This window comes from Diceros bicornis, chromosome 21, assembly GCF_020826845.1.
Source record: "Diceros bicornis minor isolate mBicDic1 chromosome 21, mDicBic1.mat.cur, whole genome shotgun sequence".
In the NCBI taxonomy this organism is placed as follows: domain Eukaryota; kingdom Metazoa; phylum Chordata; class Mammalia; order Perissodactyla; family Rhinocerotidae; genus Diceros; species Diceros bicornis.
The window spans coordinates 21189517-21261605 of record NC_080760.1 but is presented as its reverse complement, the minus strand read 5'-3'; the positions used below and the strand labels follow the sequence as shown (position 1 = coordinate 21261605).

Here is a 72089-nt window from a genome sequence, read left to right as displayed (position 1 = left end):
GGGCTTTGGGGAAAACAAAAGAGGAGGATTGGCAATAGATGTTAGCTCAGAGCCGGTCTTCCTCAGCAAAAAGAGGAGGATTGGCATGGATGTTAGCTCAGGGCTGATCTTCCTTACAAAAAAAAAAAAAAAAGAATGATTTCCCAAGTAGTGAGTTCCAGTGGTTCTAAGAACACAGCTTTGGGGCCGAGGCAGGCTTGGGAAGAGCCCTGTCTGGGCAGGTGACCATGGTTATCATCATCCCAGGATTGTTACGAAGATTAACGGAGATAATGAATGTAGAGCAGTTAGCACAGACTCTGACATTTATTAAACCCTCTATAAATGTTGATGATAATGATATTCTAAATTTTCAATAATTATCTCATGCTACATATCTGATAGATACTGGATACTGTAAGTAATGGCTGTGGTCTTACTTTTTTTTTTTTTTTGGTGAGGAAGATTAGCCCTGAGCTAACATCTGTTGCCAATCCTCCTCTTTTTGCTAAGGAAGGTTGCCCCGGGCTAACATCCGTGCCCATCTTCCTCTACTTTATATGTGGGACACCTCCACAGCATGGCTTGATCAGCGGTGCGTAGGTCTGAGCCTGGGATCCGAACCTGCGAACCCTGGGCCGCTGAAGCAGAGCATGCAAACTTAACCACTACGCCACTAGGCCAGCCCCTACGGTCTTTTTAAGCACCTTCAATAATGACAGTCCTTTAAGATTTCTTTTGTAAAAGATATTTAAGCACATATCTTAAATTCTACGTCCAATATGCTACCAAAACAAATCTCCTATGAGGAAAACATTTATTTTACATTTGTCATATGGGTGACTGGAGCCCCCTACTGTCGGGGGAGCCCCGACTACCTGGTTTTTAGGTTTTTTTCCATCCAATTTCCAGATAAACTCCTAGGAGACTTCTAGGAGTCCTGGTAAGGCTCAGAAGGATTGGTTAACCCATAAGAATAAGTCCCACACCGCTAAGAACATGAGAAAATCTGCCCTCACATAGTAATAGGGCATGCTCTCCAAGAGTGGGGTAAGTTGGGATTTCTTAATGCTTCTTGATTATTCTAGAGCCCCCTCCCCATATAAGAACCTCTATCCTCCTCACTTCCTCACAAAGAGTCAAGCCTCCTCTCACTGCACCTCTGTGCCTGAGGTTCTTTGGGGCTCCTTGCTACACGGATACCAACCAGAACTACCCATGCTCAGAAGCCTCATTATCTGAGGAAGGGCTGGGGCCTGTAAGTCTCCCCCAGCCTCCTACCCTTTAGAAAGTAAGTTCTAAAACAGGCAGCAAAAGGTCTAGTCACATGACATTGGCATATAGAGATGAGCCACCTGCCAAAAAGTGGCCCGCAGAGCATTCAGACCAGAGTTCCCACGCTGACGAGTGGCTACTCAGATGAAAAGTCCAGGTCCATCTGTTTGATCCCTGGGAACTGTAATAACGACATAACAACAACAGACAGACAGACGTTTATACAGCACTCTCTCTGGGCCAGGCACGGTTCCAAGCACATTACCCACATTAACTCTGCAGTTATGTCCTCAGACCCCAGGATGGACAGAGTCTGAATTCCTTCCAGGTCCTAGAGTAAGAAAGCAGCCAGCTAAGAGGAGACAGGAAAGACGAGAGCTTTCTCTTTTCTAGAATGTCTTCAAACTTGGAACCCCATCCCATCTCCCCCGAGATGTTCCTGCTTCACAGCAGCTCAGCCGTTCTGCTTCTGAACCTCCAGGTACTGCTTCCCTGCACGCCTGGTGTCCCTCCCCAGCACCATCTCCAGACCATCAGGTGGCCCCGAGGCCGCACTTCCCTTCTCTGAGCCTCAGTTTTCTAGATCATCATCGGCCTCCCTAACCTAAGCAGCTGCCTTCCTGTCCTCTGGCCCCAGCAGGACATAAAGACCCTCAGTCCACAAGGGAAGGTTCGAAATGGACCCCCGAGCTGGAGAGTAAATGATATTTTGAGTCCTTGCAATATTGCTAAAGAGGAAACCCATGAGCTTCTCCAGGGTCAGTTTTTCCTTCCCTTTGTATCTCCTACAACTAACAGTGACCCACACACAGCAGGCACCCAAGAAATGCCTACCCTAGAAATGAATGAATGATGTAACTGTCCCACTCAGCACAGTCAGGCCTCCCTTCAAGAATATCAAGGCTTGGAATGTGGTTGATGCGCAGCTGGTGGGCATTTCTGACTAGAACATGACACCAAGAACTGAGTAGCGAGATCATGGAAAAGAAATACGTTGACATGGCGGAATTACAAAATCCTTTGTCCATCCGCCAAGGACAGTTTGAGGGCAGACGTGTTGAGTCAAGGGCAGAAACGGGCTGTCCTTTAGAAGCTCTATCAGTTCAAGGACTTCACACCAGCTCAGAATTTCAGAGGCAGCCCCTGAAGGGTCAGTAACAGATGATGGGAGAATAAATGAAGCTGCTCCCTGTGCAAAAAAACCTGTGTGATTCCCCAGAGCGAGCTCTGCTGAGCCCTGAACCCATCTCCTACAGCCAGAGCCCCAGCTGCCACCCACACGCCCAAGAGAAAGGCTCACGAGGCAAATGCACAGGGCGAGATGAACCAGGTCGAGAGCGGCAGGGTTACCTGCAAAACCTGTGCCTTTGAAAGGGAGGGAGAGAAGTCACCCCAGGGGAAACTCACGTGGATAATGGAGGCGCCCTGTCAATGCACAGAGAGTTGAAGGCCCTGGAGAGGCCAGGTGAAGTGGGGCACTTTTAAAATAACTGAGGATAAATGTACAGTTTTTATGAAATATCATTTTATCAAGTTTTTAAAATGCAAACTTTGGTTTCCTTTTATCTGCAACAGCAAAAATATTCAATGTCATATATTCAATGTCACTGTTGCCTTTGGGCAAGAGGGAATGTCACTGACAGAAATGTACCTGAGGCCGACTTCAAATGAAGCCAAACAACATTCCATTGCCCAGTCCCAGAGGGGATGCTTTCTGAATTTTCAGCATTTTCCAGAAATCCATACACATCAGCTGCAGGCTGTGCAGGTAACGTTAAAAGCAGCCCCCTTCTGCTTTGCCATCTACCGCAGCATAGAACAGGCCCCGAGGCAGGTGGGACCTCCTACAATCAGTTCTATTGGGGCATCAATGAGGAGGCATTTTTCGAAGCTCCCCTGGTCCAAAGCAGGGCTCTCCCCAGTCTGGCTGCCCATTAGCTCCGGGACCCGGTCTCCTCCTAGTTTGCCCCTTGCTCATTCCATTCCAGCCCCACAGACATAAACTGTTTTCAACTTTGCTGAGTCATCTCCTGCCCCAGGGCATTTGCACGTGTTCTTCCCTCTGCCTGGAGGCTCCTACACCAGGTATCTGTATGGTTCCCTCCTTCATCAACTCTGTTCAAATCTCTCGCTTTCTCAGGAACCCTGACATCCTATTTAAAGCTACAACCCCTCCCTGAACCTCTCCCAGCTTTGTTTCTCCCCACTGCACTCACCATCTTCTCACATTCTGTTTCACTTCATTTGCTTGCTGTCTGTCTTCTCCTCTAGAATGTAAACTTCCTGAGGGCAGGGGTTTCTCTCTGTTTTGTACACACAGTATTCGTAGACCTAGACCCTGGCACACAGTAGCCTCTGAAAATATTTCTTCAGTGGATGAAGCAAATGAAGATTATTTATTGGAATTGAAAGTTGACTTTACCTTTCTCACAGATGACAAAGGGGCAAAGTTTACAAGTTTTTAAATGGTATTCATGATTTTCACCCTTGTCGTCCTCGAAAAATTAATACTATGAGTGTTTATCACAAGCATCTCAAAAAAGACTAGAGTTTGAAAAACGGATACAAGGCTTAAAATGTTAACTGATACTGCTTTCTTTCTGGTTTCTTTTCTTCTATTTGCCTGGTCCTCTCCACCGCCACCACCCCCGCCCCCGTGCCACCCCTGCCCTCCACTACAACACATACACATCCTTCTGGATTTTCTCCCCATTTAAGCATCTAGACTATTTTGTAAATTAAAAAATGCTACAGTGGAAGGAAAAAAGGAGTCTGTTTTTAGTTTTAAAAAACTAGCCTCTGAGAAAATTCAGAGCACAGAAAAATAACGAAAATGGGGCAGATTTTTATACCCTCAACCCAGAAAAGGATTCCCCAGGCTGTTGGAGGCGGAGACTAGGAGGGCAACAGGGATGAAAGGAAGAAAGGGAGAGGTCAGAGGAGCCCAGGACAAGGGGCCTTTAAAGAGCCTTTGGTTCAGAAGATAAGTCAGCATCCTCAGCCCCCACCCCAGTGAGCACCAAACACCACCAGGGCTGACGAGTTCTCAGAGGTCCTTCTCATTAACCTCTTGTTGCAACACTTTTGCCTGCAAGTAATACATCTGTCTCAAGATAGCTTAACAAGAGAGACACTTAATCATCTTACACGAAGTCTTAAGAAAGAAGTCTTAAGGTTGGTTTGGCAGCTTAATGTCATCAAAGACCCAGGCTCTCTCTTCTGCTATCTCAGAAGACTGGAGTTTTTCTTAGGCTTCTTACCTCATGGATGCAAGAAAGCTGCCAGAGCTCCAAGCATCACATCTTCATATAACTGCATCCAAAGACAGAATGAAAGGAGACAGGGAAGAAGAGTCTTCCTGTGCATACTCCTTTTTAGCAGGGAGGAAAATCTTTCCTAGACTCTCTCCAGGAGAACTTCCTTACATCTCATTGGTTAGGACTGGGTTACGTGCCCTCTCCTAGCTGCAGTGGAAGCTGACAATATCAGGCATATTCAGTTTCTATCGTGGGAGATAAGCTCTTCCAACAGGGTATGAAGGGAAAAGCAATCTGGACTACTCTATTGAGAGACAACCAACAGTATATGACTAACCTCTCTGATACCAGGCTGTCATCCAGTAGCCATCCTCCACCCACTATTAGATAGGTGGCACCTGTCTGTGCCCGAGACTTGGACCCTTTATAACCTACATTTTAATGTCCCAGGACACACATAAAGCTTCCTCAAAGAGAGGAGGTCCCTGGACAGCTATCAAGCTGACGGCATCGGGGAGGGACACATTCCACACTCGTTCCTGGGCAGGGCTAACTGCAGCATTTGCTCTGGATTCAACTCCTTGCCACCCCTTGAAGCCTAGACACAGGGGCACTCCCCAGCCCCCACTGTCCAAGCCATCATGCTAGAACATCGAAGGCTCTTACCACTTCAGGCCCTGCCTCCAGAACGATCACTAGCAAAATACCATGAGAAGTGTGAATTCAGAATTGAAGGTTTTTCCCAAAGTTTATGTTTTTCAATCACCAGAATAAGTAGAATATCCCAAGGAATGACATGGACTGGAATAGCACTTGATTCTGAGAATGCTGGTAGATGGGATTTTCGTCAGTAGGAAATAAGGCAAGACTGGTTGTTGCTTTTCTATGTAGGACTCACTGTTTCTTAGAGCCAAAATAGGAAGGAGACGGCTTCAGTAAGAATAGGTTTGACTAACGTGATCATCTATATCTAGTTCCACTTCCTTTTCTACTAAAAGGAAATAGCCCAAACACTTGCAGTAAAATTGATAATTAAGCACACCACTTAGAACGCACTGGATAAGTAAAAACAGAACACCTAACAGGACATAAAAAATAATCACAACTGCACTATATACACACACATACACATACATAGAGTGTTATATAAAAATAACACGGTTATGTGGGATTATGGATTATTTAAGCTGTTCTTTTTCATGAAAAACAGAAATAACAAGACAACTAAATTAATTTGGCTGTAGACATATTGCAGCAAGATTCTGCTAGTGCCTCCTTCACTCCTCACACCAAGGCTCTGCCAGGCCCCAGATTCGAGTCCTGCACTGCAATGGATATGGCGACAGCTAACTGAGCTCCCAGGGAGGGTGAGCAAGGTGAGGGGCTGGGATCGGGGAAAGAAGCAAGAGAAGCACAGTTAAGTCTCCTGGTTTAAATGTATGTCATGTGTGTTCAGCTCAGAAATTTCTCTTGTTAAATATATTCATATTCACATGGATACATGGATAAATATATTTTTGCACAACAAAGACAAATGGTATGCCTGTTCTGACACGACTTCAGAAAATTCATCTTCTAAACGTTTCCATCTACATGATATGACTTCTTGATCCTTTATTGACACTCTGAAATACTCGAGATTCTAAATGTCTCTCCTTGATATTTTGCAATAGGAAACCTAGGTAAAAAGAAATTCTTGACAGGTCACTTGGTTGCCGTCATTAAGTTACAAAGGAATGATACGCTTTAGAATCCAGAAGAAGCCTCTTGAACCTCAACGGACAGATGCTTTGTGCTAATGAGTACGTGTAAGGAGCAGACTAAGTTCCTACATCAACAGTTACACCTTCTTTTGGTTCTGCTTTTCAAAGTTGAACTTACTAAGAAAATGGCAAGAATAAATCTGCAGTGTTTGTTTTTTTTTCTTCAGTGTTTAATTATTGAGGACAATGCGAACCACAAATACACAAAAGAAAAAAATTCAGTCTTGTTTAGCAGCTTCACAAAGTTAGGACAAAAATGGGTTAAATTAACGTTTTTTCAAATTTTTGGGCCACAAGCCACAGCAAGGAATACATTTCACATAACAAAGCTTCACAAAACAATAGTCACCCTTACAATTGTGAAGTGCACTAATGTTTACAATTTTATTCTATTCTGCTCTGTTTTCTTCCTCCCTTCCTCTCTTCCCTCCCTGCCTTCCTCTTTTCTTTTTTTTTTTTTAAGCAAGTGCTGATTGAAACCCCCTACACTGGTTTCATAAGCCTCTAATGGATCTTGGCCTACATCTTAAAAACACTAGATTCAATGGTGATTATAAATTAACAAGGATTAACACAAAGGATATCTTTTAAGTTACTTACAATACTGGTGCTAAGGGGATAAAACTAATTCCCACGTTACAGACTATACTATAAGAGCAGGCCTTTGTGGGATTTTATTACTTAACTTAAACAAACAAAAATCTGTTTTAATTAAAAGAAAAACACTAGACTTGAATACAACGTCACTGTATTCACACAGTTGTACAAGTCCTCGTGGACCTATCCTCACTCCCCACCCTGGGCCTCTCCCCCGCAGTGACTCTTTCCAGGCCTTTTCTAGGCATTTACACACACATGGGTTTACATAGAAAGTTGGAGTTTTGCTCTATGTTTTAATAATATAGTCACATATTGTAATATTATTCTTCAACTTGCTTTTTGAAATTTATTAACTTGAATAATAGCTAACATTTATTAAACACGTGTGCAAACCACCATGCTAAGCACATTATATTCACATGCTTTTGGAGGATTTGTTGAAATGTTAGATGGACAGTAAATTGTTTTTTAGAAAGCAATCAACACTTTTCAATGTTTAACAATTCCCAAGATATGCAGCTTCTGTCTATAAACATAAATGTGGTATCCTCCTATACTTATTCGAAAGTCTCGCTCTGCTTATCTGACTCATGTTTTCTCCCCTGCTATTTCTTGGTTTTTTGAGTTTGCTGCCTCCCGTTTGCCATGTTGGTTTTCCTCAAACAGTGGGGGTTCCTGGATGCCTGCCTATCTTTGTGCTCGAGCGTCCCTGTAGGTCTGTGTGTGAGGGCTGCATTCGGTTAGCAGACCGCCTCAGGAACAGGCATCAAGGAGAGTGGGCAGGATTCATTTCTCTTCTTCTGGGGGCGACAGTCCCTCAGAACCCTGCCTTGCCTTATGGGTACAAGCATTCACTGTCCTGCTGACATCGCCCTGGAAGCAGACACATCTCCTTCCTGCAGCCTGACACAGAATTATTAATTAAGAAATTAAAAAATGAATGACCTACTACTGAAACTAGATGTGTTGCTAAAGAGAGTTTCTTCCATTAAGTTATAGGAGCCGTTGATCCTCAGATAAACTCCAGAGAAATAATAACAAGAATCACAAATAGTATAAGGTCATTCAACAGAATCTCAGTGAAGACCTGGAAGATAGAGCTGCATGATCTGAACACACGAATCCTGTAATCCCACCTCCACTCACTGACGCACGGCCATCACAAATCCAACTTAACCTTGCTAAGGGAAAAAGGGAATTTATTGGCACATATAACTTAAAAGTCCAGGTACTCATCAGGCTTCAGGCAATTCTGAATCCAGGGGCTCAAACTAAATCAGCAGGAAATCTACTGGTTTCCATTTTTTAGGTCTGCTTTGATCTGTGTTGGCCTCATTCTCTGGCAGGCTCTCTCCTACCCGGGTGATGTCAAGATAACTACCTCCATCTCCGGGCTGGCATTCTATCCAGCTGTCTATCCCCCAGGAAGGAGAAAGGCCTCTTTCCCAACAATTCCAGCAAAAGTGCCAGGACTGCATCTTAGTGACCTGGTGTGGGTCCCCATTCCTGGCCCAATCACTCTTAAGCTTCACTGTCAGGGCCCACCCCTGAGCTGGCTCACTGGGTCAGCACCACCTCAACTACAGTGAGAATGGGGGCTGGGCAGTTCCCCCAAGAAGAATCTGGGTACCACTACCCGAAAAAGGAGACCCAAATCTGGGCTGCCAAAAATAACCAATAACCACCTCACTCACCACACACAAGAAGAGCTGTCTGGTATCATAGAAACAAAGAATCCTTTGGAAGAAAATGGCTACAGGATAGTCAAGGAAGGAAATGGTGTTTGTAGTGATACTGCAGAGAGTTTAGAGAAATGAGAAGTATGGCAGGCAGACGAGGGCCCCCTCAAAGATGTCCACGCTTTAGTCCCTGGAACCCATGAAAATGTCAACTTGCATGGCAAAAGGGACTTGACAGATGTGATTAAGGTTATGGACCTTGAAAAGGGGAGATTATCCTGGATTATCCAGGTGGGCCCGACATAATCACAAGGGTCCCTATGAGTGGAAAAGGGAGGGAAGGGTGGATCAGAGGTGGCAAAGTGAGAAGAATTTGATGCCCTCCATTGCTGGTTGAACCAGCTACTTGCTGCTTCTAAGTTCTAGGGGGCCATGTGCAAAGACCAGAGAGAGACCGCTATTTGCTAAGAGGGGACCCCTCAGCCAACAGCCAGCAAGGAAATGGGGACCTCTGTCGTACAACTTCATGGAACTGAACTCTGCCAACAACCCAAATGATCAAGGAAACAGATGGTCCCCTAGAACCTCCACAGAGGAACGCAGCCCTGCCAACACCGTGACTTTACTGGGTGAGACCTGTGTCAGACTTCCAACCTACCAAACCTAAGATGATAAACTTGTGTTGTCAAAGCCATTGAGTTTGCGGTAATTGGCTATGGCAGCGCCAGAGAACTAATACAACAGGCATGGCCCTGGCTCGTGACTCTCAAAGGGGAAAGGTCTAAGGGAAACGGAAAGTCCCCAACAGCGTTTTGCCAAATGTATTCACCACCGAGATGTGTATCAAGTGCCTTAACGTAATCTCCTGTGACCCAGAGAGGCAGACAGGAGAACCCACACGCTACTCACGAAGGGGCTGCGTGCCAACACCACACGCCTCCAGAGGGGCTGAGTCAGGATGCAGCCCAAGCTGTGCGTCATCCCGGGCTCCTCCCACCACATCACACCCAGCAAGTGAAGGAGAAACCCAAAATCAGCTAAACACAACACACACACCAGAAGAGACATCAGACAGGGGGAGCCGAGGGCAAAAGGAGACAGAGAGAAAAGATGCCACACAGAAGAGAAAGGGGCATTGGAGCTGGCCTGGAAGGAGCAGGCAATTCCTAGGCAGAGGAAGAAACACAAGAGGTGAAGGGGTGGGGGCTGTGAATCCTTCAGAGAGAGAGAGAATGTTGGGGGAGGTGGGCGAGCAGAGAGAGCAGGTTGACAGACATGAGTGGAAAACCAGGTTGGAATCATATTTCCAAAGAGCTTTGCAGGCCACGCTAAGGAGTTGAAGTTAACCATGTGTACTGGGGATTCAGGAAGACTCGAGAGCAGATAGTGACCCGGCCAGGCTGCATTTCAGAAAGCTCCTTTCTGCAGCAGGACCAAGCGAGGGCTGGGACACAGAGACTGCAGGCAGGAAGGGGGCAGCTGCAAGGGTCTGAGGTAGAAATTGTCAGCCCACAGAGAGAGCTATTATTTGCTGAGTGCCCCATCTGGGTCAGGAAAAAGCACTCAGTGTTTCTCACTGCTAATCCTCACAATAACCCTATGAAGGAGCTCTTACCTTCTTTTTACAGATGGGAAAAACCAAGACTCAGAGAGGTTAGTTAGCTTGCCTAAGGTCACACAGCTACTAAATGGCCAAATTGGGATTTTAATTTGCACTCCTGTCAAGGAGCCAGACTTTAAAACCTATGCTTTTGACTACACTACAGATAATGCAGAGGTGGGAAGGGAATTAAGAGCCATTTTAGGAATAAATGGATGGAATTTAGTGACCAATTAAAAGTGAGGAAGGTTGAGGTACAAGGGAGAGGTCTCTGCTTGACTGACTAGGTGTGTGCTAGGATACAGGAGGTGCAGGATGGGAGAATCTAGTGTTTCTCAATCAGGACAGCATCACACCCCTGGGGGCATGTGGAAATGGCAAGGGTGGGGTGGGGTGGGGTTTGGGGTTGTTCCAGTAACTAGGCAGGACCAAACATTCTTCAAGGCACAGAACAGACCCACTCAGAGAACTGTCACATCCCAGATGCCAAAAGTGCCCCTTCTGAGAAATACTGAAGACAACCTCAAAGGACATCTACCTGCCAGACTGGAGAGATGTGGGAATAAGAGACAGAATTTCAGAAAACAGATGACACCAGAATCCATGAGATAGACAGGATGACACTAGGCAGAGTTCACAATAAGAGAACATTCTGAAAAACCAGCAATGTCAGTGTCAAAGTGCCAGCTCTGGAGCATCAGCATCACCTGGAACCCACCAGCATCACTGGGAATATAGTTAGATGCAAAACCTTGGGCCCCACCCTAGACCTGCTGAATCAGGAGCCCTGCGGGGGGGCCCACAACCTGAGGTGTGACGAGCCCTCCAGGCGATTCCGATGCTCTGTCAAGGGTGAGAACCACCGGCAGCGGGGCTAGACAGAAGACGGAGGAGGGCAGTGTGAGAAAGGAGGAGAAATGAGTTTCTGGACAAACGCTGCGGTGTCAAGCGGACACTACACCTGATTACACAGGATGCTTCAGTGACTCTTCCAAGAAGAGTCTCAGTGGAAGAGGAGAAAGCAGCCTTCAGCAGGCGGGGGCTTCTTTGGAGTTAAAAAGAATAAAGGATGGGGAGGAAAAGGAAAAGGAGGGATCAGCAGTAGCTTGAGAGGCACACAGGGTCAAGGGAGAGATTTTAGGAGGAAAGAACAGAGTTGTGCTTATATAATACAAATAGAAAGGGGAAAAACACAGGAAAGAGAAGATGACAGGGGCAAACAAAGCACTGAGGGGCGGGCACTGCACGGTAAGGTGGGAGCAGAGTGCCACGTGTGGAGGGGGCGGGGAGATACTGGCTGGAGCAGGACATGCCTTTCCAGAAATGGGAAGGGCAGAGGCAGAGAGAAGTCTGGAGGTGTTGGGAAAACGAGGGCGTTCAGCACTTGGCACAGTGCCCAGCAGCCTCCCTGTACTAACAAGGCCAACTGCTTCCAACTAAATCCCAGTGTGACCATCAACAGCTGTGTGACCTCAGGCACAATAACTAACTCTGAGTCTCAGTTTCTCTCATCTGTGAAAGAAGAGGCCAGGTCTTAAGTGGAGAGCAAAGGGCCAGGAGTTGGGAAGGGACCTTGAGAAATCGGGAGATTTGAAACAATTCCTGTGGGGAATGGGAGACAGCTGACCAGAGACCAGTAAAAAGACCATGATAGTAAAAGGTACATAACCAGGATGTAAAACCAGAGTGGTGTACAACAAATAATAATGTCACAGCTCTGAAACTGAGATTTCAGTCCTTTTTTTTAGTTCAACTTCTGTGAATACCAAACAACAAATAACCCCAAGCCCAGGATTGTGTGGTTACTGAGAAAAGCAAGAGCTGCCTGTGATGGGTTAACTGTATGTGTCAACTTGACTGGACAACCAGGTGCCCAGATAGTTGGTCAAACATGATTCTGGGTGTTTCTGTGAGGATGTATTTGGACTTGAGTCAAGCAGACTGCCCTCCCTAATGTGAGTGGGCCTCATCCCATCAGTGGAAGGCCTGACTAGAACAAGAGGCTGACCTCCCCACGTGAGAGAGAATTCTCCTGCCTGATGGCCTTTGAGCTGGGACATCAGTTTTTCCTGGGTCTACAGCAGCTTCCGGCCTTCAGACTCAAACTGGGACATCAGCTGTGGGGATTTTGAACTTTCTAGCCTCCATAGTCGTGTGAGCCAATTCATTGCAATGAATCTCTTCATATAATATATATTTATGTAACTTCAGAAAGGATTTGAAATGTCTGCTTAGCAACACGAAGTTTCAGGCAAGTAGACCGCAATCCTCACAAGAGGAAAAGCAGGTTCACTGGACAGGGTACTGAAATGGAGGGAGAAAAAAGGAAGAAAGGATAAACAGAAGAATTACCAAGGTGAACCAGTCAAAAGAGAACCAGAATGTTAACAGATTCTGACCAAAATTAAGCAGCAAAGAATAGGGAGGAAACTAGGAAACACAAAAAGGAAAGAAAAATAAACAATGGCCTCACAGAAGGAAAAAAGAAGAGTCTAATAAATACTCCTGTGGCCTTAGAATTTTAACGTGGGATTTAGTGAGTTCTGGAGGCTGATTACACAGGAACAACAGTGTGTCCCATATTATATCTGGAGAGTTCACTTTCCCAGGCAGGAGAAATTGAAGCTGTGTGTCTGGGTGTAAAGATAAGAGCCTTCCAAATCATTTATTTTAGAAGAGAAATTCTGACGCAAGGGCAAGCAGCCAATTAAAATCTGGAAAGCTCTGACTATGGAAAAGTTGACGCTTCCTTCCAACCTAAGTACCTAGTTACGAGGGCCCCATTCCAGAGCTAACATTACCACTTCTCAAGCAATCAAATCAGACAGCCCAATACAGCCATTCAAGTCTCTCCAAAGCTGCAGTATTTCCCCTGAAAGAATGTTAGGGACCCGATACAGCTGAGCCAAACGAATACCTTAAATGACTTGAGAGGCAGAGGCAAGAGAGAAATTCGAGTAGCAACAATTTATATGATAGATTTACACTTTTTATAGCAAGTTAATGAGTGGAGAGCATAGCCTCTTTTCTTCCAGCAAACGGCTCTAACAGTCTGAAGCAAAAAGACAACTTTCTCCTCTAAGAAATGTGGAAGTGAGAAATACAAACATATTGACGAAATGAGCAGGAAACCAGAGCGCCCCCTACCCCCCCAAAACCCTGTTGTCACATGCTGGCTACTATCAAAGGACTACTGTGGGACTAGTACAGGGCTGCAGTTAGCCAGTTACGTACCAAATGTGATTTAAAAATTCCAACTGATTTCATAAACTGCAATGACTATGATTTCGAAGAAATCAGGGCAGCTGCAAAAGAAATCAGTAGTCAAGCCTACAAATCACTAAATTGTGCCTGGATCTTCATGACCACTTGCAGGAGAGCACTAAGTGTGTTTGCAAAACACTCTTAAGAGTGACAAGGTGGCGAGCTTTTGGGTGCAGAGTCCGGCGCACTTCCCAGCATAGTATATACTCAATAAACCCATCCACTGGATGAACCCAGGGCCTCCTATGAAGGTGCCAAACACCCCATAAGAAACTGGGGTGACAAACACATGAGTCAGACCACTGCTGGGCGAGTCCTGAAAACTGTAAATCAGGCCCCACAATGGGTTCCCTTTGTTATTAGAATGAAATCTAAACTCTTCACCATGATCTAGAAGACCCTGCCTCACTTGCATTTGCTCCCTTTCTACACCCCTCACTCGCTAAGCAGTTGCCATGCCGACCTGCTGTTCAAACCCTCTGAGCTAGTTCCCTCTCGAGGACTTTGCATCTGCTGTGTCCTCAGCCAGGGATGCTCTTCCCCTAGATCCTCACATGGCTGCATCTTCCAGGACACAACTCACCACCCCGTCTGAAGCAGCTCTCCTCACCCCCGCCAGCTCAGGTCACTTTCTATCACGTCACAAGTTCAGAGGTGAAAGGTCTTGTGTATTACGTGTTGACTGCCTGTCAACCACTAGCAGGGAAGCGGCATGCGAGCAGGTTCCCTTGTTTAAATGCTCTCGCCCCAGCACCCAGCTACTCAGCAACTAATAAATACTTGCTGAGTGATGAGGATTCTGCCCTCAAGGAACTTGTAATGTTCGCCCTCCGCAAATGGTTATTGAACGAAGAAATGAACTACGGATACTTTTACCTAACCAAGTTGTCAGTGACGTATATACTAAAACAACAGAAAGACGGCATCAGAGCAGTCAAGTCTCAGACAATTTACTTTTCCTCAGAGACTGCTGGGAGTGAGTGCTGACGGCTGACGTGACAACAGTGATACCACGGCTCCCTGAGACACATGGGCAACCAGCCCTGGAAATGGAGGAGCTCTGAAGACTGCTGCAGCCCAGTCCAACTGGGATGAGGAGTGGAACAAAGGGAAACACGAAATATTTAAAAAAAAAAGGACAGAAAGGAGACCATAAAACCTCAGAATAAATAGCAAGAGTATTGAAAGGAGTAAAACCCTAAGGTGCAAAACTCCTCACTAAGGGGAATTCACATTAATTTTTAAAAACTACATTGATGGGCCGGCCCTGTGGCTTAGCGGTTAAGTGCGCGCGCTCTGCTGCTGGCGGCCCGGGGTTCGGATCCCGGGCGCGCACCGACGTACCGCTTGTCCAGCCATGCTGAGGCCACGTCCCACATGCAGCAACTAGAAGGATATGCAACTATGACATACAACTATCTACTGGGGCTTTGGGGGAAAAATAAATAAATAAAATTAAAAAAAAACCCTACATTGATATATAAACATATGAGCAAGGAATTCAGAGAATTTGTAAAAAATTTGAGATAATGCCTGGTAGGGTTTTTAATTGAGAAATCATACATACATCACAAAATTCACCCTTTTAAAGTGTACAATTCAGTGGTTTTTGGTATATTCACAAAGATGTGCAGCCACTGCCATTATCTAATCCCAGGGCATTTTTATCACCCCAGAAAGAAGCCCTGTACCTGTTAGCAGTCACTCCCAAACCCCTCCCTCTCCCTGGTCCCTGCCAACCACTAATCTTCTTTCTGCATCTTTGGATTTGCCTATTCCTGACATTTCATATGAATGGAATCACACAATATGGGAGCTTTTGTGTCTAGTTTCTTTCACTTAGCATGTTTTCAAGGTTCATCCATGTTGTGACATGGATCAGGACTTCATTCCTTTTTATGGCTGAATAATATTCCATTGTGTGGATGTACCACATTTTGTTTATCCGTGCATTCATCATAAGCTGACGGACTCTCGGGTTGTTTCCACTTTTTGGCTATTATAGCGAATGCTGCCATGAACCTCGCGTACTAGTTTTGTGTGGATGTATGTTTTCAGTTCTCTTGGGTATACATCTTGGAGTGGAATTGCTGGTCACATGACCCTGGTGGCTTTTTAATGGGGGTATTTGCCTTCTAAATAGATGTAGCTAAAGGGAAACTAATTTCAATTCATATAAGATACAGAAAGAAGCAAAAAAGACATGAAAATCAGGTAGTATAAAAAAAGATAATACTAACAATAAAAATAGCAGCTACCACGTTGAAGCCTCCTCCATGCCAAGTACCTTGCCAGAATTTGTACACACCATGAGGTTTTATCCTCACAATAATCCTATAGCATTATCATAACTATCCCTCTTCTACAGATGAGAAAACCAGTTCAGACCCCAGGATGTCAGGCGGCCCAAGATCACAGTAGGAGAGAGCACAGATCTGAACCTGGCAGAGGTGGCAGCTCCCAGGGGTCAGGAGAGAAAAGCAGACCACTGGAGCATTCATAACAACGGCCCATGGTCTAAACTCTCCCATCAAAGAGACTCTGGTCAAATTAAAAAACAAACATTAAACAACATTCTGCTTTCAGAAAAGACACAGAAAAGCTAAATTAAAAAGAAGGAAAAAATCCAATTTGAACAAAGGGACTTTATTCTGTGGGTAAATGAGGAGCTCCTCAGGATGTCTGAGCAGTGACACGACATTCCTCTGGCAGCGGAGCGAGGGTGAACTGAAGGTGAGCAGAGTCGGGCAAGAAGGCCAGTTAGGAGGCTGTGGAAATAGAAGGGGGAAAGGAGGGCTGGGAGTGGAGGAGGGGGAGGACGGACCTCCAGAATGCCTAAGCGCCTGTGTGCAGAGGGTGAGAGGGACAATGAGCAAAGAGCAGAGGTGGGAGCACGAGCTAGAGGGAGGAGCTTGGGTTTTGACTGCCCTCCTTGCTCCCTGGCCAGCTGTCTGGCTCAAAACGAGGTAAGACCCATGTCAACATATCACTGATGGAACAACCCGTAGACAGGGTGCTATCCCTTTCATATACAACTTGCCTCTCCCCAAGGGCTCCCTGTAAGTTGTTAGACTTCTTCCTAGAGACCTGAGCTGTTCACTATTTTATGAACCTCTTGAATTCCTAAACGTCAATAGAGATAAATAATGTCATTCAAGAACATGTGCTGAGTGTCTTTCTGATGTCTCCCTACAGAGCCAGACACAGCGAATGCCCCACACACAATGAACACTAAGTGAGCACTGACTGACAGGAGAAATTATATTCCCATTAGAACCACACAGCTGTGTTTTCAATTCCGCTGATTCAATATTTCCCGTCAGAAACAGCTTTTGGTCTTTCAATATTGCAACCGGTTTACCCTCATGGACACAAAGGCACAAAGTATGCATAGTTGTCCCTTGTGATCAAAGAGCTGTCTGTGTAGCAATCTAAGGCACATCAAAAATGATTCAGAAAGCAATCCTCTCCTCGCCTGGTTTCTCAGGCTTGTGGGGAAATTAAATCTGGCAATCAAAGTGAACAGAAGCTAGGCTGGCTCTTCCCGTTATAGGCACAACAAAAGCCAAAGGAAATGAGGCATATTGGAAACTCAATGGCAAAAGAGCTCATTGCTCAAGTGTGACCAGCTAGATGTGCTAAGTCCAATGCAGTAGCCACTAGCCTCATGTAGCTATTTATGTTAACTAAAGTTAAATCAGATTAAAAATGCAGTTCTTCAGTCACACTAACCACGTTTCAACTGACCTATCACTACATGTGGCAGAGGCTACCACACTGGGTAGCACAGATAAAGAATGTCCATCATCATAGAAAATTCTTTGGGACAGTGCTGAACCAGACCAACTGTGCAGTCAGCTGTGAAAAAATATGGGTCTATTCTTTACCCAGTGACGAATATTATAGGTTAACTTTTCTGGACAGATACTTTTAAGCATCTTTTCAAACTGAATTTCACAGATCAGTAAAAGACTTTTTCTAATTTGGGGTTGCCAAGTTTGTATTTTGTCAAGTAAGGCTGCCGCTAGGTGACTGGGCAGGCTGTGGGGCCTATCAAGGGAGGCACTGCGCCCTTTTACTGCTCAGCATCATTTCCCCAGTACCTAAAACAAGTCCTGGTCATAGGATGTGCTCTGTAATGATTTGCTTAATGAGCGATTACATATGCACACACACAAAGACAGACAAATATGCACGCATATATCTATCACTTTTTTCATTTTATTTTTGACTGGTAAAAACTTTGTCACTGGCTGGCACTAGTCACCTGAAAAGTGCTTGGGTTCTACACACACACACATACATACAGAGTCACAAGACGAAAATGAGTCATCCAACATTTTCTGAAAACTTTATATTAACAAACGCTTGTAACAGAATATCCCCAATCAGAACACTACCCAGTGTCTCTGGGACACTGACTGCATGTTTCATAACCAACCGTGGGGGGAAGAAACTACCTGTTTGCTTTTCAATGACACCAGAGTGCCCTCTTGTGGCAAAATACAGTACCTGTGTAGTCACAATTTTTATTTTAAAAAAGAGAGGACTTTATGCTTCTAATAACACATTAAAACCGGTACTGACCTGTAATTACTCCTAGAATCAGCCCAAATATGTACCTAGATATATAAATATAAAATATCACAAGTTGCGTTGGTGAAAAAGATAATTAAGAATAATTAGTCACAGAAGTATCCAAAGAGGTCATCCACATATCTAGGAAATGGCTAAATACATGAAAGCTGCTCTCTAGATTTGATACTCTGGATAGTCTCTGTTCATCTTCTGGTAAAAAAAGAAAAAACAACTACTTTCAAGGTCAAAGTAGCATTGTACACAGTTTATTCCTCTTTTTGTCTAACATCAACAATAATCTTTGCTGCATCCAACTTTTTTCACTTTTATCTTAATATCCCTTTTTTCGTTTCCTCATACAAACCATTCTTTGAAAGTCTGTGTTTTGATGGTTCTTTTATACTTTATAAACAGTGATAAATCATACTCAAAGTGGGTTTTCAATTAAAAGATAAAAACATAACCTTGATCATTTTAGACAGTTTTTGCAAATTTCAATTTGATATCCTATGGTTAAGAGACATCTACGTTGATCAATTTCTGCTGAAGCAGAACTTTTTGGTTCTACTGATTAACGACGTAGAACACTTCTTCAGGAGACAGGACAAGAAAAGCTGACTTATCCGGAGTGATCCTATTAAGTGTGGTCTGTGTGAAACAGAGAAGAATCACTATTTGAATGAGACCTCAAGATGCTCACAAACCCTAAGTCAGTGACCCTATCCGGGGGTTCAGAGGAAGAATCTTTAAAACGGAGTTTCAGAGTGTAACTGGCTGACCACTAGCATCTGAGTCTCCTGCGTTTGTTAAAAATGTAGACTATTCCTCGGACCTACTCAGGATTATAAACCACACCTCTGTGGAGCTTGGCAATGAATCTGCATTTTTATTAAATTCCCCAAGTAAGAACTGCTGTGGACATAATCAATTTCAATACTGAGAAACTGTCAGGAAACGTCCTATAGGTGTTTGCAGGATTGCCTTCTGCTTCGTTTTACACCTTTTTCTTCTTGCATTATTTGGCCATTCCTGGTATGAAGGATGTTGTCTTGTTTCTGCTCAGTTTCATTTTCTTCTCTAGCTAACAATCCCAAAAGGTATTCTCTTACTGCTGATCACTTCCATGGTTTTACTCTGTTCCCTTTTTCTCTCATGTCAGGGGGCTCAGATCTAAAAATGTTCTAAAGATCAATCAGCTGGTGAATAAAATAGCTCTGATGTGTTATATTCCTTTTTAAAAAAGCCAGAATTACATTCATATATTAATCTAAAGCTATCTATGCTAGAAAAATAAAGACCATAAATAAGTTTACATTACTGAAATGGGTAAACTTCAACTTAGAGACAGGAACTATATTGGGCAAGTTTTCAATGTTTCCTCTAGAACATAATACTGTTATAGACCTAGGATAAACCATCTTTTACTGATGTTAACAACAAAAAAAAACCCCACATTTCTTCTAAAGGCCAGCAAGGTTTTCATTATAAGCTATTCTATAATATTTGGGTATATGGTTTATTTGTTTTTTTTTGAGGAAGATTAGCCCCGAGCTAACATCTGTGCTCATCTTCCTCTACTTTATATGTGACACCACCACAGCATGGCTTGGTAAGCAGTGCGTAGGTCCACGCCTGGGATCCAAACCTGCAAACCCCTGGCCGCCAACGTGGAGCACGCGAACTCAACGGCTACACCACCGGGCTGGCCCCATGGTTTTTAACCTTGTGCGTATGCTACTTTGATTTCTTCTTTTAAAAAAAAACACAGCTGAGAATGAGGGAGAATAACCTCATACTTAGATCAATTTCTTATATTTTATTTTCAACATTTGAGACTTTAATTTTGAAATGAGAGCACAGAAAAGTTCACATTTGCTGAGTATTTATTACATACAAAGGATTACTTTAAAGGTACTACTTGATACGTGCTCATTCAAAAAGCCGTATGGAGTATGTTCCACCGGACCGCACAGTGTCTGCTGAACAGCAACTTCAGCAGTACTATCAGAGAAAGGAAAATCCTCTAGGTTGAATAACTTAGGCTACTGAAATTAGCACGCAACACCTGGACACACCATCAACAAAATGTTCTGGGCTCCTGGGTTCCTGCCAAATACCACCACAATTTAATATCCGATGATCCACACCTGGTGCCTCTTCTACACCACTGTCTAACCTGGACTAAAATTAAGGACTGTGTTTGGCTCACTGGTACAGTACCTAGCGGAGGGCAAGAGGCATGGTATGAAGGAGACACCTGGCAATAGGAAATCTTAGGTTCAGATTCTGACTCCGACTCAGAATTTGTGAGTTTTAACAAAGAAATTACTTAACTTCTTTGACCCTACGCCCCTGCATGTGCAGAATGGGACCACCAGTCCTCTCAGCACGAACAACACGGGAAAGATGAGGTGACAGGTGTGAGCACGGGCAGAATGGCCTCTAACAGACATTCAATAAATGCTTAATGAACCTCAGTTATCTGAGCTCTATCCTAGAGGAGGGCCAGTTGACTCTGCAGCAAACAAAGCAAGGCAAGCAATGGGAACAGTCCCTTCCCAGGAATGGCAGCTGCCATGAACAATATAAATAATCCAAGAGAGAAGGAGCTCAGAGACACGCAAACAGCTTTAATGTTATGTTACAGACACAGACTCTATTATTCACCATCCCCCCTACCCCCAAATATAATTACTTCTTTCTACCCTCCAGACTCCACAATGATATGTACCAGATTAAACACAAGTGAAGAAAGAGCTATGGGCCCTCCTCCAGGATTGTTAAGTACATGGACGAAGCCCTCATCAGGCACCATTCTAAGAACTTTGTGTGCACACTCAGCACAGCAGCCCCAGGAAGTGGGCACTCCCATTACCCCATTCCACAAGTGGGGGACTGGGGCGTGGAGATCACCGAGCTCTTCAGCTGCCGAGCTGCAGGCTGGCTCCAGAGCTGCCCTCTCAGCCCTTCTGCTGTACTGCACCCCTGAGAAAAATTACAGTGAAAATCCCACAGTTCCCGACACACACTGGGATTTTAAACGACACAATTCCTACCTCCTCGTACCAGAACAATATTAAAGTCTAAATAAAATCTTGAAGTCATCACGTAGGCCTACAGATCTTTTACCCTAATTGTCAATCCCTCTATGATAGAGAGATTATACCTACTTCACAGATACTAACACTCAAAGAACACTTGCAAAAGAAGAAAGAGAACCAGAATTTTCTGACGTCAAAACCAAAACTTTTCAGCTTCCTCTTATCCAAAGGAAAACTGAAAATAAAATCTGCATCCCAAAGATGCTTTGAATCTAGAATTCTGACAGATAACTTGGAAGTATGTGATAGAATTTTAAACATATGTACCTATGACCTACCAATCTCACTTAACAGGATCTCTCTGACAAAAATACTAATACAAGTAAACAAAGATATTTGTGCAAGGATGTTTACTGCAGCAATGTTTGTAACAGAGCAAAAACTAACAATCACCTCACTATCCATGCAGTCAGCTGTATTACGGCACAAACACGACGGATGAACATGTAGCTGGTTTCAAGAATGAGGCAGCTTCGGGCTGGCCCCATGACTTAGCGGTTAAGCGCGCGCGCTCTGCTGCTGGCAGCCCGGGTTCGGATCCCGGGCGCGCACCGAGGAACCGCTTCTCTGGCCATGCTGAGGCCGTGTCCCAAATACAGCAACTAGAAGGATGTGCAACCATGACATACAACTATCTACTGGGGCTTTGGGGGAAAAATAAATAAATTAAAAAAAAATATTAAAAAAAAAAAAAAAGAATGAGGCAGCTCTGGATACACTGACATGTAAAGATATCTTGGATATACTATAAGCAAAAAAGTGAGTGACAGAGTGTGTGTAGTATGATCCTATTTTTATTTTAAAATAAACTGTGTGTGTGCGTGAGATATATGTTGTAGAGACAGAGAAAAAGGCCTGAAGAAAACATAAACTTCCTCGGGAAGAAGAAATTGGGGGAAGAAGAAATTGGGGAAAGAGGGGTTGTCTCTCATGTTTTACTTTATAGAAGTCTATATTTGTTTGAAGTTAACAATTACTTGTGAAATAACAATACAAACTTTTGAAATAAAAAGGATTTTGGAGACTAATTTTTTAGAGGGAATAGAATAGTTTACAAATGCCCTTAAAATAAAAGGTAAACTTCTCTGTCCCATTTACAAGCCTGTGAGTGCACAGGAAGGGTAGCACTGCCATAATCCTTTTTCAAAGCTCTTTCAGGAAGCTAAACTGAGTCACTCATTTCAGAAATTTTTAAGGCTAGCAATGCCTCTATTTTCAGACTATGTTATAAATTACATAAACGTCAAAATGAAGGCTTTTATAATTATAGATCTTAAAAAGGAAACATATAAAACAAAGAGACAAAACAAATGACTAAAGCTGTAGTTTTGCTAAACTTTATTCAAAACTGGCCCTACTTCCTAATTATTTGAGAGAACTAAAAGTCTAGTGTCCAAATGTAAATACCCATCATATGTTGAAAAATAATTTTCAAATTTGTGCTCTGACCCAAATTTGGCACATTTAAATCATATGCAAGTCAGACACAAATGGTCACACCTCAGTATATAGGCACATTTAAATCATATGCAAGTCAGACACAAATGGTCACACCTCAGTATATAACAAAATCCTAAAAGTAGCATAGCAAGTTAGCTATGATATTATTTATTAAACTCTCAAACTGAACTGTAATCTGAAGTTACACACACCACAATACACCTTTGCACAGGTAATTTTATTCTCTCCTGTGGGTGTCAACAGTGCTCATAGATTGTAATTCGAAACATTCAGAAAGCACATACCTGAATATTCTCACATTTTTTTACACCACAATTCAATAACTATTGAACAGTTATGTCTACTAAACACAGTGGACAAAACAGCATAAATGTTTACACCATTCCCTTGTAAACAAGGCTTTTGTGCACAAGAGTAACAAATGGAATTAATGCATACCACGATACCGATGAAGAAAGACTTTCTCTTTAAATAAACTCTTCTGTTTATAAATAAACTGATTTTTTAGTACACATTTACAGACCTGATCAATAAAAAGAAACGAGACATATATTTTCCTTTAAAAAGAAAATGCTGAGAAATGGACCACTATGGGAGAACTCATCTAGGAAAAGGGGTCAGAGGCAAGCAAAGGATAATAGAGAGTTAAAAGTACTGTCATATCTATGTCTGTGAGCATACACCAACACAAGGACAGGACTGTCTGGGGAGGAGTTCATCTTTACTTGAATTCCAGCAAGTTGCAATCAATCTTGTAATACACATAGGGGTAGTATTCCTGTTGACTCAGGTTTAAGCCTGGAATATCCATAGGAGCCTATGGAAAAATCAGACAATTATTCAATTAAGTACTTACAGAAATCAAAAGGAGAAATAAAGAACTACCATTTACCTTTTAATTGAACACCTACTCTGGGCTACGTTAATACATTTACACTAATTTAATCTGAGTTAGGCATTATCTCCATTTTGCAAATGAGGAAACAATCTCAGAAAGGCTGACTTGCTGTAGGCACACAGACAGTGAGCGGTAAAGCCAGACTCAAGCACTCTCTCACTCCAAAGCCTGTATGTGTTTAACCTTGACCTGACCATCCATTTTTATGTATACTGTAAAAAATTACTTTTTAAATCCAGGCGTGAGGTATCGAGTTTATGGGATACAGGGCTTATAAAATGTTGGATAAAAATAAATTAGATATGGTTTTAAAGATATCACTTACTATATACATATGTTACAAGAATTTACTGGTAGGAAATTATGTATCCAAGTCAGACCTCATATTTTATCAACAATTCCATGAAAATCATTTCCTGTATTTTCTTCTATCAAGAAAAACTAATTTTTCATGGGTTCTAACGTACATGTGAGATACTACCATCCTAAACAGGAAAAAAATCAGAAGATATTTAAAATCAAAAACATAAAATAAAAAGCCCACTACACTTTTAAACAACAGCGACGAGAAAAATCACACACACTTTGTGTAATCAGAAAAATAACAGTTCCCTTTAAAATGCTTATCTATTGACACCACTACTTCTACCAAATAAAGTTAAAACAACTACTTATTTTCTTCTTCTCTGCAATTTATAATTTTCGTAATCAACTAGTATCACTGGTGGTTCTATATTTCTGCAGCTATAAAATCTGACCTACAACAGGATACTGACTGGCTTTTAGAAATACCAAGAAGCAAAGCACAGCTCTAACCAGTATAAGATAGGGTAAACAAGGTAAATTACTTGCTATGTTTATCTAACAAATTAACTGAGAACCTGAGAGTAATAAAAAAAAAAGATGATATATCACGATGTTTACTATCCCTTTTCTGTCTATCTTCTTCCAGTAATTTTTTCTGAAATTCATTCCAGTTTCTATGCTACGAGGGTATCTAATAAGTACTTACATCAATAATAGCTGCTGCACTGCTGTCTAGATGTTTATACAACTCATATAATACTTCTCTTAGTTTCTTCATTGTTTTCTTATTGGGCTGAAGTAGCATTGCTTGGAAGTTCACTGGCAAGCCATACCTTATAAGGAAGCAGAAATATAGTATGTAACACAAGCAAACATATAAAGAGATTTTCTTTTTAAAGCAAATATTCTCCTACTGTTCCTTAATCATAATAGTTAATGGGAGGAGGGCATCTCATTTTAACGACCACCTTTACAAGTTCAACTAATATACAGAGAGACTTGAACCTTCTCTGGTCCGCACTGTGCACTAGAAATCTCTCTTTAAAATGAGAGCCAACTGTCTACTAGGAATTAGTTTAATTACTTTTCAATTTTTAAGGTAATCTATTGAGTACGCTCAGGAAATAGTGATAATATGTAAACTTAGTAGATACTTTCAAGATGATAAACAACATGAGATTAACCTACATCTACTCTGAAACTTCAAAGAAATTGAAAAATAGTGAGCATGACCACAGATAAGTATTTTTAACTATTTCTACTATGAGGAACATGTACAGAGGATCACAAGATGATTGAGATTTTAAGTATCTCAAAATAATAAAATATTTTACGTTAACGTGAAACGATGACTTCAAATAAGTCATCAGCACACTGCGTACCAAACTACATGTAAAATATTTGAAAGATCTTTCTTCTAAACAAACACTGGCTAATATTTTATAATCTACTTTTAACTTAAATAACTACATAAGAAAAGAATCAGAGTACAGCAGCATGTATCTCTTTTTCCAAACCTAGTGTTAAGGGACAAGACTAATACGCATGTAATAATCTGTATGATACTGACAATCTCTCCCTCATGATTCGCCTTTTGGTTTCTCCAAATCCATTTCCTATTATTGGACTTTGTATTATAATAAAGAGATCCAAAGTAAAGGGATCTAAAAACTCTTCAGTTCCAAGTTTCTCAATTAACTTTCTTTACCTTAAAACAGACTCAACAAAAACCCTCAATGCTTTCACATGAATCCACGCAATAAACGCCTCACTGAAATTCACTTTAAGCCACCGCACTAGTGGTCCCTGTTTAGAAAAAAAAAAATCACCATAAATTTAGTCTTGGAAATGGCAATTATAAATTAGATAAACCAAGTACCTTTAAAGGAGTGACTATCAAGTAAGAATCTATAGGAGAATTAAATCACATTATAATTCACCTTAAAAATGTTTCGTTATTCTCATTATTTTGGATACTTTACCTTAAATTAGATTAAAAGGTTAGCCACGGCTCTATAACCTCAGTAGATGCTAAAATTCACTGAACCTATTAACTACACAAAAAAAGGCACATGTTTTAATGAAAGTGGTTTAAACAGATACAGAACATAGAGGTGCCCTAGGCTTCAAAAGCCAGCCCTGGCAGTCTAGTGGTCAAGATTCGGCACTCTCACCACTGCGGCCCAGGTTTGTTTCCCAGTCAGGGAACCACACTGCCCGTCTGTGGGTTGTCATACTGTGGTGGCTGTGATGCTGAAAGCTATGCCACTGATATTTTAAATACCATCAGGCTCACTCATGGTGGACAGGCTTCAGCGGAGCTTCCAGACTAGACAGATTAGAAGGACCTGGCCAACCACTTCCGAAAAAACTGGCCGTGAAAACTCTATGAATAGCAGTGGAGCATGGTCTGATAGAACGCTAGAAGGTGAGAGGATTACGTGAAAAGACCAGGCAGGGTTCCACTCTCCTGTACACAAGGTTGCTAGGAGTTGGAATTGACTTGATGGCACTAACAAAGGTTTGAAAGTTAAAAGAAAAATGTGAATTTACTATGCATAATCTGAAACATTTCATCCTTTTAAAATAGAATTCAATTTATAAATAACTTCTCATGAGCAAAGACAAATAGCCAGGTAGTAAGTCATTTAATATCCCCAAGTCTTAGTTTCCTCATCTGTAACGTCAGTGGGTTGATCTAGATTCCTAAAACTTCTTCACGTTCTTAATTTTTAATGATTCTGTTACGTAGAAGAAATTCTTTTTGAACTTAAAATATTCATTATGATTTCCAGCACTAAATTAAAATACTTCTTTAAAGAAACAGATTTCAAATAACTTAATACCACCTCTCCATACTTAAAAGACATATACGATCAGTTCAACTAACAGTCATTTGAATAACATTTATTAGGCTCATTTGGATGTACCAACCAGTTATTTAAACAAAAATGATGACAAAACAAAGTGAAAACCTTTGGTTAAAATATCTGTTCTTTAAAAGGGTTTGGGACCTTCCTAATAAGTTGTTTTATTGGACATAACTTGGTTAGGGTTAGTTACCTCCCAATTGAGACATGGTTTATGAAGTACTTAGAAATAATTTTAAATGGAATTTGTCTTTATTTCCTCTTGCGTTACAAGAGAAATACATTTTCATCCATCATGTTTCCTCTTCCATACAAGCTTTTAGTCTTCCCAATAATTCTGCACTTTAACATGGCAAGAAAGTTGACACCATCTTTCATTTTCACAATTCCATCCCTGTTCCCCATTTTGCCTAGAACAGACTAACTCTCTGAGTTTCAATACAAATTGCTTCAGTAAAAGACTGTTGCTTTAAAAATTTTGCCTCAAGAAAATGAAAATTCTTACTGAAAAGAGAGAACTACTACTTAACTAAAATAATTCCTCACTATGGGGATATTAATTAAAACACTGCATTTAAAATAATTTCTGATACGGATTTAGATGGAGTAATTAATTTTAAGATATGTATTTTAAGATAATCGTTCACAGATCTAAGCTTATTTAGAGAAAATTCATTTTGACTATTTAATAGAAAAAAATAACAAAAATCAAACGTCTTAAAAGCAAAATCAAAGAAGTTTTGCTTTCTTTTAAATCAAAGAAAAGCAATACCACTCTCTCTTCTGCTTCACACTGATGCTACTAAATACTCAGAGCACGTACAAACTGCCTCTTCTTGTCGGTGGACAGCCTGTTCATTTCCTCTTTATCTGCTTTCATCTCCTCTTCATTGTACTGGAAGTCACGAACGATGAACCTACATTTGGGGGACAAAACCAAAATGGTCTACAACGTGGACAGGTAATCTAACAAAATAAAAAACAAAAAATCATCATCTTACTTGTTTTCCCTGGCTTTGTGTCTGAAGTCGTCAACTGCCTTCCTAAACAAGGTGACATTACAAAGGTAACTGTCTTGGTCCTCTGAAAGAACACTATGGGAAAAAAAAAGTATTGAAAGCTTTATCTTGATCACTCTCGCTCATACTGAGGGCAGAATTCAGAAACAGGGGAGGAGGAGGAGGAACAGTAGGGAACGGCAGCCCTTCCCGAACCACCTTACCGCTGTTCGTCTGTGTTGCCTCAAACATTGAAGACACCCAGTGTTTATGTTGTTTTTTTTTCACGGTGTCTTAACAGCCCTATACTACATTTATTTCTTCCTAACCCAACAAAATTAATCATTAACTCAAGCAAAGCATCCAAACTCTAAGAACCATGCTTTTCAATCCTTATCAGTGCCAGGCTGGCCAACGCAAAATTGTCGTAGCTGGTTTGTTTCCCGAGTCTCCTTGCTCCCTTGCTAAGCATCCTCGTCTTCGGAAACCTAATTCTCTCTTCCCCTCTCCAGTCCAGGACCACAGAGGTCTAAAAACCTCTGACAAAACACACTTTTATGCATCTCAGGGCTTCCTTTTAGGCTTTAGAAGATCCCAGTGAGGGCAGAGCTTCCATCCAGTCACAGCTCTCATGGACGTTACACAACTGTCAGGAAATTTTAACTGTCATATAAATTTGAAATGCCCTGGGAAAAGTCCACTGTTTGGAAAGGCAAATTATACAGTTCATGTACAGTATGATCCTAATTTGGCTTTCAAACATTACCTACAGCTACTCATGTAGAGAATCCCACATGCAGAGTCTACGAAGCTACACAGTGAATTGTTCAACAGTGATGATCCTGGGGTAGGAGAACATCACTTAGCTGTGGGGGTCTCTTCTCCTTTCTACCTTTCATGTATCAGGGTTTTTTTTTTTATGTTTAGTTTTTATTTACAATGTGGTACTTCTGAAATCAGAAAAAATACTAAGTTTTACAAAACTGAGGGAGTGCTTATGGAATTCAAAGTTTTCAAGTATTTACTAAATATAACCAAAAAAAATAACAAACTTAGTTTTTCCAGGAAGCTAAGAACTGCCTGGTTAGCCAAGTAAATTCAGGAGACAACCACAACGCTTAATGGCAGAACGGCTTCAAGAACCGAAGCCACCCTTGGTCTTGGCCAGAGAGCCAGCAGGCACCCCTCCCCAGCAGTATGACCAGCAGATGCCTCTGGGAGAAGTGACCACTGTAATCACTGACATGGAGAGAAACTCAGCTACTCTAGATTGAGAATGTTTAAACCTCTTTTTAAACTGTGCTCTCTCAAAACTACTGCCCTTAGTTCTTGCTCCCAGTGCCTATCAAATCCAAAGCTAGGCAGCTATCAAGTGACAGAACTCAATAAAAAACATTTCATGATCTTTTGGTTTGCCAGTATTGACTCAGTCATGCATAAACTGACTAAGATCAAAACAAATCCAAATCCAACTTGACAGGCTATTCCAGACCTATAACAATACTCCTCCATTATCATATTAATCTTTTAAACTTATACAGTACTTTGCTGTTTTGAAGGCCGTTTCAAAAGCATCTGATGCTTGACACGGCTCTGTGTCAATGAGCAGGGTCTCTATTATGCAGGCTCCCATCTATCACGTAGAGACCTGGGTCAAAGCAACCTTGTCTGGCTTACTCAAAATCCTTATGGTGCAAGAAGCCAAGATAAAAATTCAGTCTTGTTTTATGACTAAGTCCCACTGCCCTACCTTATTAAGAAAAAATAAACAGAAGTCATTTGCTTTTCCTTCCTCTCCCTAGGAAAGGTATTTCTTAAACCTCATAAAAAATAAACCATGAGTCAGTCATTAGTATAATGGATTTTCAGTCATTTAACATGTACTGAGCCCCTATAAATGTGCCCAGCTCTTGCCAGATATTAGGAATAAAACTAATAAGACATGGTTCCCTGACCTCAAAGCATGGGTCTAATAAAGGAAACAGATATAAACAAGAAACTATAATACAGAGTTGTAACCGCTGTAACAGAAAATACACATGATACATTGGGGCAGAAAAGAGAATGAATAACTCTATCTGAGGGACATAAAAGAGTTTCACTAAAGTGCTGATGCCAAGTGGAAGTCTGAAAGACTGGCAAAGGAGAGAAGAACATTCCAGGCAGAACCCCATATGCAAACACATACAGGTGTGGAATACCACAGTGCCTCTGGGGAACTGCCAGAAATAAGCAGAGCTGGGACACAGGGTAGAAGGGGTGTGTGTGCATGTGCCAGTAACAAACAGATTTGCATACCCCAAAGATGAAAATGGCAACAATGCAGAAGGAAGACTGATGAGAGGAAGAAAATGCCAGAGATAAGGAGACCAGCTAATGGCAATCACAATGGTCCAGGCAAGAGCTGGGAGTCTACACTGAAGCAGCAGTAAGTACAGGGTGATAGTTTAAAGTAGGTTGAACCATATGAAATTATTGATACCTGAGCCTATTTGACCTATAAAATAGCAATTTCATATGGTTCAACCAAATACTACAGAAGGTAGAAATGACACAACTGACTAGATGGGAGGATGAGGGAGAGGTAAGAGTCCAAAATGACTGAATCCCATGCTTCTGGTTTGGATCACTAGGGAGATGTTGCGGCCATACATTACAAGGGAGATGGGCAGTCTGAGGCTGAGCCTGAGGTGACAACATTGTATTGGTAGTTACCTAGGGCACAGGTAAGCGGAGTGGTCCCGGTATGTGGATCTGAAGCTATGGGGATAAACAGGCCACAGATGGAGATTTAGGAGTCCTCAAGCTACAGGCACAGATCAGAGCCATGGGTGTGGCTGAAACAGTGCTGACAAAAGAATGGACTGTCCCGCTGAGACAGAACAGCCCAAGTCTAGACTGGTTAATATTCAGGGCTACCAGATTCTCTCCAACTCACTCAAACAATTCAGGTGTAGAAGCCAGGAGACTGCATTAAAGATTAATTTGGGGTGAAGTCTGCAGATGGTCACAGGGGCCAGAGATGATGGTGCCAGAGAGAGAGCGGCTGGAGAGGGTCCAGGCTCAGCAGGAGAGGAAGCATGACTGGAGGAAATCAACATCAATGCAAATAAAGGGGTGGGGACTGGAGAGGTGGACAAGGTCAAAGAGCAGGTTCCGTGACAGCGAAAAAGATGGAAAGAAGGCTCTGGTCCAAGAGCTGGATTACAGATTTAAGATTCCAGAGGTAAAGCCTCTCTAGAGGTCAAGGGGAAGGCCAAGGGAAGAACATGCAGAAACCAAGTGGAGGTGATGGTCTGTGAGCTTCAGGTATTGGGGAGATGAGAAGCCAGAGCTGGATGGATTTCAAATCAAAACAAAAGCAGCAATGACTGTAAGTGACATATGAGACCAAGGTAAAGAAACAAAATGAAAGCCACAAGGAGAGGAAAGAGGTAAGAAAGTACCATCTTCTCATGGTTCAACATGGACTTGAACTCTCCCCAGATGTCATGGTGGCCAGCAACTGTGCCAGAAAGGGGGCTTAGTTCAACTCAACTTACAAAATTTCTACTAGGTTCAAATAAATGACTCAAACTCACTCTCTTCATTTAGTCCTACTGTTATGTAGAAGTAGTAACACTATCTTCTCATTCACAGGTGCAACCAAGGCTAGAGGAAACTAAAAGTCAACGTTTTTCAGATGTTTCGTGGCATTTTCAGTCACTCATGTGAGGAGCAGTGCTTCTGGAGCTTACTAGCTCTTCCTGCTGTTTCTGACTCCTCACCTCCCTCCTAACACTCAGACCTGCCTTCTCTGCTCCCTAATCAATCTACCTGTTTCATTGCCAAAGCATCTTTCCTGCTTTTCTTTCTTTTTTTTTTTTTTTGCTGAGGAAGACTGGCCCTGGGCTAACATCCATGCCCATCTTCCTCCACTTTATATGGGACGCCACCATAGCACGGCTTGCCAAGCGGTGCGTCGGTGCACGCCCGGGATCCAAACCGGCAAACCCCGGGCCGCTGCAGTGGAGTGTGAGCACTTAACCGCTTGCGCCACTGGGCCGGCCCCTTTCTTGCTTTTCTTTATAGAAGTTATCTTTGCAACCCCTGCTCCAAAACACAAGAGAAATGCTTCTCTGCACAATGGCTAGTGTAGCTTTTTCCAGGCCTTCCTGGGCCAGGCTCCTCTGCTTCATTTGGAGCTGTAGCTCCCGGAACCAAAACCTCTGTGAAGCACCAATGAGTGTGCGGTGCTGTTGCCAAACACAGAGAAAAGGCAAAAATTAACCAGCGATCTGACCCGATCCGACTGTCTTAACAAGCAAAAGTAGACAGACAAAAAGGAAAGTGGTCATTCTGAAAGTACTAGTGAAAAGCACTTCTTCCTAAACGGTTTTTCCAAGCAGCAGCAGCAGAACAGCAGCCCAGCCTTCACTTCTTTGACTGTAATTTGGCATGGCATTTATACACATCCCTGCACCTAACCATACAATAATGGCAGGATTTCCAACTGGCCAATCTTTTAAGACGTATGTAGAATACTTTGCAAATAGCTAGATTGTGTATTAAGTGAAATTATTTTTTTCAGGTTTGAAGACAGTATTTTTCAATCTATTTATTCTTCTACCTCAAAATTCCACTTTCATCTTCACTGCTCCCAAGAGTAATCACTCAAGCATCGCGCCAAAAAACAAGTATTACTACTTATAATTGACTTAAAAACAAAGCACTTAGAACAATGACTAGCACACAGTAATTATTCAGAAATATAGTTATTACCATAAACAAAAAATCCAGCATCAAGTCACAGAGATCTTTCCTAAGCAGTGGACAAAATTCCAGACTAACGCACTGAAGCGTGTCTGCCCCACATGAACTAACCATCCTCTTCGTGGTGCTGCTTGGGCTACTGCTCTGCTCTTAATGACCAAATTTAAACAGTTACGTTCTCAAATCAGTGATTCCAAATGTCTTTTGAACCAAGAAACAGGTAGAACAGATGTTTTCACTGAGTGAGGCAGGTTTAGTTCTCAAAAAAATCAACATTTATGAAACTACAATAATGATCATATTACCTTACGTTTTATGTATCTTATCAAGCCTTAAAATAACCAGATAACGTGTACAGGAAAGGTACTATGCTCATTTTACAGGCAAAGAAAATGAGGCCCAGAGAAGTTAAAAGACTCACCCCAGGTCACACAGCAAGTTGGGAGCAGAACCAGCAACAGACCTCGGATCCCTGGGTCCAGGACTCTTTCTATCATACTAAGCTACCTCCATTACACTAAGCTATGACACAATGAAACTGGAAAAGAAAATATTTCATGTGCCTAGACTTACTAATACCACCTCTTTACTATCTCCTATACCTTTCTTTCACCACATTGCTACCTCTTGAGGCACAAACACACAAAAGAATCCTTTGGGGTGCATATACACAGTATTTAATATTTTCTCAAAGAACATCTCATGTGGAATGGCAGAATTCAGGAAAAAATGACATGGCAGAGTGTCAAAAGAGTACAGGACCCGGAGTTAAAAGACCTGAGTTTTAATCCTAACTCTGCCACTGGACACTTATACAGCCATATGCCTTAGGAACCAGTTAACTCTTCTGCATTTTTACTTCCTCATCTACGAGAATAAGAATGATAACTGCCCAAACTACTTCACAGAATTGTTGTAATATCAAATCAGACAATGTATATTAATATACAAATTAAAGTACACATTAAGTAGACTCTATGCTCACTGGAAAAGTGATGGTGACTACCTGGAGACTAACACAGTACTCTAGCAGCCATTTTGGTACACTTCCGTTGTGAGATAAGTGAGGAATTATAGTCACACAGTAAGTATACAATAAATATTGAATGAAGAAGTTTCAGAAGGTAGCACAGCACAACAGAAAAAGTACCACACCAGAGACCTGGGTTCTAATTCTAGCCCTGCCACTAATGAGACGTGTGACTCCGGGCAAACCACTTCACCTCTGTGGCCTCAAACTTCTACATCTATAAACACGAGTGGGTTGATCAGACTGTGCAAAGTCCTTTCCAGGTTTAAAATTATAATAACCAGAGTTAACATAACTCACTTATTTATAAGGTAAAAAGATGGTTCTAAAACTATAGAATTACCACAAAGGACAGATAAGAAAGATATTTCTAATCCAACATCCAAACTATAAAAAGAATTCTAGGAAAGAAATGGGTTTTACAAAGACTACTACTTACTTGCTAGACCTTGGAACTACCATTTCAGCTAATGTTTCATACCGCTTAATCCAGTCGTTGTGGTTTAACCTGCAGAAAAGGTACAATAAGTTCTGGAAAAGAAAACAAGTCCTGCTTCCTGCCATACCCAGAAAGAGAAAAAATTATGGGACAAATAGGAAATTCAACTACAGTAAGTATACTTCGAATCTATTTAACGAAAAAATTCTAGTTTTCTACTGAGAATACGTTTCGAATACACTGAATGGTGAAGCAGGAAATACAGTCCACCACCCTCTTATATCTAGTAACCATTGCAAAAGAGGCACATCCTAGAACTAAGTTTGGAAAGGAAGTAAAGCAAAGTATCGATTCTAAATTACTTTCAAACTGTAGGGTTAATATACATTACCTCATGAAAAAAAAAAAAAGAAAAGAAGGCAGCCATGCTGAAATCACTATCATTTCTATTCAGTGGCCCTTAGGAAAGACTGGACAAAACGATATTTACTGAAAGCACAGAGTACCAGGAAGTACTGAGTAAATAAAGTGACGGTAAACTATGATGCCACAGAACATTGTGCAACATTCTCTAGAGACTACTGGCTTTTGGGGATGTAGGGAGACACAATTACATTTGCAATTTTAAATAAAGAATTGTAGCATCTGTAGGCCAGGACAGTGAATAATTTTAAGTATTTTAAAATAAAGATTGAACGGGATAAATCTTTTATTTGGGCAAAGGTTACCTTCCCACATAGTATAAAAACACAGATACACAGAAATTTATTATAAATAATCAGTGTTCTAGTATCCTGCAGTAAGGGGAAAAAAGCAGCAGTCAGGTCATATTGTAGCCACTGTAAATACAATGGAGGTGCTTTCCCACTCCTTTCCAGGAGGCATCATTTCCCAATATTCCTGGTTTCCTAACCAGATAAAACGGCGAGCACAGCCAAGGAAGACTTCATGCAATGATGCTCTAAAGAGTCCCCAAATCTCCCACTTCCGGTTAGATTCTCCCCAGATTCCCTAATAGCGAGACTTCAGTGTAAATCAGAAGTGAAACCATTACCAGTGTTTTAACACACACAGAGAGTTCTAATCTTCCTATGAACGTCCAAAGGTTTCACTTTACCAAGATTACCTATGATCAAATGTTAATTAACATAGAAGGCCTAATCTAAAGAAGATTTCAAAGGGTTATCTAATCCAGCAAACTATGCCTATAGGCCGTGCCTGTTTTCGTAAATAAAGTTTTATTGAAACACAGCCACATCCATTCGTGTACATATTGTGTATGGCTGCTTTCAGCTACAACTACAAAGTTGACATACATGGTAGAGTTGAGTAGTAACAGAGACCATATGACTTGCAAAGTGTAAAACACTATCTGGCCCTTAACATAGAAAATTTGCTAACCTCCGATCTAATCCATCCTTTGCTTCTTATAGGGCTTAATTCATCCTAACCAATCATAAAGATTTTTCAGAAAAACACATACAAAGAGCTTTCTATTTTGAAAAATCTAAAATCTATATTTAAAAAAAATCCAATAATTTAGCATTACTTCATTTTTTTAATGAGCCAACACTACTAAGCTGCTAAATTTGATTTGGAATCTCAATTTATAATTGCTATCTCCATTACCACATTATGAACTAAATTTTATTCTATGTGCCACATAAGTACATGTTGCTTGACAGAATGAATGACGAGGTGATATTCCCTTTACACTTGGGTTTCATGGAAAACTTCAATTACAATATCATATTGCAATGATATCAACTACATATCATACACAATATCAAACTGCAATATTATTTTTTTATACTTTACTAAAGTAAAAATCTTTTGTAATAAAAGGACATACTTGGGAACTACGACCAGTAATGTGACGAGATACTCCGAATCAAGAACAAAGTCATCCTTCTTCACAATTTCTGCTAGACTTCTAGTTAGCAAACTTCCTCTGAGGAATAAGAAAAAAATCATTAGGCTGATAATTATGCGTTCCGTAACACAAATAGAGAAACGTCAGGCTAATTATATTCACATGTACAATTTTTACATCAAGAGAGAGATTAGTCTTAGTTAACATTTTTACCTTGTTAGTCAAAATTCAGCTGAATATCTCCCACCCCCGCAACCAAAGAAATGTCAATATTTATCAAAACTTGCCTCTAGTGTCTCCCTTTGTGTTTGCTTTAATTATTATAACTCAGCTCTTCTCTTGATTATATATATAATATCTTGACTGGGAAAGTATTATTCATTAGATATCAATTAAAGCCTATGTCATCATAATTATGAATTTACATCATCTAAGCACAACCTTTGATTTTCCTCCCTCTCCCTGGGTATCACTTGATACCAGGCAATTTTGGTTAGTTAACCCAATAATCAACTCTTTCAAATCAGTCTTCATTTGGTCTCCCAGTTTTCATAAAGAAAATGACTTGCCCTGTTTGCTCCATGATAGTATCCAACCAACTCGCCCTCTAGGATATAAAAGCATAACTTGAATAGTTAAATGCTTAAAGCTACGCTTGTAGAGATCATACTACAATGAGATCAACCAAAACAAGTGTGTTCTGTTTTAAAAACACCTAATGTAAAAAATCAAAACTTAGAAAACAGATAAATTAAAGAATGAGTATTACACTATGAAATTCTTCCACATAATTGTTTTAAGCAGCAGATAACTGCTATGCAATTAAACTATGATCTGATTTAAAACAATTAATTTGACAATTTTTCAGTGAAAAATCAAATGGATAAAGGGATAAATCAGGACCCAACTCACAAGTATCATTTATGAAACAAGTATAATAAATCAGCCTTGCATCTATTTTGACTTGCCTGAATTCACGAACTTTTCCTCATGAAGTGAAAAAACACCATTTGATTATAGAAATAGCATGAAGTGGAACTTACTAAACCCCCACAATAGCTCATTCAGCATATGCTAGACTGCTTCCCCAATTCTTAATATTTGCATATACTTGATATGCTTACGCATTCTTCCGTTCCAAATTCTGAAGATTCCCTTTCAGGTTATTATATGCAGATGCTCGAGATTTCAGGTCATTGTCGATCTGAGTCACTCCCTTCAAAAAAGAAAAACAGGAAAAGTTTTCCTAAATCTGCCTCTACTGATAAAATAAAGTAGCTGTACTCAAACATTAACTTTAAGAAACAAAACACTACTAGTTCCTGATGTAGGGATTTCTATTATTTTAAAAGTACGACTTTAAAAGGTCATTTTAAAAAATAACCTACTTCATTTTTAATAACCATGGTAATTTCCATATGAATCTTTTCTACTAAAGATAAGGTTTTAGTCCACACATATTTTAATTATTGTTACTAGGCCACCAGATGTAACAATTACTAATTGAAAGGCTTTAATTCATAAGGCTGAAAGATTAATTTCCAAAAGGAACTAAATTACACAGAATTTTGTTGTTCACAACACCACTATTCTTATACAAAATATTCTCACAATGAAATTGTAGTTGAATTTGTTTAATAAATGCTACAAAAGCTGATTTTTCAAAAAGATGACTAAAACTACTATAAACTTAGGGAGTAAAAGCAAAACAGTAGAGTTAACACTGGAAGAACTTGTTTCAACTCAGCCCTACCGTTATTAGCTGTGTGGCTTCTGGGGTAAGCCACTTCACCTCTCTGAGCCTGTTTCCTCATCTATAATAATATCAGGAAGATGATGACTAAATTCTTGATAAGGATCAAAAGAAAATAAGGCTCAGTCATAGTAAAAGCACCACTTTATATTATCAAACTACTCATTTTCATTGAATTATATGATGACTTTAGTTAAAATCCTTGATCGTCTATTCATTTCCATTTATCTATAGACCACGCTGTACAAAATAAAGTCATTGGGAGCCAATGAACGCCTGTCCAAGTAATTTAAACCATACTTTTCACCTAGCTAGGTCATAAAAATGTTGGCAAACAACTAATAGGTCCTTATCTATTTGCCTCATTATAGTTTCAGGTAAGACTTTTACGTTTTCGCTCAAGTTCAAGGACCTTGAAATATAAAAAGAGCTCTTAACTCAGCAAGTTCATGGATGGGCTTCAGAATCTGTGTATTCTCTGAAATTCTACATAAAATCATGTGGTACACGAACACAGGCATTTTTCTGGGTAGAGGATCAATACTGAACGTCAGAAGGTGCCAGAGAACCCATAAAGTTTAATGTCTGAATCAGCACTGTACATAAACATACTTAAGTGACCATTATCACCTACGTGAAGGATTCATAAATCTTTAATAAGAGATTCCAATTTCCTGTTCTACATGATTTCAGTTACCCTTAAAATTTGTATAAGTAATTATAGAATTTCGAAGTTTCTTTTCTTACTTAAACATCGTTGATGCAATATTCATGTTAACTACATAAATAAGTAAACTACACAACTTGGATCCACACGAAAGTGTTATACTTTTTAACATCTTTCTTTTTTTAGTAAAGTTGTAGTAAGAGTACCTCCTGTTTGTATCAGTCACATATAATTAAGTTGCCTTGTCAAAACCTAAAGAATATTCCATAACTAAATACTTATAAAATAAATAAAGCCACTATAAATCAATATGTCCTACCTGTGTCATTTTTTATCTTACCTTGGCAATTATTTCAGAAATATTTTTCAGGGACTGCTTGATTGGATATTTAGCCATGTCCCACTGAAACCTTGTTATGTAAGTAACCAAGTCAACTGAAATAAGGGAATAAATTAATTACTGAGGAGAATCAAAAGAACTGTTTTAGTTTCCTACACAGTAACAGATTTTAATGCTGCAATTGGCATTGAGAAAAATCAGTAAAGATGCTGTCTTTCCTGAAAAGTCTTGATTAAATAAATGTGGAACTGTATTAAGTAACTGGATTAATCAAAATTTTTACATTGTAATCTGATTGGCTCTCTTCTCCTTACTCAAAATTTTATATACGCATATATATATACACATATTCTCCTTCGAATTTGATAACTTAATAAATGGAATATGTACATACCCATGATATGCCTCTATGCAGGAGGAAGAGACACAAAGATTAAGAAACTACTTCAAATTGTCTTCTCAATAAGTAGAATTTGACAAAAGTATGTTCTCTTTGCCAGCTTACTCAACAAACCGAAAACGAACTTGTCTGTTAAAACCATGTGATGCTGCTGGTGGGAGTGCAAACTGGTGCAGCCACTATGGAAAACAGCATGGAGATTCCTCAAAAAATCAAGGCTAGAACTACCATATGATCCAGCTATTCCACTGCTGGGTATTTATCCAAAGAACTTGAAAACACCAATGCGTAAAGATACATGCACCCCTGTGTTCACTGCACAATAACCAAGAGTTGGAAGCAACCTAAGTGCCCATCAAGGGACGAATGGATGAAGATGTGGTATATATACACAATGGAATACTACTCAGCCATAAGAAACGATGAAATCCAGCCATTTGTGACAACATGGATGGACATTGAGGGTATTATGCAAAGTGAAATAAGTCAGAGGGAGAAGGTCAAATACCATATGATTTCCTTCATTAAGTAGTAGATAATAACAACAATAAACAAACACATAGAGACAGAGATTGGATTGGTGGTTACCAGAGGGGAAGGGGGGAGGGAGGAGGGCAAAAGGGATAATTCGGCACATGTGTGTGGTGATGGGTTATAATTAGTATTTGGGTGGTGAACATGATGTAATCTATGCAGAAATAGAAGTATAATGATGTACACCTGAAATTTATACAATGTTATAAACCAATGTTACTGCAATAAACAAAAAATTAAAAAAACAAAAAAATAATAAATTTCTGCTGTTTATAAGCTAAAAAAAATAAAAATAAAAAAATAAAATAAAACCATGTGATGATTGTTTCTAGGAGTCTATACTTCAACAATCTTCAAAACATGGACCTTTTCACTTTCAAATGAAAAAAATAAAAAATAGAGAGCTAAAGAGACACTCAACAACTAATTCCCTGAAAGTTTAGTAATCAAGATGACTTTACCCCTCCAATCTAATGGGATCGAGGTCAGGGAAACCAAATGTCAAGCATGGCTAACTGGCAAAAGTTATTCATATCAAAATCTCTCTCTCTCCTCAACTTCTCCCTACATAATACCAACAAGTCAATAACATACTGTTACTTCCAAAAGCAATTTTAGATGCAACGCCCCCTAGATTGTCAACCCCTATTCCACCTCCTAGGCTGACTGCCCTAGTTCCCCGAATACCTAGAAGATCAGTAAAGGCACCCTAAATTACCATATTTACCTTCTGTCCTTCTGGACCTAACAGAAACAGTAAACAGGTCAGGATGACTACCATACAAAATGCAAGAGTACATTTTTTTCACTGATGAAGTATTTATTGAGCATCTATTATTTGCAAGAAGAACAAATGAGATTAGAGAAACACTGGTTTTAAAATACAGCAACTGTTGCAACTTTAGCCAAACTACTCCATACTGCTGCCTGGAGATCCATTTTGTGTGGCCAAGTGCCTGCAGGGGCTTAGAAATTACACTAGCCCCTCCTTCAGTAACAGCCTGCAGAATCAGAAGTAAATATAAGTTCCTGATATGACTCCCCCTGATATGACCCATGCAATAAGCACTCTCCCCTGCTGCCCAGGGCCTTCCCCTTGTGCACCCCTTAGATAAGACCCCTTGAAACCTACCAAAACTCCACTGTTTTTGGTTTGAAATGACCAACCCAGTCTTATCCTGGGAACCCCAAAGTACTCCACTAGTGAACCCTAATAAAGGCATGTGCCCCAGGTCCCGCCACTCTCTCTCTGCCTGCACCCTGCCTTGACATCTCCACATGGTCCCCTCCTCCAGGACCTGTGTGTAATAAACTTCTCTATTTCACTTCCCCTTGAGGTCTTTTGTTGACTGTGGCTCACCATCCCATGACACCCCAGGGCTCTACTTAACAAATGTTAATTTAACAAAGTCCCAACAGTGACCTTTATCAGAGTAGGCAATACAGGACAGAACGAAAGGAAAGGGTTATTTCTTATTATAATATCATATCACTAAAGATTAGCCTAATTTAAAACGAAGCAAATGCTAAAGTGATATTTTACAAAAAAACAACAAATTCAAGTACAAATTACAAAGAGGTCAAAACCATCTTTCAAAACCATTATTACACAGAGCAAACTCTACATAAATATTAGCTTCTAGCTACAGAGAGGTCAGTAGTAGTCTATCCAATGGGTACTAAAGCAAAGAAACGCCATATTCAAATTTGAGTGGAGAAGGCATTACTCTGCAATAAAACTAATAATTTCTATTTTATGACTGTAGCAGTTGGATGCTATTAACTACAAAAAGCTGGAGTAAACAAGTATCCACCTGGAATAATGCTGAGATACATAACTTGGAAACACACTTGTAAATGTAAGTTAACTAACAGATTCCAGAAAGATCTAAGGTAAATCTTTATAATATTGCTTTTGGTAGGACTTGACATCCATATCATAAGCTCTATTATATATTATGTAAGATTGTCTTACATGAGATTGTGTTTCAGGGGACAGAACGTAACTGGCAATATCACCAAATTCAGTAATAATAATTATATTTTAAAGGCTGTCTATGTATTTAATATCCTTATCTATAGATCTTTTTTTATACATTCTTTTTTGTTTTCGTAACTAAGTCATTCACTTTATATAAGTCAATATCAAATCACGAAACGTTAGCTTACCTCCATTGGCCAACAGATTTTCCTGAACTTTATCTTTACTATCCTCCAATACATCAGCCATATATTGAGCCACCTTCTTAACCACCCTTTGGAGAAAAAAAAAAATCAATAATCATTTTGAGGAAAAAGACCTAAATTGCATGCTACACAATGCATACATTATATAGAGACATGAATTTGACTATATATGGTGTTCCCACGATACATATCTATATAATATAGATTAATGGGTCCTAACTTCTATAAATAATGTTTTAAGGATAAAATTCACTAAGAGTTTGTTATGTGCAAAACTCAACTGAATAACTAGAGTTTTAAGGAGACTACATGCAATAGGTTTACTAAGTCTGGAAAGAAAGCAGTGGGGAGCTAGTGAGAAGCAATCTGTAAACAGCCATACATTCTATGCCGAAAAACTGGGCAATGGATCTGACCGCAAGGACCAAGAACAAAGGAGGAGGCAGGGAGCTAGCATTCACCCATCATGTGCTTTCACTTAGGACAAACGGGATCCAACAGGCAGGAAAATACAAACAACAGTCATGATGAAGAGTGAGGCCCTGCAGTATTTGTTCATTGACTATTCACTGAGTATCTACTATTTGCAAGGAACAATGCTAAAGAGGAAACCAAAGTGCCAAAACTACTGAGGCATCTACGTGTCACCTTGTCGAGCCCTTCATTTTATATAAGTAAAGATACCAAGGTATAAAGAGAGTAAGTGATTTAGTCACAAAAGTCACAAAACCAGTTATCACCAGAGCTATGACTAGAAACATGATGTCTTCACTTTAGAGTCTGGTGTTCTTTCCCCCATTCTATGTCTGCCTCTAGGCCCTGGGTGGGATGCAAAAGTATACAAGACAAAATCACTAGCTTCTTTGCTTAAAATCGAACTGGAGAGATACCAAAAAATACAAATGACTAAATACAAAGCAATCTGTGGTAAGTGCCAGCTGAAACTACCAGGTTACAGTCAGAGAAGCATAAAGGAAAAAGGGACCACTTCCAGCTACTGTAATGAAGAAAGCACAATGGCTCATGAGCAGGGCAATGAAGGATAGGAATGGTTTTGAAAGGATGATTCAATGGGAAGAGTATATTCTTGCACAGGGCATCATATGAGTCAAGATTAGCAGAGGGAGAAAAGCAACGGGCATTCAGAGAACGATGAAGGGTCCAGCCTGCCTGGATGTCGTGCTGAGGAGAAGGGGAGGTTAGGCTAGGAAGTCAGGCTGGGGCCAGACTGCAGATAGATAGCCTCTGATGTCAGACTTCAGAGAGAGGGGTAACATGGTCAGAAACAGGGCTTCAGACAATTACTCTGATGACTACATGCTCAATGGCAGGGAGGGTAAACTGGAAGACAAATTAAGAAACTCCTGCAACATGAACCAATAAGGGCCAGAAAAAAGCGAGAGAAAGCATCAAGTTGAATGACAACCCTATGCTGCATGACCTCAAACCTAAGAAAGTAGAACAATTTCAGAAAAAAAGATGTAAGCCATAAGTCTTCAACATGTTTAACTTGGGATTTGTACATATACTTGGCTGTGTCTCCAGAATTCACCCATTCCTTCAAAGGAGACAAACTATTGTTCCGATACAACTTGACAAGCTTCTTGTAAAAAGAACCATTTGCTATGAACATTGAAAAATGTGCATATGTCTACCATAGAAATAGTTCAGAGTATAAAACTGCCTGGAGTCAAATTTATAAACTTAACATTGCATAACTCAAAACTTCACACTCTCCCTATGCATCTTTACAAGAGTATCTTCGTCAAAGTACACAGTCAGCTCAAAAAAAAAAAAAATCTGCTCTAATGATTAGATTACTGAAAAAGTATAAACTATAATTTACTCCATATACCACAATGCTCAGACTTTAGAAACTGCAACATTTAAGTCATTAAGTTACCATCTGTCAATTCCACCAAGGTCTAACAACCACATGATTTTTACATTCCTTATAACTTTCAGAAAGACTGATGAAGACAAGATTGCAGAATAGTGCAGACAAGAAGAGCTAACAAACTGCACAGGTAACTTTCAATTCTACTGACCAAATGAACTACATTTGCCCTAAATACTTTTCAGATTCCTTTCCTAAAAAATGTGAGCAAACAAAGTATATTTGGGACATCCCATTAACAATTTAAAGAAAGGTCTATAAAGCCACTGAGGTGATTAATAAGGACCCAAATAAGAGCCAATAATTATATGCTCAGGAACCTCCCCTCTCAATGTCTCTTTGCTGCATGACCTGCAACTGTAATGAGGGAGATGGGAATGCTGGGGAGACAATCACCTCAGGGATGGCAACTACAAAAAGCTTCCTCAACCTCTTAACTAAAAACCTACAGTCAAGGAACCAAGAGACAATTCTTACCATCAATTGGTCCTCTGAGAATATCATCAATACTTATTTTCACATTTGCTCTATTTGAATGCATGGCATTGTGAACCCTACAAGTAATTTGTTACTTGTCCGTTCATCTGCTCTTTTCCATTCTTATTGCCAAGTGCCTGGCCTTAGTTGATTGAGGCTTTTAATCTCTCTCGCCAAATGGACTGTAAAACTGTCTCCTAACTGACCTTTTTGCCTGCCATATTAAAGACCATAAGTACATCTTTAGGTCAGTTTATTTCCTTACTACATGTTGTTATGTTAAAAGATCTCTGTACAACATCTCAGCCTCTATTACAGCAGCCATTTCATTACAGTACTTCCATCAATTCAGAAAAGTGTAACAGCATAAATGGGAAACCCTTCAGCACAGATTTCAAGAATAAGTTCCCTTCTATTCAAACCCATTCCCTTAAACCTTCAATCAAATATACATTTCTAAAATTCTCCAAAATTCTGTATTTTAAAAATTACACCTATTTACCTAAGCCCTAAGTATTTAAAAGCTCTGCATTCCAAGAGTCAAAGGAATTGTAGACTAATTCTGTCAATTAATCAAAATGCAGAAAGTTATCAAGGATCCCATATCCATCTTCAGCTAAACTGAATTTTAAAAATGACTAAAACTGTGGTTTAAAAAAACTCCTCTAATATAACTGAATTTTGAAGACAAAAGTTCACCATCTTCAAATAAATGGCATAACATCCCATGTTCATGGATCAAAGACTTAATACTGTTAGGACGGGAATACTCCCCAAACTGGTCTACAGATTCAACACAACCCCAACAGAATTCCAGCTGACTTCTTTTGGTGATCCTAAAATTCATATGGAAATGAAAGGAAACCAGTGGAAATGAAAGGAACCAGAATATCCAAAACAATCTTGAAAAGGAAAACAAAGTTAGAGAACTCACACTCCCTGATTTCAAAACTTACTACATAGCTACAGAAATCAAGACAATGTGGTACTGGCATAAGGATAGAAATATGGAACAGAAAGAAATATGGAATACAACTGAGAGTCCAGAAATAAATCCTCACATCTATGTTCAACTGATTTTTGGCAAGGGTGCCAAGACAATTCAATGGAGAAAGAACAGTCTTTTCAACAAATGGTGCTAGGACAACTGGATATCCATATGCAAAAGAATGAAGTTAGACTCACACCACATACAAAAATTAACTCAAACTAGATCAAAGACCTAAATGTAAAGCTAAAACTATAAAACTCTTAGAAGAAAATATAGACATAAAACTGTATGACCTCGGATTAGGCAATGGTTTCTTAAGTATATCAAAAACACAAGCAACAAAAAACAAACTGGACATCAAAACTAAAAATTTTGTGCTTTAAAGGACACTATCAAGAAAGTGAAGACAACCTAGAGAATGGGAGAAAATATCTGCAAGTCATATTTGATAAAGGACTTTTATCTAGAATATATAAAGAACTCTTACAACTCAATAATAAAAAGACAAGCCAATTAAAAAATGGACAAAGGATCCAAATAGACATTTATCCAAAGAAGAAACACAAATGGGTAACAAACACATAAAAAGATGCTCAATGCATCATCAGCCATCAAGGAAATGCAAATCAAAAACACAATGAGGGGCTGGCCCAGTGGTGCAAGTGGTTAAGTGCGCGTGCTCCGCTGTGGCGGCCTAGGGTTCAACGGTTCAGATCCTGGGCGCACACTGACGCACTGCTTGGCAAGCCATGCTGTGGCGGTGTCCCACACAAAGTGGAGGAAGACGGGCATAGATGTTAGCCCAGGGCCAGTCTTCCTCAGCAAAAAGAAGAGGATTGGCAGATGGTATAGCTCAGGGCCGATCTTCCTCACACACACACACAAAAAAACCACAATGAAATACTGCTTCATATCCACCAGGATGGCTATAATCAAAAAGATGGATAGTAACAAGTGTTGTCAAGAATGTGGAGAAAGTAGAACCTTCACACACTGCTAGTGGGACTGTAAAATGGTGCAGCCGCTTTCGAAAACAATCTGGCGTTCCTCAAAATGTTACAAATAGAGTTACAATATGACCCAGCAACTCCACTTCTAGGTACATATCCAAGAGAAACGAAAACACATGAGCATACAAAAACTTGTACACAAATATTCACAGCAGCATTATTGATATTAGCCAAAAAGTGGAAATAACCTAAATGTCCATCGAATGATGAAGAGACTAATAAAATGTGGTATATCTACAGGATGGAATATTATTTGGTAATAAAAAGAAATTAAATATTCATACATGCTAACAACATGGATGAACCTTGAAAACATTATGCTAAGTAAGAGAAGCCGGTCACAAGAGACCACATATGATTCCGTTTATATGAAATGTCCAGAATAAGCAAATTTGGTGTCAAAAAGTAGATGAATGGGCTACGGGGGGCAAAGCATGACTGCTAATGGGAACAGGATGTCTATAGTGATGGTGGTGGGGGTCGATGAAAATGTACTAAAACTGATTGTGGCAATAGCTACACAACTCGGTGAATATACTAAAATTCACTGAGTTGTACACTTCAAACAGGTGAATTGCATGGTATATAAATTATATCTCAATAAAAATGCTATTAAAAGAGTCAACATTTTCACAAACATGTATATTTTATTGTATGTAAATTGTAACTTCATAAAGTTGATTTACAAAGAAAAACAAAGGATTCATTTTTTAAAACCATTCCAATAAGCAGAGTATACACGTGATAACAAACCCAATGTCCAGCTAGTCTGATAACAGTGACTTTCATTTTGCTCTAAGTCTACACATGTAAGTACGTTACCCTTCTACAAATGCATCCAGTTTAGCCAGTTCATCTGACAAACCAACCAAGACATCCAGTGTGCCAACCTACAAGGGAAATAGAGCATTTTATTACTTAGGTTTCACAACCTTTTTTTTAAACCAGGTGATAACAACATCTTTATTTGAAGGGCCTTAAGTTCTCCATATTTTATTTCATAATGTGCAAGTGTGGTTAAAAAGGTTTGCCAGACATTTCAAAGCTATTTATATGTACAAGATAATCCTCTAATTCATGGGTACACCATCATTTAAGAAGTGAAGATTCTGCAAAGGCAGGCCTGTGCCTCTGCCTGTACTCCCGGTGACGGTGGATCACGTGAAGTCACAGTTTACAGCAGCAGCTCTTCAGCAGAGGTCCGTGACTGTGCATCAGAGGGCCTATAACTGAATTTGTATGCAAAACTGTGTGTAAATGAGCATGTTTTGGAAGAAATGTCCACAGTCTAGATAAGTGTCTCAAAGGAATTCGTAACTCCCGAAATATTAAGAACCAGCAATTTTAAGTATTTCTTAAATGACTGCTGTGTATAACTGCCTCACTTAGTCAACCACCAAATATAAATATCATGATCTTTTCCAAAAGTTCAAGCTTTGGCAGCCTGCTTCACTGTGAGGTTGCTAAGTTACTGATCTTTAATAAATGTTTAATAAATGTTAAATAGATTAACTAAATTAAATAACTAGGTTAGATTTGCCAAGTATGATTAAAGAGGTGCAATGGTAAAATATTTACAACACTAGTGAGCACTATATGAATTTAATAACAGAAAAATGGATTCACTGTGATATTTAAAAATCTATATATTACTAAGATTTTTCACTTCTGAAAATCGTATTTGTGAATGTAATATATCAAATATTTTCATAAGATTTCTCATTACAATTTAAATTACAATTTAGAAAAGCATAAAAACTTAGGGAAAATGTTATTTTGTTTTGGCAGTTTACTTCTAAAATCTCAATTTCCTCATTATCTAAAATCTGAAGACTGGAAAGAACGAGATAGATTTTAAATTATGCCAATGCCTAGAGATGAGAGTTTTCTTTTGAAGGAATCTCATTCCTACCAAAAGGAAGGAGAAACGACTGTCCTCCCCTTCATGAAGAGCTCATACACTGTTCTGCACAGTGCAGTTTTACCTTTAAGTCAGGAATGTTGAACTTCGAAGAAATAGCAAGGTTGTTATTCTTTGTAGTTGCCGCATGCAACTTCTCCCACGTCTGCTGACACGTTTTCTCCCCAGGAGCCGATATAAGCCAGAACTCAGTCATGTTTGTTATCAGGTATTTCTTCCAAAATCAAGAGAGACTCTGAGACAAAACAAAACAAAGATACATTTAATATCATTTGTTTCTAATATTTCAGAGGCACAGGATAAGTGACAAGCATAACCTGTTTCAGAACTAATCCAACACCCGCATATGATCCCAAGTAAGTCAAATTTACTTACCCGGAAGTAAATCCATATACAGGTTTCCCCCGCTATCCTAACGTTTGCTTTATGCCACTTTGCTTTTATGCAAGACCTACATTAGTACCTGTTTTCGATAACTGAAAGAAATCCAAAGAGGATTTTCGCTTTTGCGAAAATAGCGTTCAGCTTTGTTTTGCAGCCAGCCCTTACAGAGGCAGTGCGCACCAGGAGCAGCAAGAGCGCCACCACACTCCTTCCCCAGGAACTACACTCAGCATCATGCCGCCACAGCTTTGAGCTGTCTGTGAACGTCTGTGCTTGATTTCGATTTATTTTGGTAGGTTATTTTTTGGGTCTGGGAACACCCAAAAATTTTTCCCATATAAGTTAATGGTAACTGCGTCTTCACTTTAGGCCATTTCGGCTTATAAAAGGTTTCAGAGGATAGCGGAGGAAACCCTTATATGGTAAAAGGTGATTTACTTAGATGATACTAGGAAAAAGAGATGATGAACTAACACATGAAGTATCTAATTTTTTAAAAAATTACAAAATATCCCCAAATTGGAATTACTCAAGAAGCGAAGACTACACACAACACCAGCCACCAAGAGTTTCATTCCACAAAATGTCACCCATATATATCCCTGGTGCACCGACACATATTCCTAACAGAAAAACTTAGCTTTGGCCCACAACGAACATCTTCCTTTGAGATATTTTTCAGCTGAGCTGGGCTTCCGCCTCAGAGAAATCGCAACTGCAAACCGCTCTAAACCAGCTGTAACCTGACCACGGGAGCAGCGCCTGTGCAGAGGGACTTGGAGGAGACCTGAAGTTGCCTCTGCTTCACTACCATACATAAATCTCTCCCCTCCCAACCCCCCACCCCCCATGTACCCTGCTAGGCACACTTGGTGCCCTGCGCAAAGACGCTTGGAGGACTGCGCATGCACCAACTGTTCCTGGAACTCTCAGCCCTTTTCCGGAACCCTGATGACACGACGACCCCAGGCCCTTTAAAAGTTCCCCATTTCCCTGTCTTCGGGAAGAAGGTGCTTTAGAGCAGGAGCTCTCCCTTCTCCATTCCTTGATCAACGAATAAACTTTCTGCTCTGCTGTTCTGAACCTGGTCTCGTTCTATTGGCACGAGCAACTCTGGGCAAAAGGACCCACTTGTGGGTCACCGGTCCCTAAGGGCTGGATAACAAAAAGAAGTTCGAGAGTCACAAATTTATAGGTATATTTTAAACCTTTAAAACAGAAAACCAAAACAGGAAATAAAAGAACATGCATGACTTTTACCTTTGAGAAAGGATTAACTGAATCAATGCATTTGAACAGTAGCCACCAAACAAACTTGCCACATCTGGCTTAACACATTCTACAAAGTTAGCAAATTGGTGGGTTAATTTTAATCCATATTCAACCTAGGGGAATCTCCTCAAATCCCTGGCATATACTTATCTGCCATCAAATATATATAAATTTGCAAAAAAAAAATCTTGCCAATCAGCCCTGTATTTAAAGGGCGGTGGGGGAGTAATAAAACGCTATTGGATCTGAGTGTGTGGATCTCTCCTTCCAAAGAGTTCCACTAGGATACAACCAACCCTCCTCTACAATCTTTCTCCCTTCCTTTCTCTCTCTCTCTCTCTCTCTCTCTCTCACACACACACACACACACACACACACACTCTCTCTCTCTCACACACACAGAAAAAAAAAGTCCAGAGCCAAATCTATTCAGAATCTAAGTAGGTAAAGCACACAAACACAAAAGAACTCATAAAAATGAAAATACTATAGAATCATTATTTCCACTTTATATGCCTTCATTAGAACCACCATAAACCTTCTACTACCACTGCTTGTTTAATCTCTCCTGAAACTTGGAGTTTCAGAAGACAACTATCTTACAAAGACAATAAAATGAGATAATGAATGTGAAAGAACTTTGTAAATTTAAATTTCCTTTAAAATGTCAAGTATTAGAGTTAATGATAATGGACTTTCATAATTTCAAAAGCCCATTATAATTAATCTTACCTAGTCATTACACAAATGAAAGCGAACTGAACATAGATGTCACTCTATATACTTGCTAATTTTTTTCTAACTTCTGTTAATAGAGCATCTACCCTATACCAGGTATTACTCTACATGTTTTATACATTATTATCTTAATTAATCTCAGCACCTCCATGAGATACATATCATCCTCCTCACGTACAGATAAATAACAACTCAGAGAGGTTAAACTGGAATAAATATAGATGGTGGTATTAAATGAATTATCTCAAGAACTGTACTCTAAGATGATTTTTCCAACATTAAAGTTGCACTAAAAGCTACACTCTCTCAAATGGCCAACAAACTAAACACAGGCTTATAGTAATGGCTAGCCCAGACAAAGCACTCAGTCTGGCCAGAAAACAGCACAGCTTAACTGGCCATCCATGAATAGAAGCCACTCAGAGCACCAAATTCTAAGGAGGCCAACCAAAGGTAAGCTTTCATTTGAAAGCAAAAGCAAAACCAAAATACTCACTGCCTACCTGAGAAACTTCAAATGTTAAACTTTAAAGCTGTTACATAAATATCATTCTACCCATATTCTTTTCCATCCTGATTTTTTCACTCAACCTATTTTTAGAATTATTTATGCTGATCCATATAGATGTAGTTCATTCATTTTAATTACTATATGGTATTCTCTGAATAAACTAAAATTTATTATCCATCTTCCTCTGGAAAGATAGTTATATTGTTTTACTTTTTTGCTATTATAAACAATTCTGCAGTGAACAACATGTACATGCCTGTTTTTGTGAAAGAGTTTCTCCAGGACAGACAGGAGTAAAATAGCTGAACTGAAGAGTATGATAAATGTTGTAGATTGTCTTCAAATATGGCGGCAACAAGTCTTTCCACGCTCCTATGCAATGTGACTGCCACTCCTCCCACCAAAAGGTGTAGTCTGCTTCCCCTCACCTTGAATCTGGGCTGGCCTTCTGACTTGCTCTGACCTAGAAAACGCGTGGAAGCCACACTATGGGAGTTCAGGGCCCAGGCACCCAGAGGCCTTGCAACTTCCACTTCTGTTTCTTGTATAGCTGCCCTCAACCAGGATGGAAGGAAGCTAGTCTAACCTACTGGAAGACAAGAGGCCACATGGCAGAGAAATGACAATACTGTAGCTGACAACCAGCATAAACTGCCAAACGTGAGAGAGGCCATCTTGAAACTTCCAGTCCAGCTAGTGTCCCAGCTGAATGCAGCCCCATTAATGAACCAAGGTGAAATAAGGAGAACCACCACTGAGACAACCCACAGATTAGGAGAAATAAGAAATCAGTTTTAAGTCACTAAATTTTTGAGGTAGTACGTTATGTACCATAAGATAATTGACAAAGACCACTGTCAACTTCAGTGGGTATTGCAAACTGTTCTCCAAAGCAGTTACCAACTTAAGTTCCCACACAATGGTGTACATTGTTCATAACTATATACTTACAGAAAGTACAAAAACACGTATAGAAGGGGGCTTCAGCTGTGTATACAGTCATGTGTCACTTAACAACAGGGATATATTAGGCAATTTCATCACTGAGTGAACATCATAAAATGTACTTACACAAACCTAGATGGTATAGCCTACTACACACCTAGGCTATATGATACTAATCTTATGGGACCAATGTCTATGCAGTCCACCGTTGACCAAAACATCATTATGTGGCACATGACTGTACAAAATTTTATTTCTTTAAAAAAATATATAGGGCAAATGTGGCAAAATGTTAATACTAAATAATAAAAATGTAAACCTGGGTAGTGGTTACATAGATGTCTGTTAATCCGAAATATTTGAACTTTTTCTGTATACTTGAAATATTTCAAAATTGAGTATTTTTAAAACTGTTACAAGAATGTAATTAATTTATGATAAATTAAAATAGAACAATGTTTAGCAAATTTATAAAAAATACAGTTTTAGTGAACTTGCAAATGGAATAGCCAGAGAAGAGAGCCGTCTAGTTACCAAATTAATCTTCCAAGCACAACTTTTCTGTTTTAACCTAGTAGAAAGGCTTTCCAATCTGTTTATATCCTCTTATGACCAAGTATAATATACTGAACACAAACCTTTTTGATGTTCTGGGATTTTTTTAAGTATTTTAGGGTCAATATAGTCAACAATTCTAATTGTATAACACTGCAAAGGTAACAGCTTGGGCTACCCCTGTACTAACTCCAGAATCTATCTCAGTAAATTGCTTTTTAAATTAAATTCCTCATGAAATGTTGTGGGTCTATCTCCTGCGTTCCTGTCATCCCCTGTTCCTGTCCTCTGCTGTACCTGGGTCACCTCACCTAAGCTGCTCCAACACTTGCCACCTTTTCACGTTCCTTTGGCTGTTTCCCTGTCTCTGGTCTCCTCCATGTAATATTCTTGCACTTACCAAATCTAGCTTTTTTAGACCAAACACTAATCACAGGCCTACCTGAACTTTAAATTCTCAGCTGATTAGAGAATCCAGTAACATCTTTAAACCTCTTTTAATAACCCAGATCTTTTAACTGATGGTAGTTTTTGGAAAATTGAGGTTTTACTGTAATTACTTTTATAAGTGATTCTGTTAAAGTATATTTGATGACACATTTTTATACCTCCTCTCCTCCAAAAATGGCAGGTGATGAAATCAACTGTTAAGTTCTTCCTGATGATACTGTTAAATTATCTAAACTGCAACTTCTTCAAAGACTGTAATAATATGAGCTATTACAGTAGATGTCACTATCATACCATTCAGAGTTCTAGAAAATGTTTTTCATCCAACAGGTTTCCAAAGGATTTCAAAAAATAAGAAAGAGGACCTCATTTTCTCATCTATAAATATCTGGCCTACCGTACTTCACAGAGCTTTAATCAGGATCAAACAAAATAATGTCATGATAATTCTGAACAAAACTAGAGTCCAGAAGTGTCTACGAAAATTAGAGAAAGTCCTTTAGCCTATCTTTTAACTGGAGCCCTCTCTAGAGCCTAACTGTTTGGAGATAAGGAGGAAAAGTGTTTTCTGTGTTTGGTACTGCGTTATACACTTCTCATCAGTTATCTGATTTAATTCTCATGACAGCCTAATGTGTTAGGTAGTAATACTCAGAGAGGTTAGTAATTTATTAAGGTCCTGCAACCAGCAGATAGGGTTCAAATCTTGTTGTGTTTGACTGTAAAGGCCATATTCTTTCTATTGTGTTATGCTATGGAAAGAGAAAGTTCTGCACCCAACCCACCTGAGCTCTCCTATTTGAAGAGAGATCCACATGTAAACCTTAAACCCTTTTACCCTGTTTCATTCCAGGCTCAGAGCACCCTGTAGGCCCAGTGAATTCTGCTAGGTAATGGGATCTGAGCTTCCTTTCCCTTCTCTTTTCATCCAGGATCATCACAATTTCTAAAACAGCAACACCCAGCATTCAAAACTATCCTAACTCCTATAAGGAACAATGATTCCTCCCAACAGCAAAGCAATTTTTTTTTAAATTAGAGATTCAAGAGACCTGAAGATCATAGAGGAAAGAGCACACACTGGAGTCTCACAATAGTTAAAATCCTGACTCCACTCCCTTTCTAGTTTCCTCATCTGTAAAGTGGAATACTACAAATCTCTTCACAGAGCTACTGGAAGGAACCAATAAATGATGTACCTAGATCTTCTCATTCAGCCTCCCTTCCTTGAGGTGACTGTTTTAGCTGCTGCCCCAACCCATCCTATCTCCAAAGGCTATTCTTAGTGTCCTGGGTGGGAAATATCTTGTTTACTTAATACCTTATAAATGCCACTATTATGCACTTATCACACTATCTTCCTTTGTTTCTTCATAACATATTTTCCTCTCCTGACTGGGAAATCCTAAAGGGCCAGAATCATATCTTCTTCTTTGAAGCCATAAAACGCAGCATACACAATTCCTACCAACGACGGGGACTTAATAAATGCTTGTTTTATGAATAATGAAATGTAATTATAACAATGACTGAATGAATCAACAAGTCTGATTAGAAAAAAAAATAAGGGCCAAAAAATATTTAAATCATGGTTTTCTCAGTGTTTTTTGAGTCTTTCTGAAAACAAATCCTAATTTTAGAGTAGTTAATAAACTAAAAATCAGGGGCCGGCCCAGTGGCACAAGCGGTTAAGTGCGCGCACTCAGCTGAGGCAGCCCGGGGTTCACCGGTTCGGATCCCCGGTGCGCACCAACACACCGCCTGGCAAGCCATGCTGCAGTGGTGTCCCATATAAAGTGGAGGAAGATGGGCATGGATGTTAGCCCGGGGCCAGTCTTCCTCAGGAAAAAAAGAGGAGGATTGGCAGATGTTAGCACAGTGCTGATCTTCCTCACAAAAATAAATAAATAAACTAAAACTTGGTAAAGTTGTAGATTACTAAGCCTTTGTCTTTTGTTATTTTAAAGGGGAATACAGCCAAAAATATAAAAAAGAGAGGGCTTGAGAAAGAACCTATTTGTACTTTAGGCAAAGCCACGGCCTCAGTTCTTCTATCCCCTAGTCAAAGCAAACTAACTATAAGAACCTGATGGGAAAGACAAGCTACTTAAGTATCCAAGGATCAAGGTAAGAACTGCCATAAGAATGGCATCACTAAGTCTTTTGCAAAATCCTTGTTTTCTCTGTTTTTAAACAATGTCCACTGCCATCCTCTCTTATACAAGTCACATAAAAAAAAATTTCTCCTTGAAACTGAAGAACAATTTAAACTTAAAAAAAACTTCTCTCTGCAGATGAATATATATATTTTTGGTCAGAAAATGAAATCCATGTTGCTAAACACATTTCCCTTTTTCTCTCAGCTGCATGGAAACAGTCAAAACTGGTGCCCACTGGTTATCATCTCACCAAGAACATGGACACCTCCACCTCCTCTGACTGCTTCGAATGACTTCTGTTTTTTATTCCTAATTATTTCCCTTTTTTCAACTTGTATATTGGAAGTCAGGCATAAATATAGGCAAATCATATGCTAAACAAAAAATTATTAAAAAGGCACATGAATTAAATGTTGGAGTTCCTCAAGACTCAGATCTAGGTCTAAGTCCCTCTCTTACATGTGTGTACAAACGTGTGTGTATAAGGTTTCTCTCCTGATGATCTTATCTACACTCAAGGTGATTCCAGTCTAGATGCTGAATACTCTCCCAAATTTCCACCTCCAGCCCATGCCCCTCCACTGCATCTAGAGCTGTACCCAACAAGTCTCCACAACTAACTATAACACATCTCCACATGGATGTCTCAAACGCACCTAAAACCCAAGATTTCCACTCAAACTCATAATCTCTTCCCCAAAACCTGGTGCTGAGTTAGTACAGCTGTACCCTTGCAAAATCAGATAATCAGAATTGTCAAATGTCATCAAGATAGCAGCTAATACTTACTAGGCACCTCCTATCTACTAGCACCAGTCAAAACACTTCACTTGTATTAATTCATTTAGTACCTTTAAAACAACCCTAACAGGTGTGTAGTAGTTACAAATGAAGAAACCAAGGCACAGAAAGTGCCTCATATATTATATGAGAGATATCATATATAACATTTATCATGTCATATATCATATGAGAGCATGTATTATATGCTAAGGATGAATGTATTATACGCTCCCATAGTACCTACTTTTCAATGTTTCCCTGAGGGACACTTTTTATTAATGTCTGTATTCCAAACAAACTGCCCATGAGGGCAAGTGGAAACCATGATAGTTTTCCCTCAAAACTGTATCCTCAGTACCTGGCACAGAGGCTGGTATGGAGAACCTCAATTTGTTGAATATTCTTGAATGAATAGATAACTATGAGGATTAAATGAGACAACATAAAGTACCTGGCTCATAATTGGTTAGCTCCCTTCACTTCCCCTGTATTTTTTAAAAATCAACTTTATTGAAATATAATTTATATACAATAAAATGTACCTATTATAAGAGTTTGATAAGTTTTTTACAAATGTCAAACCTGTGTAACCACCACCAAAACCAAGATAAAGAATGTTTCTGTCCTCCTAAAGCCTGGGACTGACACGCAGTCCCAGTCAATCCCTAGCCCCCTGTCAGCCCCAGGCAAATGTTGATCTGCCATCTCTATAGATCAGTTTTTCCTGATCTAGAATTTCATTGTAAACGGAAGCACACATTATGTACTCTTTTGTATCTGGCTTATTTTGCTCAGCACGTCTTTGATATCTGTCCATGTTGTGTGCATCAGTAGTTCATTCTGTTTCATTGCTTACTATTCCATTACAGGAACATACTACAGGTGGCTCCTCCATTCACCTGTTGATGGACATCTGGATTGTTACTGGTTGGAGGCCATTAAGAACAAAGATGCTATAAACATTCTTCTACATAGATTTCTGTGAAAATATATTTTCATTTTTCTTAGATAAACATCTAGAAGTGGCATTTCTGAGTTGAATGATTAGCATGTACTTAACTTTATAAGAAGCTACCAAACTGTTTTCCAAAGTAGACAACATTTTATATTCCCATTAGCAAGGTACGCAAGTTCCAATTATTCCACATGCTCACCAACACTTAGTGCTGTTAAGTCTAACGCATGTCTACTTTATCAATTTCTTCTTTTACGATACATGCTTTCTGTGGCATAAGAAAAACCTGCCTACCCCAAGGTCACAAGGACCTATCCTGCTGGACTTCATTGACCTTCTTGAGTCTGTGTTTATAGTTTTCGTCAAATTTGGAAAAATTTCATCCATTATTTTCTTCAAATTTTTTTCTGCTTCTCCTTCCCTTCTTTTGAGACAAAAACCACATGTTAAACCAGCTGATATTGTCCCACAGGTCAATAAGCTCTATTCATTTTTTTAGTTTTTTTCTCTCTGTGCTTAAGTTTGGATACTCTCTTGCTATATCTTCTAGTTTGCCGAACTTTTCTTTAGAGTAATCTGCTATTCATCTCATGAAGAGAATTTTTCACTTTAAATGTATTTTTGAGCTTTATTAAGTTTCATTTTTTAAACCTTCCATTTCTTTTCTCATTATGTTCATGTTTTCTGTTAAATCACTGAGCATATTTATAATTCACAATGTTACATTGTTAATCACTGGATTTTATTGTCTTCCTTTTAAGAATGTTGTACTTTGTTCTGACAGGTAGTTAAGTTACTTAAGGATCAGCATGATCCATTCAAGACTTGTTTTCAAACTTTGTTAGGCTGTGTTGAAGGCTTCACTCTAGGGCTAATTTAGCTCTTCTACGAAGGCCTGACCTTCTGGGGATTCCACTCAATGCCCCAGATATTCAAATGCCTCCCAACCCCACAAGCTCTGACAAGTGTTCAGTTTAAAGCTCTCTAGTCATTCTTTGCTGGCCCTCCTGCAGAGACCCCCATATAGATGGTGGGTTTTCTGTCTAGCTCCCTGCTCTCTGACATTCTGGCCTGCAAATTCTAGCCAGATAAGCCTTCCCCAACTCCAGTCTCCTCAACTCAGCAAGACCAACATGCTCTGCTTGGTTTCCCCTTCCTAAACTATGGTCCAGAGAATGACTCCAGGCAGAAAGCCAGAGGGATTACAGAGCTCATTTCATTTGTTACTTGGCTCTCAGTTCCTACCCTACCTGTTGTCCAATATCTGGAAGCAGTTTTTTCATATATTTTGTCCAGTCAGGTTGGTCATGGTGGGAAAGCAAGTATGGTACCAGTTATTCCACTGTGGCCAGAAACTGAAGTCTTATCTAGTGCTGTTGTATGTACTGTTCCTGAGCTTTTGATTTTAATATTTAATTTCTCTCTTTGTCTCTGTGTAGGGATTTGGCCACAATCTCCCAACCTCTCTCAGCCCCATGTTTTATACATTCAATAGAAAACATGATTAACAACAATGAACACGAAAAATGTAACAAGTCTAGGCTGAAAGATTAGTATTACTGTGTTTGTGAAGAATGGCACAACAATAAACATGTATTGCTTTGGTAATAAGGGGGGCACTGTTCATTTTTGTTAAAAAAAAAAAAAAGACAGATGCAGCTTGAATAAATGTTCCACACATTCATATGTATGTCATTAATTTGCAAATGTATGGCATGCTATAGTGATTGATAAAATAGAAATTCATTTAAAAGCATTAATGGGGCTGGCTCCATAGCCTAGTGGTTAAGTTTGGTGTGCTCCGTTTTGGCGGCCCAGGTTCTGTTCCCGGGTGTGGACCTACACCACTCGTCAGCAGCTATGTTGTGGTGGTGACCCACATAAAAATAGAGGAAGATTGGCAATAGATGTTAGCTCAGGGCTAATCTTCCTCAAGGAAAAAAGAGTTAGATTGGTGACAGATGTTAGGTCAGGGCAAATCTTCCTGAGCATAAGGAAAAAAAAAAGCATTAATAAAGATACAATAACTTGCCATCATTAATATTTCCTCAATCTAAAATAATTATATATCACATGAGAGCCCAAAAAAGTTTTGTGATTAAAAAAAAGAACAATTTCTGGAAGGCAGTTTGTCAATATTCATCAAAAGCCATAAAAATGTGCACACCCAGGGCTGGCCTGGCGGCACAGTGGTTAAGTTCACACGCTTCGCTTCAAGAGCCCTGGGTTCGCAGATTCAGATCCTGGGCACGGACCGACATACCGCTTGTCAAGCCATGATGTGGCAGGCGTCCCACATAAAATAGAGGAAGATGGGCACAGATGTTAGCTCAGGGCCAATCTTCCTCAGCAAAAAGAGGAGGACTGGCAACAGATGTTAGCTCAGGGCTAATCTTCACCAAAAAAAAAAAAAAAAATGTGTACACTCTTTGGCCCAGCTATTCCAACTTTAAGAAAGGAAAGAAGGATATGTATAGGTATAAACATAAAATTATTTAAAAACTGTTAAAGGTTATCTCTTGGGAGTGGATTATAAATGTTTTCATTCTTTCTGTATATTCCTGTTTCCTAATTTTTTAATAATGAATTACCACATGTAAATGCAAAAAAAAAAAAAGCCCAGCACACTTTTTCTTAAAAGGTCGGGCATTATCCTCACACTTAAAAACACTGAGAAGTTTAAAGACCATTAAATGGCATGGTAGCAAAGAACTCTGGAGATAACACAAAACAGAAGGGCAAACTGGTTGGCAGTAGCTATGTCTGAAGCATGAGATCAACACTGGTAAGCAGCCTTTTTATCTCACTGGGAATTACAGCCAGAGAAAACCCAAATGCCACCTTCAGGAAACACAATGGAATGGCCAGATAACTGCACTGAGAATATGAAGCCTTGGAACCTAACCCCAGTTCTGCAAATCATTGTCTGCATAAATTTATTCAGCTCTAAAATGAGAGGACTGGATTATAATATCCAGGACCCTTTTCTGCTCCTATATGCCATGAATCTCTCCTGGGTGAGACCCAAGACTCTTTTTTTCTGTTTTCTTGTTAAGTCTCTTGGGTAATTCAGATGATCAGTCAGGTTTCAGAACCACTGTACTAAAACAGGCATTTCCATGATCATATACTGAGTTACATAGTGATTATACAGTGTGTTATACAGTGATTATATAGTGAACGTTACAAGAAATGGCAAATACTCTTTAATAAGATGACTAAATGTCATATCATTATCAAGAATCACACAGTATTGTTAGTTCTATAATACAGAAATGATTTTTGTTCTATGGAGTTTAAAAACCTTAACTATATCAACCCACTTTTTGCATGCTTTCTATGGCAGCTTACAAACTTACAACGTAAGCAAAAAGCAATATGATACATGAAATCAAGTACAGAACAAAACAGAATCTGGCTAAACGCTTGCTCAAGAAATGCACAATTTTATTGAGGCCAGCACCGTGGCCTAGTGGTTAAGTTCGACACAGTCCACTTTGGCAGCCCTGGTTCGTTTCCTGGGCGCGGACCTCCGCCACTAGTCGGCAGCCATGCCGTGGCAGCGACCCACATACAAAAAATAGAGGAAGATTGGCGCAGATGTTAGCTTAGGGCGAATCCTCCTCAGCAAAAAAAAACGAAAAATGCCCAATTTTATTTAATTTATGAAGGACAGAATACAGAGGATTTTAAATGCCCCATAAACAAATAGCAGGTCGCTTTCTGACCACAGTGTAGAGTCCTGATTCATTCCCAAAACTTCCCCCTGAAAATTTTTCCAACTCTAAATAAATTGCTCTATTGATAGAAGCCTGAGTTAACTCACACAAATGTATGCCCCTAGTTCTGCTTCTTCCTTGGAAATAAAACTCAAATCTGCCACTCCTCACTGTCATCACTACTAGTGTCCTTGTCTGAGTTTTTCTGCCTTATCCTCACAATCGTCCTGATCTGTCTTTATCCACCTTGACCTCAGGCCTGCCTTTAGTTCTCTTTCTTATTTGCCTCTGCTCAGACAGTCCATTTTGCACAAAACAACTACTCTCTTCCTATTTAAACCAACTGAAACTTCCCTTAAAAAGATTTTCCCAACTAAGTCCAACGAAGCAGCAAATCCATTAATATAATCCCAAACTATTTCTCCTTCAACCCGTATGTCCATTTAAACCCACATAATGAACTGCATTACAATAGGTATCTATTGTGTGTTTTGTCACATATCTCTTGACTGACTCTAAGTGTTTTCAATTTAGGGTCACATCATTCATCTCACCCAATGTTTTGGGTGCTTAAGTTCCCAGAACTGTGGTAGGCTCTGAGAAGCAAAACAGAACAAATGTACTCCTTGTCTTGAAGGAGCTTACAATCATGTGTGTGTAAATCTTTATAAGTAGGTAGGTAGGTCAGTGTGTGCAGGGACGGGGGAGAGGAAAACAATGCAAATGACAAGATTAAAAAAAAAAATCAAAGCAGAATACACTGGAGGCACACTAGTCAAATTTTTAAACACTTCTATCTTATCTGATTGCAATAAATATGCTGCTTAAAAAAAAAAAAAGCAGTTACAGTTCTTTTTCAAAATGGAAAGAAGGAAAGGAGAGAAGAAAGGAAAACCTGGGTCCAAAGTCCTGAGACTATTTATTTTATTTACTGTATCAACCCACTTCTGGGAATCTGAAGGGTGTAGATTATTTTCCTATCACAATTGATTTGAATATAAAATAAAAACAGTAAAGCAGAGCCAGCCCTGATGGCCTAGCGGTTAAAGTTTGGTCTGCTCCACTTTGGTGGCCCGGGTTCGGTTCCTGGGCGCAGAATCACACTACTTGTCTGTCAGTAGCCATGCTGTGACAGTGGCTCACATAGAAGAACTTACAACTATACACTAGGGCTGCGGGGGCGGGGGCAGGGGGGAAGAAAGGAAAAAGGAGGAAGATTGTCAACAGTTGTTAGCTTAGGGCAAATCTTCCCCTGAAAAAACAAACAAACAAAAACAGTAAAGCAATAACTATCACAACAACACAACAAGTGGGGATAATAAGCCCAAACAGGAGAGTTAACTAGCATTTCTTTTGTGAATGAAGGTATGAACCTGACCCAAGATAGGGGCAAACACAGAATATAGTACAGCACCCCAGTAAGTGCTCCAATACTTAACTGCTTTTAATGCTTTCAAGAAACCAACACTTTAGCCTCTGAAACGCAACCACCTTTCACAGCAAATTTCACAACAAAGTTAAGACTGAAAGTGGTCTACATGTAAAACAATTTCCTTTTCAGTCCTTGAAAACACCAAGTTTAATAAAGTCGCTTATTTCAACAAGCACAAGAAAGCATATCTCAGATATCAGGGTAATAGCCTTCCAATTGCGGCCCATCAACTTTTAACAGAATCGATCGGTGCAAAACATTTACCACAATCCACTCACTTAAAAAAGCTGCCACGAGGCTGGCCTGGTAGCATAGCAGTTAAGTTCGCATGCTCCGCTCCAGCAGCCCAGGGTTCGCAGGTTCAGATCCCAGGCGCAGACGGACGCACCGCTCGTGGAGCCATGTTGTGGCAGTGTCCCATGTAAAGCAGAGGAAGATGGGCACCGATGTTAGCCCAGGGCCAATCTTCCTCTGCAAAAAAAGGAGGACTGGCATCAGATGTTAGCTCAGGGCTAATCTTCCTCACACACACACACAAAAAAAAGCTGCCACCTCCTACCCTAGAAATTGCTAACACCATATAAAAAAAAAGTTAAGAATAACTGTTTTCTCTCTGAATGTTAAAATTCTATCCTTCAAAACAGAAGCATCTTAATTGGGATTGCAGGAGGGGCTTGCTCCTAACAAAACTTGCTTAAAAACTTCCAAAAACAAAGGGGGATTTTACCTTTCAATTAATAGTTTCATGGTTCACACAGAATGAAATTTTAAAATTGTCAGAACATATACCTTCTTTAAATAAATCTTAACTTTTGTGTTTTGTTTTCAACTGAAACAATATTTATGAATGCTCCATAATCCTATTAAAGACTATCTGAATTTCATGCCATAAATATCCTTAAATATGACAATTTAATCTTTAATAAATGTATCTTATAAACAATTACTATCTCTATTTCACAGTTGGCTACAAATAAATTTGCAAAGCCAAGCCTTACCTTCCCATAGATGACTATCATAAAAACAAAAACACGTTGGGGGAGGTTAGGGATGTAACACCATGTTATACAAAGTTAGAAAATTTCTTGTAATTTCTAGCAAAGCCAGTTGAATTGGTAGACATGGCAAGGGAGGGCACTGTACACCCATTACTGAAAGTAATCATCAGAACTTTCTGAGCTCCCAGAGACTTCCTCTCTGCCCCAGGCAACTCAGCAATGACCCAAAGAGCAAACAATTCCTTCCATACCACGGGATTCCCTGAATCTACACTCATGGCTCCCAAAATGTTACTTCCCTTTTCTTGTTTTCTGGTATTTTACAATAGTGACTGGACCACAATACCACGTTCCACTAAAAGGTGCTGATATCTCTAACACAATGTGTTCTAGCCTGAAATCCATCAAGTTAGAGTTAAAACAAGTTAGTTTCCCCAATCCATCACTCTGGGAAGCTTCGCATCCCGGGCGCAGACCGACACATAGCTTGTGGAGCCACGCTACAGCAGCGTCCCATACAAAGCAGAGGAAGATGGGCACAGTTGCTAGCTTCCTCTGTTCACTGATAATGACAACCACTTATTGAATACGTACTATGTGATAAGCACTTCAATATGCTAAGCAATTTTGTACCTAATTCCTTTAAAGAAGATGTTATCACCACCACCATTTGGAGATGAGAGAACAGATAATGAAATTACTTGCCCAAGGTCACACAGCTAGTGACTACATACATTTTACATGCTAGTTTATTAAAACACTACCCTTAACCTTTATATCCCCAACATCTAGTAAAATGTCTGTCCCTAACAAGCACTCAAATATCTGTCCAACAAATAAATGACAGCACCACATGCAGTGTTTCACAACCAAACGGTACCTCTCTCCCCCAAAAGGCGTCTGGAAATGTATGGGAACGTTTTAGGTTGTCCCAACATGGGGATCACAATCAGCATTTACCGGATGGGGGCTAAACAAGGGACAGTCCTGTGCAAAATGCCAATAGCCCTCAGACAGAATCACTGAACTACGGCTGGTTTATGAAGAAAACCTTTCATGGTAAAGTTACTCCGCCTGTTAATTAGCTTAATTTATGAATTACTAGGTTGCTTAAAATATCTTAACAGATAACATCAATCTCTTCCTACAAAACATCATTTTTTAATTTATTTGCCACTTTATTTTCAAATACACACGCACCTTATTCTAGATATAGAGCTAATGCTCCATCTTTTTATCCTCTGATGTACCCAAAGCACCTCTCCCTCATTGCCCACCTGGCTCCTTTTTGAACTCAAAAAACGTAGACCAGATTTGCACAATGATACAACATTACAAGCAGATTTCCCACTGGAAAAGAATTTTACTTCATTATCAAGAATATAGCATGAAATTTCTAGTTCCAAGTGTCACTCATGTCAACAGGAAATTTTAGATGGTCCTGGCTCACTGCCTGAGCTATCTTTCCAAGGGCACCATGCTAATGGTTTCCACTATGTCTTAAAAACATCAATGAAATGGAAATCTAACATGAATTAGTGTATAACTAAAATGATATAAAATTCCACATCCAAAGGGTATGAAGATTTATTCCCACAGATAGATCAGAATACGTACAGGAACAAAACTTAAATAGGAGGTACTTAGCCAAAACTGTAGCTACCCCTAAGCAGACTCAAGTTCAAAAGGAAGATGGACCGCTTGGGGGATGGGCGGACTACAAGGAGATCCTTTTGCAAAGGTTTATTTTGGCATTCCAGTTTTGCTCTTCAGCCAATGGAATTATTTCACAAGTTGTGGAAATAATCACAGAATCAGATTTTTGAAGCCCAAGTTTCTTTTTAGGTTATAAAAACTAACGTAAATGAGGCAACTAAGACTAATGTGCCAAAAAATGAGTATTTCCTGCCCAGTTTTAAAAGAAGAATTACACTAACCACCTAGCTCTCAGCATTTACTTTACTCAGATCTCAAGTACTGTTTCTTTAGATTTTATCTAGTCCCTGCAAGATGTACCAAAACAGAAAAGGATCCTCCTGGAGTTCTGAGCCACAACCCTGAGGCTCAGTCTTCAGGACAATTTGAGACTTGCTTGTTTGCCAAAGAACCGTGATTAACAACCTGAGCACTTTCAGCTCACATTTGTTGCTCATTATGTCCTCCAACTGAACTGTAAATTGAATAGCTTTACCCAAGCTTGCAGAAAAGCAGTTTTTAAAGCACTGACCACCACTGCTAAATCCCTTGAAGCTGACCTCCTAGAAAAAGTTCACCAAAAGTGCTGAATCAAAGATTACAATGCACTTCAAGAAACTCACCCTTCTCTCTAGACGTGATTGTGGTAAGTACTGCGTAGGTAATCAGCAGGAACAATACACCAGCAGTTAGAAGACTGTGGAAGTTATGCCAAACTTACACAAATCACTTTCTCTGTTTCTAGTTCCAAGGGTCTAGAAAGGTTCCTATCTATACAATGAATAGCATTTTCATCTACTTCTCTCTCAAAGACCCGTGAGAACAAAATAAACATGAAAGGCAATCGAGTCCTCCCTGTGACTACCTATTGTTCAATAAAGGGTATTCTGGAGTAGATGACATTCCCAACATAAGTTTGCAAGACCAAAACCGAGTTTTGCAAAGGAGTCTCCCATCAACCCCCAAATGATCCAGCCTCCCCTGTGGACTTCAGGACTGCTTACGGGTTAGTTAGAACTACCCTCGGGGCCGGCCCAGTGGCACAGCGGTTAAGTGCACATGCTCAGCTTCTGCAGCCCGGGCTTCGCAGGTTCCCGTGCACACACCGACGCACCGCTTGGCAAGCCATGCTGTGGCGGCGTCCCATATAAAGTAGAGCAAGATGGGCACAGATGTTAGCCCAGGGCTGGTCTTCCTTAGCAAAAAGGGGAGGACTGGCATCAGATGTTAGCTCAGGGCTGATCTTCCTCTCTCTCTCTCACACACACACACACACACACACACACACACACACACACACACAAACTACCCTCAATGAAGGGTGCAAATAGAATCTAATCATTCTTTCCCTTCCCCAATTCCTTAGCCCCTCCCAAAGTAAATACAGTTAACCATTCTCCTTAATTCCTTAGTGGAGAGATAAAGAAGGTATCTTGCCTTCAAATCCTTCACTGGCTCTCCACTCTCTACCAGACAGTTTAAACTGCTTTGCCATCTCTTGGTGGGAATACAACAGTGTCTTCCCTGAGGTGGTCTCCTCTCATTCACTTTTGCACTCTCCACATCCTCAACAAAATTTTCTTTTCAAAAACCACGTCTTACTCACTCTACTGCCTATAGTCTTCACTGGCTTCCCTCTACTTTTAGCATAACAGCTCTGCTGGGCCTGACCCCAGTATTCGGTCACCTGCTTCTCTCACATAGCTCCCTCCCAATTCAGCCATGCTAGCCCTTCCACAACTTCTCAAAAGCTTTATTGCTCTTCCCATTGACATACGATGTTCCCTCAGCCCGGAATGTTTTCACTTACACCTTCACATCTTTTTCAGCCTCTTTTCAGACGTCAATTCCAAAATCATACCCTCCAAAAAGCCTTCTCTGACCCTTCTATAAAGGCCACATCCTACATAAACCTTTCACACCACTGTTATTCCTTCAAAGTACATTTCACACTTGCATGATTATTTATTAAAATCCATCTCCTCTGCTTGACTGTAATCTCTATGAGGAGAGAAACACTGTCTGTTTTCTAAACCCCAGCACAGTACCTGGTATATAGCTCAATATATATTAGTTGAATGAATAAGTAAATTATCATCATCCAAGTATCTTCATTATCTGACCCCAACTCGATTTCCCAGTTCTCCACAATTCAAATCCATTACAAATCTGGTCTTTTGACTCCCCTAACAGCATGCTTTTTCCTCTTCATCAGGCCGTCAAGTCCTGTGGCCTTCTCTGTCTAGAAAGTTCTCCCAATTTCTCTCCACCTGTTCAAATCCCACTGGCTTGCCAAGACCCAACTCCAGGTTATCTTTCCCTCAGCCTATTTCCTGACAGTGCCACTCATATGTCTGTCCCTGCTCACAGTTCCAAAGCACTTAGCATTCTCTTTTTGATAATTACATATAACCTCACAGTATTTCAGTGTATCATGTGTGACTTATTTCCCCAACATTGGTGCAAACTCCTAAGGCTGGACAGTTTACACCGCACTCCACTCCCAGAGCAGTGCTAAGCACTGAGCTCTCAATGAAATACTGGATTTTTCCCTAACATACCAGATTTTTCTTCTGAAAAGAACATTAACTTCCCCTGTTTCTCAGGTGATTCAATTTGCCTTGGGGGACTCTCCCCACAAGTTCCTTTTCAGGGGTTTCTTGCCCACCCTTCCTCCATTCTAATAAAAAATTGTTTGAGTTCTCTGGATTCTCGTTCTTTCCCCTGACTACAAGGACCCTGCGTCCTCTGTGAGGGCCCCCTGCTCACAGTGAGGGGCTCCTCGACCATTTCAACTGCCATCCCCCTTCTCACAGGCGCCTGCACCCACTAAAGGCTCTTGCGCTCGCTGTGACCTCACACACACCACCCCAGATCCTCATCTGGGCCACTCTGTCACCTTTCATCCCCCTCAATTAAGGGGGCGTGGATTCGCTGTGACCACCCACCCAAACGAAGGCGACATGTCCTAGACCCGCAGTGTTTCTCCTTTTTGCCTCTGCCACTCAGTATCCCCTAGGGCCCTTTCTCTTCTTCCCTCCTTCCTCTTCGTTCGAGACGGAACCGAGGCCCAAGGCTGCCACGAACCGGCGCCGAGAAACCAGACACAGCCACCCAGCCAGCTCCAACGCCACAGGCTCGGCCCCCGCGCCCGCCCCCATCTCTCCCAGGCAGCGACCGCAGCGCGAGCTTCGGCCTGGCCGAGACTCCCCATCCGGGGCAGCCACCGCTCACCGACCCAGGAAGGTGTCAAACGAGGAAGTGGCAGCAGAAAGGTACGGAGGCGGACAGCCTGGCGGACGTTAACGACTCAGCGCTCCATCCCTCCCGGACCTCAGCTCCGGCCTCACGGCTTCCTCGACCCTAGAGCCCACGGAGCAAGTCACGTGCCAGCCGGAGCAGTCAGCTGACCGCGGGGCGCGCCGCCCGGCCTACGCGCGCGCACTGCGCAGCCGCCGCCGCCGCCTCGACCTTGGCAGAGGGGCGGGGCTCGGAGGCTCCCGGGGAGCCCGGGAGACGGGGAGTCGGGGCTGCTGGCCGCTGGCTCGCGGTGGGGGGGGGGGGGGGTTCGCTTCTCCCAGTGTTCTGAGGGAGTCTCGTCCGCCACCTGTGAATGTCACCGCCTCCATCTCTAACGTTATCCCACTTCTTCAGGTTTCTGCGGGTCAGAATTTGTCTCCAGCCCCTACACAGCTGCTCCACTGTGTTTTCTTCAGACAGCCCCGTTTTCTGAGTAATATACTTAGTAGTTCGCTTCAGCTGATTCACGTTTTCCTTCCAGTCCACTTCAGGTTAATTCCATAAATGTTCATGGAGCATTTGCTGTGTCCTAGGCATTGTGCTAATTTTTTTAGGATTGTGAATCACTCCCTGCCGTGAGAGCATGTTATCTAGTACAGGGGTATGTGTGGCGTGCAGTAAACATCATAAATAGCTGAAACCACAGTAGATAGTGGGAAACCAAGGAAGGTTTCAGGACAAAGGCATGGACAGGAGAAAGCGTATCCTTTTGGGGGAAAAAAGGTAGGAAGCTGCTCTTCTGAACCCTGCATATTTCACTGGCTTGGGAAGATAGGTGGTGTTATTCTAGTTTAGAACATAGTTTTAGAAATGGTAGAGAACTTTGTGATTTTTCTAATTTAGTCCTTTTATTTACGGATAAGGAAAGTGAAGAACCAGAGGTTACAGAGCTGTTTAGCACAAGGGAATAGACATATCTGATTTTAAATCCTGGCTCCACTACTGACTACTGTGTGACCTTAGGCCTCTAAACTCCGGTTTCTTCACTTGTAAAATGGTGGTAATAATAGATACCTTATAGAGGTATTGTGAGGATTAAATGAAGTATGCATTTAGCACAGTACCTAGCACATAGGAAACAGTAAATGGTGACCATTATTACTATATATTATAGGACCCAGATTTTCTGACCTCTTCTAAGGCTTTTCTGCTGTTGTGTCCCTGCAGAAATTCACCAGGGAATTTCTTAGAGCCTCAGTATTAGGTTGGACAAAAAGTAGCAATCAACCAAACTATCCCCAGCCTGATGCTTTTCACCAATTTTGAATGAAGTTCAGGCAATTCTAACAACCAGTTCTCTAACACAGCTTTGGAAACTTGTCAGGAATTCCAAAGGCTTTATCTGGCATCACAAGATGGGCCTAAAGGCAATATTTTGTTAGATCTGTACTGTCCAATAAAATTTTCTTCTATGGTGGAAATGTTATTCTGTGCTGTCCATATGGTACCCACTAGGCTTTTTGTGTGTGTGTGAGGCGATCAGCCCTGTGCTAACATCTGCCAATCCTCCTCTTTTTTTTTTTTTGCTGAGGAAGACTGGCCCTGGGCTAACATCCGTGCCCATCCTCCTCCACTCTACATGGGACGCCGTCACAGCATGGCTTGGCAAGCAGTGTGTCGGTGCGCACCCAGGACCGGAACCAGCGAACCCCAAGCTGCCGCAGTAGAGCACGCGCACTTAACCACTTGCGCCGCTGGGCCGGCCCTGGTACCCACTAGCCTTATGTGGCTATTGAGCACTTGAGATGTGGCTAGTGTGACTGAAGAATGGAATTTCAAAATTTATTTTGCTATGATTAATTAAAATTTAAAAACCCACAGAAGGCTGTTGGCAACTGCTTTGGACAGTGCAATTTTAGGGTATGCATTTGAAACCTTTTGGTTTCTTTATGCTTGTGTGTGGCCCTGAAGCAGAATTCTCATCTCAGTTTCTGAATTTTTGTGTGTGTGTGTGAGGAAGATTAGCCCTGAGCTAACGTCCAATGTCCGTCCTCCTCTTTTTGCTGAGGAAGATGGGCCCTGGGCTAACATCCGTCCCCATCTTCCTCTACTTTATATGGGATGTCACCAAAGCATGGCTTGATGAGCTGTGTGTGGGTGTGAACTCTACAACCCTCCCTGGGCCTCCGAAGCAGAGCGCTTGCACTTAACTGCTATGCCACTGGGCCGGCCACTCAGTTTCTGAATTTTTAAACTCAAGTACGTCTACTTCTGACCTCCCAACACTTTAAAATGTTTTAAACATCTTATTTTACTTGAGAGGTAGTATAATGCAGTGCTCAATAAATATTAGCTCTAATTATTATTAGGCTTAGCATATCTCATTAAAAAACCTAGCAAACGTTTAATATAAGCAGGGCATGATTGCTTTCTAATGGCTTCTAGCAGTAAGAAAACATGTTTTACAAAGAGGAAAGCTTGTTTTTCTATACTATGCATAGGAGCATATTAGGTATCTAACTATATGGGTATATAATGGGCATGCCACACCTTTTCCTCCATTTCCAACTATCTAAAGACTCCCCCTCTGGAAGCACTTTCTAAGCTTAAGGCACTGAAAAAAATGCATAAAGATTTTTTTTCTTACAATTTTTTCAAGGGAAAAAGATAAATGTTTTAATTAATCAAAGTGGGGAAAGTATTTGAAACTAATAGCACAATAGGAATCAAAATCATTTTTCACCCCCCTACAATATTAAAAATATCTTGAAAGTTGGTGCGGGTATTCCACTTAGAAAAGGAAACGTCCTTGTTTAGGAAAATACATTGATATACTAGCAGAGTGGAAGATAAATTGAGAGCTTGAGTAAATGGAGACAAAGAAACTAAAGATGTAACTAAACTAGTTTCCCATAGAAATTGGAAAGGAGCAGAAATTGGGAGGTGAAGACCTGAGAGGAAGGAAGTGGAGGGATGAGAGAAGAGAAAGAAGAAAGCAACGTGATAAAAACTTGTAAAAATAGGAGTGTTCAGATCTCCATTTGAGATTGCTTCAATTGCTGTCATGTAAATCCTTTGCCATCTGCCCAAACCTTTAATGAAGTCTAAGCTCAAATGCTTTATATGAGCTATTTTTTTGTAGAAATTGATGCCATCCAGCTTACATTATATAAAGAGCTGAGCCAAATTGATAAGAACAATACCAAGACCCCAACACACAAATGAGCGAAAAGTATAAACTATTGAGAAAAAGAGAAATACCACTGGCTAAAACATATGGGAAAATGTTCAGTTTTATTAGTGCTCAAAAATATAAATAAGGAATAAAAATATAAATATTTATAAAAATAAGTATATAAATATAAATAAGAGCTTATATTAGCAAAGATAGAAACACATAATAGCCAGTGCTGGTGAGGCTGTGATAAGATAGAGTCTCTTACAATGCTAGTGGAAATGTAAATTGGTACAACTTTTACAGTCAGCAATTTGACAGTATGGATGAGAAGCCTTAAAAATGCTCATTCCGGGCCGGCCCCGTGGCTTGGCGGTTAAGTGCGTGCGCTCCGCTGCTGGCGGCCCGGGTTCGGATCCCGGGCGTGCACGTGCACCGACGCACCGCTTCTCCAGCCATGCTGAGGCCGTGTCCCACATACAGCAACTGGAAGGATGTGCAGCTATGACATACAACTATCTACTGGGGCTTTGGGGGGGGGTAAATAAATAAAATCTTTAAAAAAAAAAAATGCTCATTCCATTTGATCCACGTTAGGATGGCAATAAATGGAAAAGATAGGAAATTATTTCTGCAAAATATGTTCATTACATCATAATGTCTGTTTTCATCATCAATAACATTTATTAAGATTTAGTTGAAGGCCTAAGCACCCTGTGAAGGTGAAGTGTTGAAAATGGTTTGAAGTTTGTATCTTGAATTTTTAGAATTTAATGTTCAGGCTTAATGAATGGAATACACTAGACCAGTGGTTCTCAACCAGAGGACATTTAGCAATGTCTGGAGACATTTTTGCTTGTCACAACCTGTGGGGAGAGGGATGCTGCTGGTATCTAGTGGGTAGAAACCAGGGATGCTGCTAAACATCCTACAATGCACAGCAAAGAATTATCTGATCCAAATTGTCAACAGTGCTGAGGCTAAGAACCCTAGTACTAGACATCAGATTGCCAAATTCTTGATTAACAATATAGTATATAAAACTCTCAGTTTTTTATTTGTAAAATTTAGTCAATAATGTCTACCTCTATTGTTGTAAGAACTAAATGGAATTAGGTAATACATTATGGCCACATTGCCACTTTGAGATGTCAGCTGAGCTCACACACTAGCTAAGA

At 40.3% G+C, this 72089-nt stretch overlaps 1 protein-coding gene across 3 annotated transcripts; it reads right to left on the bottom strand.

Annotated features, from left to right (window-relative positions):
• Positions 1–22613: 22613 nt before the first annotated feature.
• Positions 22614–67873, bottom strand: ATP6V1C1 (ATPase H+ transporting V1 subunit C1). Of its 3 annotated transcripts, XM_058564754.1 has the most exons (14): positions 67735–67873; positions 62082–62274; positions 47965–48135; positions 46802–46869; positions 41587–41672; positions 38484–38578; positions 36848–36939; positions 35703–35801; positions 33851–33919; positions 27633–27725; positions 27455–27548; positions 25470–25567; positions 24468–24594; positions 22614–23374 (listed from the first exon to the last, which is right to left on the bottom strand). In XM_058564754.1, the coding sequence occupies exons 3-14, from the start codon at positions 48094–48096 to the stop codon at positions 23279–23281; spliced, it is 1149 nt and encodes a 382-aa protein (XP_058420737.1). In that variant the 5' UTR covers positions 48097–48135; positions 62082–62274; positions 67735–67873; the 3' UTR covers positions 22614–23278. The 3 variants fall into 3 exon arrangements, with proteins under 3 accessions (XP_058420737.1, XP_058420736.1, XP_058420735.1); XM_058564753.1 differs by lacking the exon at positions 62082–62274 and having other exon boundaries at positions 67731–67873; XM_058564752.1 differs by lacking the exon at positions 62082–62274.
• Positions 67874–72089: the final 4216 nt, after the last annotated feature.

What these genes read in the sequence shown, in the direction of transcription:
- ATP6V1C1 (XM_058564753.1), bottom strand. Translation starts at nt 48,096, where the DNA reads ATGACTGAGTTCTGGCTTATATCGGCTCCTGGGGAGAAAACGTGTCAG. An exon ending in TCAACATTCCTGACTTAAAG is followed by an intron (nt 46,870 to 47,964) that starts GTAAAACTGCAC and finishes TTTCCCTTGTAG; the next exon opens with GTTGGCACACTGGATGTCTT. An exon ending in CACAAAGCCAGGGAAAACAA is followed by an intron (nt 27,549 to 27,632) that starts GTAAGATGATGA and finishes CCCCAAATGTAG; the next exon opens with GTTCATCGTTCGTGACTTCC.